Source organism: Cervus canadensis, chromosome 21, assembly GCF_019320065.1.
Source record: "Cervus canadensis isolate Bull #8, Minnesota chromosome 21, ASM1932006v1, whole genome shotgun sequence".
Lineage (NCBI taxonomy): Eukaryota > Metazoa > Chordata > Mammalia > Artiodactyla > Cervidae > Cervus > Cervus canadensis.
In genome coordinates this window covers 57,866,655-57,938,408 of record NC_057406.1, presented here as the reverse complement: position 1 = coordinate 57,938,408, position 71,754 = coordinate 57,866,655, and the positions used below count along the sequence as shown (strand labels likewise).

The 71,754-nt window shown below is 46.3% G+C and overlaps 1 protein-coding gene and 1 pseudogene across 14 annotated transcripts; both read left to right on the top strand.

The window, feature by feature from the left end:
* Positions 1-15,315: 15,315 nt before the first annotated feature.
* LOC122424047 lies at positions 15,316-21,008 on the top strand (annotated as a pseudogene).
* Positions 21,009-29,477: 8,469 nt separating this feature from the next.
* LOC122424042 (apolipoprotein L3-like) lies at positions 29,478-43,838 on the top strand. 14 transcript variants are annotated; one of them, XM_043441671.1, is made up of 7 exons: positions 29,478-29,591; positions 32,898-32,933; positions 34,145-34,243; positions 37,258-37,298; positions 37,478-37,584; positions 39,366-39,486; positions 42,177-43,838. In XM_043441671.1, exons 5-7 carry the CDS (start codon positions 37,554-37,556, stop codon positions 43,045-43,047), a joined length of 1,023 nt encoding a protein of 340 aa, XP_043297606.1. In that variant the 5' UTR covers positions 29,478-29,591; positions 32,898-32,933; positions 34,145-34,243; positions 37,258-37,298; positions 37,478-37,553; the 3' UTR covers positions 43,048-43,838. The 14 variants fall into 14 exon arrangements, with proteins under 14 accessions (XP_043297606.1, XP_043297607.1, XP_043297605.1 ...); XM_043441672.1 differs by having other exon boundaries at positions 34,145-34,247; XM_043441675.1 differs by lacking the exon at positions 37,258-37,298 and adding an exon at positions 32,484-32,588 and having other exon boundaries at positions 29,526-29,591.
* Positions 43,839-71,754: the final 27,916 nt, after the last annotated feature.

Sequence of the window (71,754 nt, the reverse complement as noted above, 5' to 3'; positions counted from 1 at the left end):
AAAAAAGGCTCTGACACCAAGAAGGTTGCAACAAATAACCAGGCCCCTTGCTTACCTTTCTCATGAAAGGGCTTTGCTGAGAGTTTCAGGGAGTTTGGGATTTTTAAGGCATGAGTCACCTGTCTCTTTGCATGGCCCTGCAATGAACCTTCTTTGGTTCCAAATTCCAATATTTTGGTATTGTTTGGCCTCACTGTGTGTTGGAAACATGGACTTCCATTCAATAAAACAGGCAGCCCAAAGTATTCTGCTGGAGCCTCAGGTCCCTTGAAGGCAGAGGTGGACGCCAGGCTCACTACATCCCCCGGAGCAGGACTGGGGGGCTGGGAGAAGTGGGCAGGAAGGAGGGAAAGTCTATCCAAGGCCATGTTCTGACCCAGTCACCCATCTGGGATTGCACCTGCCATGACCTTCTGAGGAAACTTCATGGAATGGCCTCAGGCTCATCCACTCCAGGGAGGAAAAGGGAGCATCTGGGTGTTGCTCTCACCCCACTGGGCCTGCTCCATGGGGCACCAACTCTCTGTGTTTCCAAGTGGAGCATGTGAGCACCAAACAGGCTCCCATCCCATGGTGACCCCTGTCTCAGGTGAGATCCCTGTGGTTCTGAGCAACAGACACCAAGTCTGACTAAGTGAGCACAGAAGAGGGCCCACTGAAGGCAACTGGGGCAGGTCAGAGAATGGAAAGAAGTCCCCAAGCCTGCACATTTCAGGAGGACAGGAAGCAGGACAGGTCCCCCTGCAGGAGCTCACAGTCTGTCCCCTGAGGCTCCTGCCAGCAGGGGCTTAGGTCCAGGTGCCTAGAATCTCAGAGTCAAAATCCCAGGGCACAGAGGAGCTTGGGTTGGGAGACTGTATTCTTGGACCAATAGGTCAGGCTGAAGGATGAGAAGGATGAATAGGTAATAAAGACCTGAACCCTGGGGGTAAAGTCTCAGGTGAAGAGGCTCCAGATTGAGTGCTTCCTGGATGCACATGAGCCCTCTTCTCAGACCAACAAAATGACCCTCTTCACCCTGTTCTGTGTCCAAGCACCCCACACACGACAGCAAGTGCACCACCTTTCATACGGTTCATCCTGTTCATGTTCATAGGGTTCTTGCAGCAAGAATACTTTGGCCACCTGATGTGAAGAGACGAGTCATTGGAAAAGAGCCTGATGCTGGGGAAGACTGAGGATTACTGGCTACTCTGGGCTCTGTCCTTGGGGCTTTTTCAGGCCAGAAGGGTAGCAGACTTATCAGAATTTCAGTCACTTCTATCCAACCAAGAACTGTAGCTGCCTTCAAGAGAAATCCACAAAAAATGACTATCTCTTCCTTTACCCATCATTCAATCTGTATTTGACTCCCCTCAAAATCTTCCTTCTCTGCTCCTTCTCCTGAGCCCTCGCATGGCGGTTTTTCACTCTGTACTTTAGTGTTCTGTACTTTGTACCAGGTCTAGAGTGTGTGGTTGTTGCCTGCAAGAGAGTCTGCTTGTCAGGAGCTTGTCTGAAATGATTTTTGAGCCTTACTTCTTTCTCTGACTTGTTGTGTGATCTGAAGAAGTCGCATCCCTGCCTTTTTTTTTTTTCTTTTTTTTTAATCCCCCAAGTTTTTTATTTTATTTTATTTTATTTTGGGTTTTGTCATACATTGACATGAATCAGCCATGGAGTTACATGTATTCCCCATCCCGATCCCCCCTCCCACCTCCCTCTCCACCCGATCCTCTGGGTTTCCCAGTGCATAGGCCCGAGCACTTGTCTCATGCATCCAACCTGGGCTGGTGATCTGTTTCACCATAGATAATATACTGTTTCATGCTGTTCTCTCGAAACATCCCACCCTCGCCTTCTCCCACAGAGTCCAAAGTCTTTCTGTACATCTGTGTCTCTTTTTCTGTTTTGCATATAGGGTTATCATTACCATCTTTTCTAAATTCCATATATATGTGTTAGTATGCTGTAATGTTCTTTATCTTTCTGGCTTACTTCACTCTGTATAATGGGCTCCAGTTTCATCCATCTCATTAGAACTGATTCAAATGAATTCTTTTTAACAGCTGAGTAATATTCCATGGTGTATATGTACCACAGCTTCCTTATCCATTCGTCTCCTGATGGGCATCTAGGTTGCGTCCCTACCTTTGCCTGTATCCCTATCTACATAATAAATAATAATTCTGCCCCTCTTCAAGAGAATCACATGATAAAAAAGTAAATGAATTGCAAATAGCCAAGCGCTCTTCTGATAGAATCATACCCTTTGCTCCTCCTGTCCTTCCACAGGCTCTCCAGGTTCCAGAGCACCCCATGACCTCTATACCAGGGAAGCAGGCCCTTATGGGGAGGGAGACCTTGGACCTCTCCTCTGCGTTTCAGGCCCCCTCCCATCTCCTTCCCTTTGGACATAAATCAGAATGGCAAAGATCCCAACTTTAGAGTCAGACCTGGGTTTCTATTTTTCTTTACATCTCTGACATCTCGGATAAGCCGTTTCCCTTTCCCTGACAAGCAAGGCTGCCCTTTGCCTCCCCACTGATGGGGAGACCCTTCAGCTGACACAGTGCCGTTCTCAAGCCTCATGTGGTTCTCGCCCTCTGCTTCCACATCTGGCCTGGCAACGCTTGTCCTCTTGCGCTTTGCTCCTCTGGCTCCTAAGTATGTCAGGTCACTCTTGACTTTGAACTACCCTTTTAAAAAAGCAACCCTGTTTCTCTGGTCACCTAAAGCAATGTTACCTGAGCCCCCATGTCTGCTACCCCCTTTGTGAGAAATGCACGTGGGCAGAGACGTCCACAGGTAAGGCCCCTCAGGGCTGAGTTTCTGCGTTTCTCTGCAAGTCTGACTCCTGACCTGCCCCTTGCTGGCCCCCACCTGCCCCCTCTTGGCGTCCCCTTACCCCCCACTCTCCCTGCACCAGGAGGAGGCTGCCCACAGACCAGCAGGGCCAACCCCGGCTCCAGGCCCCTCCTCTGGCCTTGGCTGTTCCAGGGCTCCGTGGTGGCACATGGTCAGTAGCCACCTCTCATCCCCTGGATTGAAGCCCTGGAGCTCTGCAGCAGCCTGTACCGCATGGGCCAGAGCAAGGTCTTCTTTCAGGCCGGCATGCTGGCCCACCTGGAGGAGTGGGACCTGAGATCACAGATGTCACATCGGCTTCCAGGACTGCTGCAGGGGCTACCTGGCCAGGAAGTGAGTCCCGGGACACCCACACCTTGCTCGTGACCCCCCAGCTCTCCTGCAGTGGAGGGCACTGAGGAAGCAGGGCCTGGGCTCCCTCATGGCAGGAGGTGTCCCCCGGGGAGACCCATGTAGATTTCCCTGCCCCCTGCTTCCTGGATTTCTGCCAGAGATTTAGAGTGAGCAGAAGGGAGCAGTGACTGTACTCAGATTGTCGTTCTAGGAAAGCCCCTGGCCATTGCCTTTCTTCCTTGTGTCCCTCCCGTAGGGGAGACACCCAGCGCCGGCTGTCCCCAGAGGACCCCGAGCTCCAGGGAGGAGGCGCCCTTAAGTCCTGACCACTCCTGTGGGGTCAGGGCAGGCTTGTGCAGGACCGCAGGAGGGGCAGCAGCTGCGTGTTTACCCCTTGACCCCTCTGTGTCAGTGCTTCCAGTCTGAGTCATGAGCGCTGAGGAGAGAGCGTGAGAGTGTGGTGTTTGGACAGATGGACGTTTGCAGGACATGAGCTGCTGATATTCTTCTGCCCAACAACAGTGGTTTTCTGAGTTGCTTGAAGAAAGGCCCCACCTCTGCCCGACCAAGGCTGCCTTATTTGCAAAATCAGATCAAATTTCTGGCCTTTGTTATGGGTGACTGTAAGACCAAATTGCAGTGTGTGGTCCTCATGGAATAACACCCATCACTCTTCTGTCGTCCCTCAAAACCTGGGGGGAGGTGACCATGATGGCCCCGGGACATTTCTTGGGATGAAGCAACCCAGTGGAAGGTCAGGCTGGCCTCCATGAAGGGTGTGGTCCCATTGCAGCCTCTTCTGCTTGGGGGCAAAGAAGATAAAGTCCAGCAGCAGTTGAGTTGCAAGATTCTCAGGCTGAGTTACCTCTGCTTCTCCATTTCCTGGTAAAATGGAGCCAGTACTTCCTAGAGCTGATGTGGGTTCAACAGGAAAGGTATGGATGGTGCAGGCACAGCACCTGGCATACACTCAGCCCTCCATCCACAGAGGCTCATTGCTCAGGAACCAAATGGAGACAGGGCCAACTCTCTGTTGTAGACTTCTCTGAGTCACCAGGACACTGATTTTCTGATAAAAGTCCACCATTTGGAGAGAAAATATCAAGTTGTCAAGTGGAGATAAGCCAGGGGAGAAAAGGACAGCATGCTCTCAGCCCCCGCCACCCACCGCAATGAACTTCTGCTTTCACCTAATGGCAGTGACCACAAAGACCAGGCCTCCTCCTGTGGGTCGCTGGGAACAAAGACTCTAGTTCCATCCCTGCCAGCAGGGATAAGTCTAGATGGATCTGATCAGAAGGGGTGGAAGGGGCATGGACAGTGTCAGAGGAGTGGCCTTAGGCCCCTCACCCAGGTACCATGGGAACAGAGCAGCGGACTGTGGACTTCACAGGGGAAGGTCCTAGAGGACCTTCAAGCCTCCCAGAGGAGGTGATGTCAGATTTGGGCTTTGCTGCATGAACATGATTTTCCAGGTGGTTGCAGCAGGTGACCCTGGCAGAAGGTCCTCTGTAAGTAAGTGCCCAGAATCCTCGTGGACGTGACACTCAGCAGCAGCAGCATGACCAGTATGCAGTGAGCAGGTGGCATTTTCTGGGACTGGGTCTCATGCTGGTGGCGTGAAGGTGAATAAAGCAAGCAGGCTAGCGAGTGTGGGTCAGTAGAGAAGGCAGAGGGGGCTAGGAAGAAGCCTATGGGTTGAGGCCAAGGGCCTCACAGTGTGTTGGTGGCAGGTCTTTTTTCAAGGAGTGCAGAGCAGGATGAACTGAGCCAAAAATGTCAAGACTGGGCTTGTTTCTCTAAGGGGAGCCATGGGAAGGAGGGAGAAGCCCAGGGAGGGGCCTGTTGGTCAGAATATTTGATGCAAGTGACTGAGAACTGAGTGTGTTCAATTTCCCCTTTCAGTTCTCTGGGTTTATCTGGACCGACAGGATGTGTGGTTTATTGCACAGACACAAAGCTTGTAGGTGCATTTGCAAAGCTGAGAACAACTAGATTTTGTTCACACTTGGCCAGAGAAGATTCCTGGGTAAGCAGGGAGGTAGGGCCCCCACCCATCTCCCCATTCTCACAACTAAGGATGATTGTCACTAGTTGACAGAAGAAGGAAAGGAAGCTTAGAGAGGTGAGGTCACGACTGAGGCAGCAGTTTAAGCAGGGGCAGAGCCTGCATGTGGAGGCAGGTGTGTCTGGCAGCTTCCTCACACCCCCTGGGCCCCTGGGCAGTGCAGAGGGAGGGCGATGCCTGTTCAGATGGGCTCAGCTTGGAATATGGGCTCCCGAGAAAGGAGCCAACACCCCAGAAGGAAGATGTATGTTGCAGGTGCTCAGCCGTTTGGGAAACTGGAGGAAATGGAGGGGTGGAGGAGGAAAGAGGAGTCAGAGCTTCCCCTCCTATGGCCTGGCCTCCTTGAAGCTGCCCCCAGGGTGCTAGGCTGGGGCTGATGAGGGGAAGGGGATTTTGTTCAGTTACCAGGAATCAAGCTTTGTTGAAAAACCCTGCCTCTGAGTGCCAGACTCAGTGCCAGGCCCTGGGGGAGACTGCGGCCTGGAGAGAGACATGAAACCAAGAGGGGAGTTGAAGGGTGTTGGATTCCTGTGATCGCCGGGCCCTCTGCTCAGGATGTGGGTGATGGGAGGTCCTTTGGGGAAGATGGCCCTGCTGGAGGAAGTGAGACGGGCTCACTGCACAAGGTCCACATGCAATCCCGCTGTTGCAATATTAAGAAAAAAGCCAAACTGTACAGACATCAGTATAACAGGAGGGACATGAGCTTAGATCTATGTTTCTTACCAGCAGAGAGAACTCGAGAAACTTTGGGTTATTAAAACCACATTCCAGAAGACGGTGAGGGTGGGATGTTTCGAGAGAACAGCATTGAAACATGTATATTATCTAGGGTGAAACAGATCACCAGCCCAGGCTGGATGCATGAGACAAGTGCTTGGGCCTGGTGCACTGGGAAGACCCAGATGAATCAGGTGGAGAGGGAGGTGGGAGGGGGGATTGGGATGCGGAATACTTGTAAATCCATGGCTGATTCATGTCAATGTATGACAAAAACCACTACAATATTGTAAAGTAATTAGCCTCCAACTAATAAAAATAAATGAAAAAAAAAAAAATACCACATTCCCACCTCTCCCTCGTACCCATGTCCAAAGGCCTGGTCTTGGCCTCCTCTCTGCCCACAGAGAGCTGTGTGACCCTGGGCAACCTGCCTCCTGGGGAATTGGTTGTTCTATTCTCTTACTAAGGTTTTAAAAGCTGATTTCCATTTTCCCTGTGGGGGCAGATGTTTTTTCTGACCTAGTTTACGGGATCGTTGGCAATTATAATTTCCAAGAGTCCAGTAGGTCAGAATTTCCTTTATATCTTGTGGAATGTGTATATTTAGAAAGGTTTCCTCAAATCAATGTTACTGTTAATGCTTCCTTCAGTCCCTTCAGTTTTTTCTCTCTGGTTTACACTGGATCCTTTTGAATGATTGACTGATTAGGACCTTTAGTTTCTTTTCCACCTCTTCTCTATTCTCTTCCTCTTTCTCCCCTTCTATCCTCCCTCTCTTTTTAACTTTCATAGGGACCTGGGCTTGTGCTGTGTCATCGAGAAGCTAGTTGTTTCATGTCCCCAGAAGGGGTCCCACCCCTCATATTTTGGCCAGGCTGTGCCCAGGAGGGCGGAGGGTGCCCAGAGGTCCTGGACAGGAGGAGCAGCAGAGAACAGACAGGGCCCCTGATGATGTGGGTAGGGTTCTCAGACCTGGAGGAACTAGGCAAAAATGGAACACAACCAGGAAAGTGTGACCTTCAAGAGGAGCTGGAGAGGAACTGGAGGAATGTGGCAGAGGGAGGCTTGGAGCTGGGCCTCCAGGGACAAGTAACCCACCACATAGTGAGGCCAGTGGGGAAACACATTTCATGGGGAGGGGCAGCCTGTGCCAAGTGAGGTGTCAGTCTCCTGCAGCAGGCCCTGTGGAGACAGAGAGTGTGAGGAAGACAGGAGCTGGGACAGTCGGGAGGGTCTGGGTGCTCGGCTAGGGACTTTCTTAACACTGCTCTCCCTTCCAAGGGAGCATGACGGCAGGCACATGAGGGAGGTGGTTGGGAAGAATCCATCTGCCCATGAGGATGGGAGGGATGCATGATTTGCCATGCAGCTGGGCAGGGACAGGCTTCTCCGGAGTCCTCACCTCTCCCACCAACAGCGTTTCCATAAAAGGACCAATCAGAACTAACAGAGGAAGACGCACTGGACGGAATCAAGCAGAGGAAGCACTGACCAAGTCCACACCCAGCTGAGGCCCCAGACAAGGGTCAGGACCAGGCCAGGAATGAGAGGGAAGGATGGAAGGATGAGTCCAGTGTTCAACGCATTTACAATTGTTTGTCATTATCCAAGAGCTGGCCCTTCTGCCTGATCCCTCCTCTTCTTTCTGACTTGACTCTCTTCTCATGTTTCATGATTTCAATAGGCTGATCTGGTTCCTGGGGTCCTGCAGCTTCTCAGGGCAGAGAAGGAGGCAGGGGGCCAGCCAGCTCTCCTCTCCCACGTGCTTCAAGAAGAGCCTGCCTGTATGAATTCTCTTCCAGCCACATGTCAGTACCTCCAGTCTCTGCCACCACTTCCCAGCGAACAAGCTGAGGGTTAGGTTACTCTTCCTGAGGGAGAACCCTGGGCATCACAGAGGAAGATGTAGAAAGATTCTAGGATGGAGCTCAGGTGAGGCAATTTGTGGGAGGCTCTAAGGAAATAGGGCCACTCTAGGTTGAGTGCTGCAGAGAATGGCGCCGGGGGAGCTGGGGCAGTCAATGAGAGTCTCAGTAACACCATGTATGGAGACCAGAGCGAGGATAAAGCTGTAATGGGTAAAGAAGGAGCAGTCGTGCTTTTCAGCCAAGGGAGGGGGCGAGGTATGGGTGAGGGCGCAGTGATGGGTGTTTGCTGTCTCCTCACTCCTGCTCTCAGGGTGACCCTGTGTGAGGCTGGAGTTCTGTGAGAGCCTTTACATCCAACTGGAGAAGAGCATCGCCCTGTTGTGACACCAGGCCAGCTTCGGGAAGTCAGGGGTTCTTTCTTTCTCAATCTTTTATTAACATTCATGTAAATAAACAGAGAGGAATACATCCATAGACTTTAAGATGCCTCTTATTATTAAATTCAATTAACATAGAATATTCCCATCACATTCACTCTTCTTTGCACCATAGAAACAAAAGAAAGGCACCCTCTCAGATGTGTCCAGCTCTTCGCAGCCTCATGGATGCAGCCCTCCCAGCTCCTCTGTCCATGGGTTTCCCAGAAAGAGTCCTGGAGTGGGCAACCATTTCTTTCTCCAGGGGATCCTTCCTGCCCAGGGATCGATCCCATATCTCTTCCATCTTGCGTCTCCTGCATAACCACTAGCATTCCTTTTAAAGTTTATGTCTCTCTTTTTGGCCACACTTTACTAAAGTCCTCTCATTTGAATATTATTATGAACTCATGGCCTTTCACAGACTCAGCCTGTCTCAATGAAACATATTCATAGCAATCATTATCTTTTATTATTATTATTATATGTGGGTGCCCTGTTATGACCACTTCTCTGATCACCTTCAAGAGCATCTGTGCCTTTGCAGGAGCAGAGTTGTCGGCCTGTGGGATTCACCTCCCCGGTAAGGGGTCTTCCTTCCTTTGAGGGGAAAGAAGCCCAAGGGTTCACATGTCAGTGGGCAAGATGCTGCTGGACAATATCTGTTTACAGCCCACTCATGCTTTTCAACCAAGTATGTTCACTCTTATTATTCTGGTTTAGCTCTGTCTTCATGCCTACTTTACTAGAGAACTAGATTATATTTTTGGGCTCCAAAATCACTGCAGATGATGATTGCAGCCATGAAATTAAAGGATGTTTATTCCTTGGAGGGAAAGTTATGACCAACCTAGGCAGCATATTAAAAAGCAGAGACATTACTTTGCCAACAAAGGTCTGTCTAATCAATGCTATGGTTTTTGCAGTGGTTTTGTATGGATGTGAGAGTTGGACTGTGAAGTAAACTGAGCACCGAAAAATTGATGCTTTTGAACTGTGGTGTTGGAGAAGACTCTTCAGAGTCCCTTGGACTGTAAGGAGATCCAACCAGTCCATCCTAAAGGAGATCAGTCCTGGGTGTTCATTGGAAGGACTGACACTGAAGGTGAAACTCCAAAACTTTGGCCACCTGATGCAAAGAGTTGACTCATTGGAAAAGACCCTGATGCTGGGAGGGATTGGGGGTGGGAGGAGAAGGGGACGACAGAGGATGAGATGGCTGGATGGCATCACCGACTCGATGGACATGAGTTTGAGTAAACTCCAGGAGTTGGTGACGGACAGGGAGGCCTTGCGTGCTACGATTCATGGGGTTACAAAGGGTCGGACACAACTGAGCGACTGAACTGACTGAATGAGTTTCATCAACACAAACATGTCTCCTACACTGACAGTTGTCACAGCAGGAGCCACACACTTCTTGTTGGCATTTCATTCAGCTGCTTCCATCACCTTTAAGATGGTGGCACTAGAAATCAGACCAATCTTGTGGGTTATTGACTACTATAAAGTGACTTCTGCTATCTTAGAGTTAATACAATCTAGTCCTAAGTGCATATGGTTAAAACAGATCAGTTTGTACAGAGGGTTCTGCTCTTTTCTTCCAAGGAAAAGCTTCTTCTTTAGATAGTTGATCAATCTCTTTAAATGATATTACTGCTTTGGGAGGTGGAATAATGTGAGAATGTGTGCGCAGTAGACAGGAACCTGGATTTGGATTCTGGCTCTAGACTAGCTATGTGCCTTAGGTAAATTACTTAACCTCTCTGAGTGTCAGTTTCCTTTCTTATAGGATTATTGTGAGAACTAAAAGGAAGTGAATTCATACCAAGCAATTGGGAAGGTGCCTGGTGCAAAGTGGGAAGTCATCAACCACAATCGCTAATAAGTAGTAGGTATTACATTTTGCTTGTTCTTGACTTAAATTTGATAGTATTTGTTTGCTTCTTATTAGGAAAAATAAGGATTTCATTTATGTTTATACTTTCTATTATACCTGTCCCCTTCTTCTTTTTTTTTTTTTTTTCCCTTCTTCTCCTCATATTATTATTCCACTAATTATATATCCTCTGTTAGGAAGCTTTGTACTTGTAAGCACTTTACTTACATCTTTGTTTCTTATGCTCTCGACTGGACCTACTATTTCTTGATTCCCAGCTTTGTAAACTGAGATATTAATCCTCCTCCTCCCTTCAGTGCTTTGGCTCCCAAGTTCTGGAAGTGTATTTTGATTTTTAAATTAACAAGTATATTTATTTCACATATTTAAATACTCTGTTTCATTTTAAAAGATAAATATTATTTTATAATGACTATAAATGAAATAAAACTAAGATTTTTGAATCACTATATTATACATTTGAGAGTTAAATCATATTATATATATTAATATTACTTCAGTTTTGAAACAGTCTCCCAGGGGCTTGGACATAGATAGATTTACTTTAGACTTTTAAAAAAAAATCAAACAAAAGAGTTTACATTTTTTGTGATATTGTAATACATTTTTTCAGAGCTAACTTGTACCATATAGCTGCACATGCTTCTCAGCAGTTCAGTTCAGTTCAGTGTAGCCGGTCAGTCGTGTCCTACTATTTGCGACCCCATGAACTGCAGCACAGCAGGAATCCCTGTGCATCACCAATTCCTGGAGCCTATCCAAACTCATGTCCATTGAGTCGGTGATGCCATCCAACCATCTCATCCTCTGTCGTCCCCGTCTCCCCCTGCGCTTTAGTTTTTCCTGATCTTTCTCACTGTCCTTATCTTCACCCCTTGCACTGTTTCTCTTCAACATTTCCTCCATTTCTCTCCAACTGTGCCTCATGTGATACCGAGTCCCCTGTCCCCACAGACTCTGGATTTCTTACCCCATTCTGGACTGGTTTCTCTCTAGGTCTGCTGCACACCCAGCTGGGATCCTTGGATTCCTTTCCCACTGGGTTGATGTTCCTGATTCCTGGATCCCACGTCTATCTCTCTCATGGGTATCCTTTACCTTCCTCCATAATTAAACAGAGACGTAATCTATTTTTTTTTCCCTGCATCTCATTCTCAAGTAACCTTCTAAATGTCTGGTGAAGAGTGAAGGCTGCTGTGAATATGGGAGGGGATGTGGGGTTGGTCAGCTTGTCCCCTGCTCTCCCCTAGGCCTCTCTCTGATCTTGCTCCCTCTCTGGGGCTCTGCCCAGCAGACCAGTCTTCTCTCCTGTGAACAGGCTCCCTGTTTCTCTCCCTCTACTGCACTCCTCTTTTTTTTTTTTTTTTTTTTTTTTTTTTTTTTTTCTTTTTTTTTTTTTTTTTTTTTTTTTTTTTTCTCCTCCCCGCTTCCTCCCCCCCACCACACACAGTCATGTACCCAGCACATGTTTCCCCTGAGAGAGGTGGCAGGACCAGAGGGCCCCACCCGAGTCCATGTGCCATTTTCATTGTCAGATATGAGCCAGATAGAAGAAAAGTTAGGATCTTTTTCTGAAAATCCTACCAGATACAGAAAAGAATTCCTGAGACTCTCCCAGGCCTATAACCTCACATGGAGTGACGTATATTATATCCTAAATGCCACTCTCACCCCAGATGAAAAAGACCGTATCTGGCAAGCGGCAAAATCTCATGCTGATCATTTACATAACCAAGACCGGGACAGTCCACTTGCCGATGAGGTGGTGCCTCAGTTAGATCCCCACTGGACTTACCAGCCCGGTGACCCAGGTATCAGGAGACTCAATCATATGATCACCTGCATTCTAGAAGGAATGCAGAAAAATACTCAAATCCATGTCAAATTATGATAAAGTCAGGGAAATCACCCAAGGGGCAGACGAAAATCCAGCTTTATTCTTGGCACGCCTCACAGAGGCAGTCCAGAAGTATACCAACCTAGATATCACTACCCATGCTGGGTTACTCTACCTTCACGTTCAATTCATCAGCCAATCTGCCCCTGACATCAGATACAAGCTTTGACAACTAGAAAAGGGCCCTGAGACCCCCCAAAGAGACCTTCTAGAAGTAGCCTTCAAGGTGTTCAATAATAGAGATGAGGAGGCTAAGAGAGAAAAAGAACATGAGAGAAAAGCTAAATATGCCTTTTTGGCAGCAGCAATTAAAGAAAGAAATCAGCCTGGCCCAAGTCATCCCAGAACGGGGCTTAAGACTCCCCCCGGACCCTGCTTCCAATGCAACCAGTCAGGACACCGGGCAAAGGCATGCCCAAACCCACGGCTCCCCACAAAAGCATGCCTAACCTATGGCCAATGGGGTCACTGGAAGATGGACTGTCCCCAGGGGCGCCCTGGCACCCCTGGGGAGGTCCCCACCTCCCAGACCTGGAGAGTGGAATGTCCACAGGGACACCCTGGCGCATCTGGGCTCCCATAGCCTATCTATCCAAACAGCTGGACATTGTGACCAAGGGCTGGCCTCCCTGCCTGCATACATGCCATGGCTGCTATCACAGCCCTTGTACCCGAAACAAATAAACTCTCTAGATATGCCCCTTTAACAGTCTGTTCTCCACACACCTTCCGAGACTTACTATCACATCGGGCTTTCCTCTCCCTACCCCCTTCCAGGGTACAGGTCCTACATACCTTTCTCCTCGACCCTCAGTTCTCATTCTCCCCCTGCTCTCCCCCTAACCCCGCCAGCTTATTACCCATGTCCTCTACAACAGACTCCCTCTTACATAGCTGCAGCCTAACAGTCAATCTTACCCAAAACCCCTTCCAACATGTAACAGATCAGCCCATCCTAGACCCAGACAACCCACACTGGTTTGTTGATGGCAGCTCTCAAAAATCCCCACCGTTTGCAGCAGGATATGCCATCATCCAGGGGGACCTTCGTCACAATCACGGAACCCAGACAATTGAAGCTTCACTGCTGTCACCTCACACCACCTCCCAACAGGCAGAACTGATAGCTCTCACCAGAGCTTTAACTCTGGCTAAAAATCTAAGGGTTAACATCCACACAGACTCCAAAATGCCTATAACATACTTCACTCACACATCCTAATATGGAGAGAAAGAGGTTTCCTAACCCAAAAAGGATCCCCCATTATTAATTCAGACCTGATCCACAAACTTCTAGAGGCAGCCTGCACTCCTCTTTATTCATCTATCACTTCCCCATCCAGTGAGTCTTCAAATATTTGTTAAAGACTCTGGTCTCCTATTGTTCCCGTCCTTGTTTTTGCTAGCAGCAGAGGGAAGAGAGGCAGGCTATGGGTTCTTGACCCAGTGAGTGGGGTCAAACCAGTGTACCAAAGGCAAGACTTCTGAACTTAGGTAAGTCAGGTAACACCTATGTGTCAGCTTCCTTATTTGTAAATGAGGATACAATGGTACACATCTCAAAAGCTAATGGAATAACATATGAGGTACCATTGGTAAAGTTTCAGAGCTGATACCAATGCAGAGCAATGATCACAAAAACAAGTTGCTCTTATCAGTGAAAGTGAAAGTTGCTCCGTCATGTCCGACTCTTTGTGATCCCTTTGATTACACAGTCCATGGAATTCTCCAGGCCAGAATACTGGAGTGGGTAGCTGTTCCCTTCTCCAGGGGATCTTCCCAACCCAGGGATCAAACCCATGTCTCCTGAATTGCAGGTGGATTCTTTACCCATTGAGTCACAAGGGAAGCCCAGGTGAAGTTGTTTCCACTTGATTGTGAACCGGGGACCTTTGGCATGTTAGGTGAATGTGATAACCACTACACTACAGAAACCATGCACTCTTATCAGTAGATGGTACTATACCAATATATACCTTTACCATCATTTCAGTCAAGTCTCAGGAAGAGTAGTTGAGAGATGTTCTTTTGCTTTCTTAAATACAGTAGCTGAACATCAATACTTGCTTGCCTTCCTCATCTCCCATTGCAAGATAATCACATGCAGAACCAAAATAAATTATTTAATGATAAAAATATGATCTATTTTTTAGAGAAAGACCATGGAGAAAGGGCATATCTGAAAGGATAGACACCCTTATATATTAAAAGTGTGAACATAAATTGCTATAGTTTGTTTGCATATCATTGTGGCTCTAGGTATGGAAATATTTAGGTGTTGATGCCATCTGATCTTAATTCTACTTCTAGATATAGCTTAAGGATACATTCTCAGATGTAGGTGAAGTTTTATACAAGGAGAATATTCTGTGCACTATTATTTACATAAAGGATTAGAAACTACATCAAGTCCAATATTCAGGAGGTGAAATCAAGGAGGACAGAACACCTGCAGGGCTTCTCAGCCACTCAGAGCAGGGAGACAGGAATTGGGGCAGGGCTGATGGGACTCCAGACCCTTGGGGGAAAAAGGCTCTTGCAAAAGCAAGGAAGACCTGGGCTCTGGGAGCTGTATCACCAGGAACTTTATCAAGGAGAGACTTGAGCACAGGGAGCTCATCATTTTGGAACGAAAAGAGTCATTTACCAGTTAACATATATCCACAAATAAATATTTTTGTATATTAGAGGGAGTAGACATAGTCATGACAAATGTGTGATTTGCATCAGAAAGACTCGGGTTCCAGTCCAGACACTGGCACCAGCGTGAAAACTTGGACTGAGCTAAGTTTAAGTAAGTTTCAGGAGCCTGCAAGTCAAGGACACTGGATCAATATTATCATTAATATTAGTTATTACCAATTCAAAAACACAGGTGTCCCAACCTCACTTCATTTCCAGAGTATCACCTCCTATCTGTTCTTCTAGCCTCTGGTTTGATTGTTTCTATAACTTCACAGATGGCTGTCTCCTGTCTGATGACCTTCTCCTTGGGCCCCACAGGAAAGCAGGACTCAGATTTGGCTTGGAAGAAACTGTAGGAGGTGAATGTCTTTGCTGAACTAACAACCAGCAGAGCCCAGGAGACAGAGAACCACACTGGGATAAGTCCCTGGAGGCACTGGTGACCGACCAAGGGGAACCCCCTAGAGAACTTGGCCCTCGCTGCTCCCTGCAGCCACTGTGCCCTCACAGTGGAGCTCACAGTCTGTTTTCTCTTCCCCAGGGGTGAGGTCACACTTCCTTCCAGCCTGATGCAGACAAGGAGCTGAAGGGAGGTCTCTGAGAGCCCCTGCTGCCAACATGAGCTCAGAAAACTTCGGACACTGCTCAGGTAGTCAGCTGCCTCTTCTCTGGAAGGTTCCTACTTCTGACCCAGAAGTGAGGGTGGTGTTTCCAGGCTGAGTTAAACGCCAAGGAATCAAGAACCATGAAGAGGATGGATAAGCATCCTTGAGCTTCCAAGAGAGACCAGGAGATTCCCCTCACCCTGGGGTCTGCCCACAGCCTCCTTCCCGACCCTCTTCTCAGGATCCATGACCAAGGTGCTGACTTCCTGCCTCTCCCACCACCCAGCAAGTGACTCAGAACAGAGGCAGGGAGAGCACATGTGGAGCATGGACAGCAGATGGGAGTCCCCAAGGCCAGGCAGGCCTGAAGGAGGTCGTCCAGCATCACTGGAGCTTCTGCTGCTCTCTCCCTTGACCCTAGCCTCCTCCTGTTCCCAGACCCTGGGCCATCACCACAGAAGCTGTTTCCTCTGTCTTTTGCCCAGCCACCTGCCCAGCCACTCTGCAAGGGTCAGTGGACCCTGCACTGAGACCCAGTCTGGCCTTTGCCATCTCCCACCTGGAGGGGAGGGGTGATGAGGATCACATCTGACTCCACCCCTCCTCCACCTGGTTGATCCCCTCCCCTGCCTATCCTAGAGTCTGTGGTCAGAAGCAGGAATCCTCTCACATGGCAGTTTTACTCAATGGCATGTGGTCCTAAAGTCTTTTTTAAAATTAGGTAACACGAGTTTGTAATGTTTTCCAAGTTTCATGTGTACAACATTATATTTCTACTTCTATATACACTACTGCATGCTCATCACCAAAAATGAGTTGCAAAGAATCCCCTTTGTGTTCTATAAAGTAGAATGGACAAATCACAGGAGATTTAAATGTAAGGAGGATTCAAGTCATGTCCAAGAAATGTCTGATACTTGACCTTGGATTCAACCTCAGAGCTTTTGGCTCTGTGGCCTTGGGCTGTCCATTCTCCTGTCTGAGTTTCACTTTCCTCTTCTGTGAAATAAGAATAATGCCTCTTTGTGTGCATTTACCAAGAAACACATTTTATTTCAAGTCCCAGGCCACACACATATATATAGCCTGGCCACCAATATCTTAGCTGCAATTCTATAACCTCCAGATCTCTGAAATCACACATGGATTTTGATAACTCATGAAAGAGTAACCTTACCATGTAGTGATCTGAGGCTATTTATAGTCATTACATTCTTAATCCAATTTAACATCAGTATTCAATTGTTTCGCTGCCCAAACATGAAAGCATTCATTTATAGGCTGCTGCCAGTCTATTCTGGAAGTGGTAGCTAACAGATCACACTTGCTCTTTCTTCTCTTTGTGTGTGTGTGTTCAGTTGTTCAGTCATGTCCAACTCTTTGCAACCATATGGACAGCAGCCTGCCAGCCCCCTCTATCCATGGGATTCTCCAAACAAGAATTTTGGAGTGGCTTGCCATGTCCTCCTTCAAGGGATCTTCCTGACTCAGGGATCAAACCTGCATCTCTTACATCCCCTGCATTGGCGGGCAGGTTCTTTACCAATAGAACTTGGGAATCCCACCTATGACATCAGTTTACCTGGGAATCCCACATAAGACCTCATTTCACCTAACCTCCTTACAAGCCCTATTTCAAAAAGGTCACCCGGGGATTAACTCTTCAATACAAACTGGGGGGTGGGGGGACAGTCCATCCATAACCCTAGGTGACCTCACCAAGAGCACCCCAGGTGACTGCTGCTCAGCAAGATGAATTTTAACTACTTTATACTCAATAACGTTTATGTTCCACCACAAATTCTTCTAATCTGATTCCCTTTTCTCTCATCTAGATATTGAGATCTTTTTTGAGGAGGTCGTTGAATGTCTCTGGGACATACTGAGCAGAAAGGAACTGCTCCTCCTGCTGAATAAAATCCTAGAGAGAATTAAGACCGAGGCCACTTTATCCAGGTAACCTGCCCAGCTGCACCAGGATGGTCACCCATGTCCCCGGCACCAGGCTAGCTTCCTCCTGGCAGGCACACCTCCTCCAGGAAGGACCCTATTGTTGGGGTCAAGGATGTTCCTTCTCAAGATCCCATCAGGAATGTTTCTTCCATGTCATTTGCTGACAGTGAATGATCCTGGGTTGAGAAGAGATGAAACCTGCAAGGAAGGTGCAGGTTATGTGACCTTGGACAAATTACTGAACTACTGTCTGCTTTAGTTTCTTCATCTTTTCATTTTTAGTGTGAGGACACTGTGAGCATGCAATTAAGTGCTTACCATAAGGACTGACATAGAGTAAGAACTCAGTCAATATTAACACTTAAAAAACTTGTTGGGAAGAGACAGGGGTCAAGGGTCTTCTTTCTGGTAATGAGAACCAAGCAGAATTTCCTTTGGGACAAGTTAGAAAATTCTGACACCACCATCTGTGTCCTGGGCTTTGCCTACTTTCTTTCTATTCCCCATGTTAGGAACTGTACCAACCCTACAGGATCCTGCTGGCCCATAAGGAAGAGAGGCTAGAGAGGAACTGGAGGAGCTGGTGGTATCCTGGATCTAGCCCTGCCCAACTCCTGGGCCTATGGGTTTAAGACTTTGAATCAGATCTGTTTGTGTCCAACAGGAATAGCAATTCAGTCTGATGGATTATGGTGATGGCCTCAGAGTGAACTGCAGGGTCAGAGGTGGGAAACCAAGAGCAATCATCTTGTCCAAAGGACCAGGGAGGCCTGGACCAGGGTCAGACCCAGGGGTCAGGGTGAAGCAGAGGGTCTAGGTTGGGGGACTAGTAGGCAGGCTTGGGTAGCAGGACCAGGACTAGATTGAGGAGAGTGGGCCCTAAGGACACAGAACTGAAGGGGCTGTGACCCTACCAGAGTTTCCCTTAGTGGGAATAGGGGACATTTCTTCCCTCTCTGATGGGATCCCCTCATGCTGGGCTAGAGGGCCCTGGGTGACCGTGTCTGCACACCCTGCCTTGGACCTGGCTTCTCACTCAGTCTGGGACCCTCTTCTAATCTACGTGGAGTCACCCTGACAGTGGGAAGGCAGTGTGGCTCAGTGAGCCCTCCAGAGTCACAGTGAGTGGCTGCGACTGTGTGTCATTAGAGGGATTCTGAGGAGCCTCATGCATCCCCACCCAAGAGGAAATGCTTCCTCCACCAGCTGTGCAAGTGCTGGTCTCCTCAGGCTCAGCTGTTCAGATGGGTGTTTCCTCAAGTCCCTTGAATCTTTAGAGGTTCCACATAGTTGCACACAGCCTGGGGTACAGGCAGGTGACGCTGTCACCAGGTAAATTGTGAGTTAAGCTGGTGACCCCTGAGCGGTTGAGGGTGCTGGGTGATGGGTCAGGAGTCAGTGAGATGAGCTGGAGAGTCCAAGGGAAACCAGGGCTCATAGCACATCTCCTGCTTCCCTGTCAACTGGGGCAGTGGGTGGACCCAGTGACCTTCTGCTGAGAAGGTCAAGGGCACAATGCTTAGGAGACAGCAGATGGCAGACCAAATGATTATAAGGTGCCTTCGAGCTCTGACTTTTGGGGTTTAAAAAATTCTAAGTCATAGAGACAGCCAATCTGCAAAGTATAAGGGCACAGTGCCCAGGACTGCCCTTACTTTGACTTCAATGGAAAATTTAGGGGATCCCCAAAACAACTCTCAGGTTCAAGAATTCCCTATAGAATGGACAGGACTCACTGAAAGCTTCATGATCCCAGCTACAGTTTACTACAGGGAAGGAGAAAAGTGCCCACCAGTCAGAGGGCAGAGTCTGGGCAGGTTTCACAGACGAAGCTTCCATTGTCCTCAGGACACGTTACTGACCTGCATTCAGTGTGTGACAAGATGCACGGAGTACTGCCCATCAGGGACTCTGACCTTGCTTAAAAGCCAAGTTACCCTGACCTGTCATCTCCAGCCCCTCCTGGAAGTCACACTTGTGCCCTAGTGTCCAGCTCTCCCAGATGGCAGAAGTGACACCATGAGACCCAGAGACCCTGGGTCACTCGTCACCTTGTGAGACTGGCCAGTGGCCAAAGGCCCAGGCAGGCAAGGACATGCCTATCAGTCGGAATTCTACGGGCTTAGGGACCACTTCCCAGTAGCCAAGTGCAAAGAGCAGGGAGACCTCTCACTACACACCAAGGCCCTCAAATGAAGGTTTTCTCCTCCAGTGCTACATGTCTTTATTTATCTGTGGAGTTCCCACTCCAAAAACTCTTTTGAAGTGATGGTGTTGACCCACCTGTGAGACGTCTTTACCATATACCTTTTCTGTGGCTGAGCCATATGACCTGTGGGATCCTCATTCCCCAACCAGGGATTGAGTCAAGGGGCAGTGGGAGTTCAGAGTTGTAACCTCTGGACCACCTGGGAATTCTCTCAAATACCTGTCTTAAGTTGCCAGTATCCTAAGGTGACTTTTGTTTACCTATGCCAAGTTTAGCTATGTCAAGATAGAGCATCCATAAAGTATAAAACGTGTTTAAGGTTGAAAGAGAAATGTTTACATTTATAAAATTCTTCTCTAATTGATTGATAGTAACCTATCTGTGTTTATGCAGAATAGATATTATGGAGCCAATTTCACAGACAAGCAAACTGCCTTTCTAATCCCTTGACCTTCATTGTTACAGGGAAGAGGCAGAGGAACTACACAAATACGTGGACGAATTAAAAAGAGCCTTGGTTGAGGAGGACCAAGAAAGAGTCCCCAAAGAGCAGCTGGACAGGAGGAGGTTTCTGATTAAGTTTCCTCAGGTGAAACAGCAGCTGGAGGAGTTCATAGGCAAGTTCTACGCGCTCGCAGACAAGGTTGACAAGGTGCATAAGGGATGTACCATCTCCAACATGATGACCCATAGCACCGTTGCTGTGTCTAGTATTCTGACCATTGTTGGCCTGGCTCTGGCACCCGTGACAGTGGGGGCCAGTGTGGTGCTCTTGGCCACTGGGATAGGGCTGGGAGCAGCAGCGGCTGTGACCGGTGTGTCCACCAGTATCATCGAACATGTGAAGAGGTCATCAGCAGAAACCGAAGCCAGTCGTATGATGTCAAGTGTCGTCAAGAAATGGAAGGTTCTCCTCGAGGTACTCAAGGGCATCTCCACAACAGAGAAAGTCACAGAGGTTATACAATGCATTGAAATGAACATCCATGCCATGGAGAGAGGCAAAGCCAACCCTGGCTCTGCAGCCAATGCAAACATCAACATGAGCCTTGGGAGAATCTCAGGCCCGGCCATCCAACAGATAGAGGGAGGTTTAAAAACCACACCTTTAACAATTCCCAGAGGAACCCGCATCATGGGTTAGGCCACTGCAGGTGTCTTCTTTCTGGTGAATGTGGGCTTGCTGGTGAAGGAGTCAAAGCACTTGCACGATGGTGCCAAGACAGTAGCAGCTGAAAGCCTGAGGCAGCGGGCATGGGAGTTGGAGAGGAAGTTGGAGGAGCTCACCCAGATCTATGAGAGTCTGCAGGAGGACTTTATTTAGCCATCCCCAGAGCAGTGCAGGGTCCAGGGACACGTGAGGGGCTAACATGCAGAGGTACCTTGTTAGAGGGAAAGAGAGGGAGACCACATTAATGAAGCTGGGGGTTAGGAATTTGGCATTTCTGTGGTTGAGCACAGCAGGGAAGGGATGGATGTAGGTGATGGATGAGGAGAGAGAAGGAAGGGGCCTAGAGCCTGGATTAAGGGAGGAGGGGGCATGAGAGAATGAGAAGCAGGGAGAAACCACTTTTTTTCATACTAAGAACTTTTTACTTTGTGTTAGAGTATAGCCGATTAACAGTGTTGTGATAGTTTCAGCTGAACTGCAAAGTGACTCAGCCATACACACACATGCGTGCATTTTCCCCCTAACTCCCCTCCCATCAGAAATCACTTCCTTTGGACTAAAGATGACCCTGGAGGCAGAATAAAGGGAGAGACAGGCAAACTAGCAATGAGAGGCCAGGTATACGAATGGGTTGAAAATGGGATAAAGTCAGAAAGTTAGGATTGTTGGGATCCAGAAGGAGCAGGGGCTCCTCTATCGCCCTCCAGAGGCTGTGATGTCCCAGCAAGAAGAGTCTTCCCCTGCTGGTTGTCTCTAGACCTCTCTTCCAATATCAACTCACTTTTAGCCCTAGCTGATGTGTCTTACTAAGGCAGTGACTTCTTTTGTTTGTTTGCTTTATTAAAGGATCATTGATTTACAATATTCTGTTAATTTCAGGTATACAGCAAAGTGATTCAATCATACAGGTATCTATGTATTTATCTGGGCTTCCCAGGTGGCGCTAGTGGTAAAGAATATGTCTGCTAAGCAAGAGTCACAGGTTTGATTCCTGGGTAGGGAATTTCCGTGGCGGAGGAAATGACACCCACTGCAACATTCTTGTCTGGAAATCCCATAGACAGTGGAGCCTGGCATGCTAAGGTCCATGGGTTGCAGAGAGTCAGACACGACAGAACATCTCAGCATGTGTATATCTATATTCTTTTTATTCTTTTCCATTATAGTTTCTTACAAGATATTGAATACTGTTCCTATGCTACTACAGTAGGCAGGCCCTTGTTTATCTGGTGTATATCTGATAATCCCATCTCTTAATTTATCTGTCCCCCCAAAACTTTGGTAAAAAGTTCACTTTCTATGTCTATGAGTCTGTTTCCATTCATTTGTTCACTTGTATTATTTTATGGATTCTACATATAAGTTAATATCACATCTTTGTCTTTGTCTGACTTACTTCACTCAGTATAGTAATCTCTAGATCCATACATATTGTTACAGATAATATTATTTCATTCTTCTTTATGGCTGAGTAGTATTCCATGGTATGTATAAGTGTACCACATTTGCTTTATTCATTAATCTGTCAACAGACATTTAGGTTAATATAATGTCTTGGCCGTTATGAATAGTACTGCTATGAACATCAGGGTACACGTATCTTTTCAAATTAGAGCTTTACTTTTTTCTAGATATATGCCCAGAACTGGGATTGCTAAATCATGTGGTAGCTCTATTTTTAATTGTTTAAGAAAACTCCATGTAGTCTTCTATGGCAGCTGCAATTTACATTCCCACCAACAGTGGAGGAGGGTTCCCTTTTCTCCACAGCCTCAGAGCATTGCAGATGTAGATGATGGCCCCTCTGATTGCTGTAGGGGAGATAACTTACTGTAGTGTGACTTGCATTTCTCTAATGATTAGTGATGTTGAGTATGTTTTCATGTCCCTGTGGCCATCTGTACGTCTGCATGGAGAATTGTCTATGTAGATCTTCAGGCAGTGACTCTGATGACAATGATGGTGATGACGCTGGTGACAGCAGTGGTGATGACAGCACAGTGGGGGGAACAGGTGACAAGTAGCTAGGTGCTCTTTGAGTCCACAGTGCACTGAGAGACCAGTGAAGTTTCCATGAAAATCCAAGTGTGGAGTAGGAACAGAGGTTGATTTAAAAAAAGAGAAAAAAGGATGAAGCAAGGAGGCAGAAACAAGCCAAGGAACTTTGCGGTGTGTGAGGAGATGAAACAGCCTGGGGCCAACAGACACGACTCTCTGACCCTCGCTGTCTTCTTCAGCTGGGGGTGAGGCTGGAGAAGATATTTCAGGTTGCTCTGCTTCCCTCCACCTTGTGTTCTATAGACTCTGGTTCAATAAATATAAGCTGATTCACTGAGGCTTCCTTGAGTTGACTGATGGGTTCACCTGGGCTCCAGATGCCTGACCTCCTTCTCCACGAGCCTGTCTCCCAGGATCTCAGGGAGCACGTCCTCCTTGGCTCCTCCTGCCTGCCTGTTGGGCTCCCATCCAATCATTTCCCTAAGCCCCTGGAGCCCTGCAGCCTCCGTGGGACGCACGGCGGAGCCCATGTCATCTAACTTGGGCTGAACACAGGGGTACTCCTCTTCCAGCCCTGGGGACAAGGATGGACACGGGCACCCAAGGGTGATTGAGAACAGAGGGCTTGTGTGCATTGTGAGAGAGGGTCAGTGATAAACAGAGGGGCAGAGAGAGACAGCACACACCTCACCCAGGCTGCCTTCATGTTTCCGCAGGACTCCTGCATGAACTTCCAGAACAGTCTTCTTGTGTTTACCTTGGGGGACTGACCTGCCTCACCTGTCTATTCCCCACACGGGACTAGAATGACTCTTTAGAATATTGATCTTAGCCCTACCTGCTTCCACTCCTCCATGGCTGCCCATGACTCTGAGCACAGACATTCAAAGCCTCCCTGCAGCCTAGCCTGCTGGAGCCGTGGGGGACCAAGGGAAGAGCTGGATGCCAGGCTCACTCCATCCCCAGGAGCAGGACTGAGGGGCTCGGGAAGTGGGCAGGAAGGAGCGAAAGTCCATCCAAGACCATATTCTGACCTGGTCACCCATCTGGTCTTGCACCTGCCAGGACCTTCTGAGGAGCCTTCTCGGGATGCCTCAGGCTCCTCCTCTGCAGGGAGGAGAGGGGAGCATCTGGGTGTTGCTCTCACACCCACGGGCCTGCTCCACGGGGCACTGACTCTGTGTTTCCATGTGTGGAGCATGTGAGCACCTAACAGGCTCCCACACCTGGAGCCCAGGGTAGGAAGCCAGAGACGCGGGACCTGGAAATGATCCCAGGATGTCTCCTAAGTCCCTCCCCATGTGCTGCAGAGCCTTCTCCACACTTTTGTCCAAACCTCCCTCAGAAGACTGTCCTCAGTGCCTCTGACTCCCTCTCAGCCCCGTTTTCCTGAGGCTCTGACCACTCTCATTCCTTCCTGAAGACGTCAACAGTCATGGCCATCGCCTGCCTGACCCTCAGACATGTGAGTTCATTCCTTCATCAGTCCTTCCTCAGTTCCTGGAGAATTCCCATCCTGCACAGACTTCTCTGGGCAGGTTTCAGGCACCGAGTACAGAGCCACTCAGTGTCCCCCCATCTCCCCTGAGCCTTAGAGCTGGACCCAATTGAGCTCACTGTGCAGCTGATCCAACTCCACGGTGACGCGTGTCAGGTGAGAGCCCTGTGGTTCTGAGCAACAGAGACTGAGTCTGGCTGAGTGAGCACAGAAGAGCGTGCACTGGGAGGGAAGAAGCCCAGGTCAGAGACTAGAAAGAAGTCCCCAACATGCACAGTTCAGGGAGGACAGGAAGCAGGACAGGTCCCCCTCCAGCATCCCACAATCTGGCCCCTGAGGTCCTGTGAGCAGGGGCTTAGGTCCAAACACCTGGAATCTCAGTGTCAAGTTCCCAGGAGACAGAATAACTTGGGCCTGGGGAAATATCCTTGGATTAATAGTTCAGGCTGAAGGATGAGGAAGATGAATGATTAACAGGGACCCAAACCCTGGGAAAAGTCTCAGGAAGAGAGGCTCCAGATTTAGTGCTTCCTGGATGCACACGTCCCTCTTCTCAGACCAACAGAAATGACTCTCCTCATGCTGTTCTGGGTCCAACCATCCCACACAGGACAGTAAGTCCCCATATACTTCCCCAGCTGGAGACAAACACGAATCATCTCCACCTGCTATGCGTTGCAGGGATGTCAGGGGTAAAGGGCCCCAGTTCAATGCTAGTGCTTCTCCTGCTCTGTTGGGCTCCTTTCTCAGTATTCTGCATGCATGTTATATATGTGCAGGCAACAAGGAGGTGCAGTAGAGACCCTGGGCTCCAGGAACATTGCTCCCCTGATACCAGTCTTCACTGGGATCCCACTCCCTATTCCTCTTTCCTGCGGGGAAATTCATGCCTGGGGAGCCTAGGCTGGGCCATCACTGTTCAGCACCGTCACCTGGGTCCTCATCAGGTCCTCACTGCCCCTCTGAGAGCAGGTGGTATCACCCCCATGGAGAACAGGAGGAAGCTGGGCCCAGGGACCAAGTGAATGGCTGAGGCCCCTGCCTGGGAAGGGCCATCCTGGGTGGGCCCTCTGGGTGCCTTGAGCCTCCTCCCTGATCCATGTTGAGCTGATTGGTCGGGAGAAGGCAGGGTGTCCTGTTCCAGGAGGAAGTGAAGCAAGCCTGTGGTGTTTCTGTAGCACAGTTCATCCTGGGCCCAGGGCAGTGTACCCAACCCCTGGGAGCCCAGACCTTGCAGCTGTCTGTCCCCACCTGCTGTCCTGTCCCACGTGGGTGAGACGGGCAGTGAGGTGTGCTGCACATGTGTGACCGACCCTAGGACCTGCGTGCCTCCAGGCAGAGCATCTGCTGACAGTTTCATGTGTCTCTCATGCTTTGGTCTGGGCATCATTCAGATCCTGCTCCCATCTCTCAACAATGCCTGGAAGTTCATATTAACTTGTTCTTTTCCAAAGGGTGCTGTCCTGGACCTCACACCGGTGATCATAGCTGAGTCTGGGCAGAGCCCTCCCTCCAAAGATAGGGGCATTGTTTTTGAAAGACAGCAGACGTGTTATTACCAACCATTCTTTAACCTGATACTTAAAGAAGCTGTATATTTCATTATGAAAACACTACAACTAACAGTTCAGATTCCGGAAATCAGGTAAAACCTGGAGAAGGAAAATAATTCCCCCAGTAAGATTATTGGACAGCTCCCTACAGTACAGATATGGTTTTAGAAGCAAACCTCAAAAATCTTGTAATTTCTTAGTATATACTTTAGTTCATCCCTATATTTTAAAAAGGTCTTTGCCTGGTGGCCAGACCCTAAAGAATCTGCCCGCAATGCGGGGGACCCGAGTTCATATCCCTTGGTTGGGAACACTTCCTGGAGAAGGGAATGGCAACCCACTCCAGTATTCTTGCCTGGAGAACTTCATGGACAGAGGAGTTTGGCAAGTTACAGTCCATGGCTTCACAACAACTTGAACAAAACACTTTGCAAATGTCTAAGTTTGCTCTTCCCATATTGTTGGAAGTTTAGGCTCTTGCAAATTCCTTCATTTTCAATAACACTGGAGTGAACATATTTTTGGTATGAAGATTTTTCCTCATCTTTGATGCTGTTTTTCTGGAGGTGGGCCCTGCAGATGACATTGTTGGGGTAAAGGGAATGAGCGCTTAAAGGCTCCCTGTGTTTGACCCATCCCCCCCCACCGCCACCTGCCCCTGGTGTCCCTGCAAGCTGACTTTGCCACCAAGAACTTGGCCAAGGCCACCAAGGAGCGCATGTTCCACTGGCTGGTCCTGTGCATCAACAAGGCTCTGGACAGGGCCAAGCGGCAGGGCGTCTCATTCATAGGGATCCTGGACATCGCTGGCTTCAAGATCTTTGATATGAACTTCTCTCCCTGGAGCCCTTCCTACCTCCCAAGCCTCTGGGGCTGCCTTTTCCAGACATCCCTGGATATCTGCAGGTGAGGGTTGGGGAATTGTCGGGAGTGTGGCACAGCCCCCTGGGTGAGGGCCACACCTGTAGGCATTGTTGACTTTGTTACTGCCAAAGTTATGGGCAGCAAATGGCAGAGCTGACTGCATACGACCTGGCACACAGCCTCCAGTGGCTGGATCCCAGGGCTTGGACCTAATTGAACAGGGGTGTCCTCAGCCTGTGGAGGTCCTGGCTTAGAGGAAAGCTGGTTCTCCTCTGCAAACTGTGTTGCCTGCACAGAGTGTCTAACAATTGGTTACATTCGGATACTGGGTTCCACCCAGTCTGGGCCCAGCCTCCTCATCAATGACAACTGTTGATGAGAGACTCGTCGTGTCACAGCACTGCTCCCAAGCCACTAGTGGCCCTTGTGTGCCATCCTGCACCTGGCCCCACTTTCTTGGCTTCCCCCGCTTCACTCCTTAGGTTCCTAAGTATGTTGAAGCCCCTCTTGACTTTAAACTACCTGTTTAAAGAAACACACTTTCTCTAATTACCTAGGGTAATGCTACCGAAGCCCCGATGTCCACTGTCACCCTAGTTAGAAATGCATGGGGACAGAGATGCCAGCAGGTAAGATCCCTTCAGGGCCCAGGTTCTGTGTTTCTCTGCAAGTCTGACTCCTTACCTGGATCTTGCTGGCCCCCACGTGCCCCCTTCCTGGCGTCCCTCCACCCACTTTCCCTGCACCAGGAGAAGTCTGCCCACAGAGCATCAAGACCAATCCAGGGCCTTGGCTTTTCTCCAGGACTGCGTGGTAGCTGGGGTGGCTTGTGGTCAGTGGCCAGATCTCCTCTCCAGATCAAGGCCCTGGAGCTCGAGAGCAATCTATACCGCATGGGCCAGAGCAAGGTCTTCTTTGGGCAGTCCTACTGGCCCACCTGGATGAGGAGCGGGACATGAAGATCACGGACGTCATCATCGGCTTCCAGGCCTGAAAAGGTGCTACCCGCCTGGGAAGTGAGTCCCGGGACGCCCACCACCAGCTCAGGGCCCCCAGCTGGCCTGTGGCGGAGGCCTGAGGAAGCGGGGCCTGAGCGCCCTCATGCAGGCAGGTGTCCCCCGGGGAGGCCCACGTGACTTTCCCGCCCCCCTTGCTTCCTGGATTTCTGCCTGAGGTTTAAAGTGAGCAGGCGGGAGGGGTGACTGCACTCTGATTTTCCCTGCAGGAAAAACCCCTGCCTCCCGCTGTCCTTCCCTGTGTCCCTTCTGTAGGGGTGACACCCAGAGCCGGCTGTCCCCAAGGACCCCGAGCCCGGGGCGGAGGCGCCCTGGTGTCCCGGCGGCTCCTGTGGGGGAGGGGCGGACTTGCGCAGGTCAGTGGGCGGGGCGGCTGCCCGTGTGCCCCTGATTCCTCTGTGTCTGGGCTCTGGGGCGTCTGTCCTGGCCCGAGCCCTGAGTCCTGGGAACAGGGTGTCAAGTGAATGTTTGCAGGACGTGAGCTGCTGACACTCTCCCACCAAACACAAGTCCCTGAGTTGCTGGAACAAAGCACCCACCTGTCCCCTCCTCTCAGCGCACTTACCTGCAAAACACAAGAGATACATAACAGTTGGCTTTAAGACCAAACTATGGTTGGCTATCCTAATGGAAAAGTCTTCTGTCCCTCCCTCAATCCTGGATGGTGGGGACCATAATGGCCCAGGGACACTTCCTGGGGTGAAGCAGCCCTGGGGGAAGGGCAGGAGGGCCTCCATGGGGCATCCAGGTCCACTGCAGTCACTTCTGCTTGAGGCAACCCGAGAAGTTCACCAGCAGTCCAGCTACAGGACTCTCAGACTGTGGGAACTTGATTCTCCATTTCTTCATCCGTGAAACGGAGCCCACACTCTTAGAGCTGGTGTGAGAGTTCAACAGGAAAGGCGTAGACCTTGCGAGCACAGTGCCTGGCACATGCTCAGACCCCCGTCTGCAGAGGCTCTTTGCTCAGGAACCAAAGAGGAGACAGGGCCAGCTCTCCATTGTAGACTTCTCTGAGTCACCAGGACACTGGTTTTCTGATAAAAGCCCTCCATTTGGAGAGAAAAATATCTGTTTTCAGGTGGAGATAAGCCGAGGTAGAAAAGCGCAGCGTGCTCTCAGCCCTTGCTACGAACTTCTGCATCCACCTAATGGCAGTGACCATCAAGGCCGGCCCTCCTCATGTGGACTAAAGGCAGTAGTTCCGTCCCTGCCAGCAGGGCTAAGTCTAGAGGGATCTGATCAGATGGGATGGGGGGAAGGGCATGGACAGAGTGGCTGAAGGGTGGCCTTAGGCCCCCCTTCCAGGTATCATGGGAGCAGAACAGGAAACAGTGGCTCTACAGGTGAGGTCACGGATGGCTTCTCAGCGGAGGTGATGCCAGGTTTGGGCTTTGCAGAAAGCATTTCTCCTGGTTGAATACAGCAGGTATCCCTGACAGAAGAACCTAGAAGTGTGAGCGAATCCTAGAAGCCACCTGGACGTGGCCCTCAGCAACAGAGTATGAACAGTATGCACTGAGGAACTGGTCTGCTCTAGGACTGCACCACATCCTAGAGGCATGAAGGTGAATGAGGCAGGCAGCCTGTGAGTGTGGGGTTTGGAGGGGTGAGAAGATGGAAATGAGGGTGGGGGAGAGTGATTTGCCAAAGGACTCACAGTGTGTGGGGTGACAGGTCTTCCTTCATGGAGTCTGAGACAGAGTGGACTGTGTCAAGAAGGTTGTGGAATGTCAGGACTGGGCTTCTTTCTCTAAAGGGGTCAGCTGGAGGTGGAAATAGTCCCAGGGCGGGGCCTGGTGAGCAGGGTGTTTGTTTGACTTGAACCACTCAGAAGTGAGGGTTTTGCTTTCAGTTTTGCTTCCCAGAGCATATCTGGGCCCAGAGGGTGTTTGAGGTCATTGCAGAGACACACAGCCAGCGGCTGCATCTGCACAGATGTGAACATCTGGATCTTGTTCACACTCAGCCAGAGGAGGACGCCTGGGTAGGCAGGGGGGAGGGACCCTGCCGTTCTCCCCGTCCTCTGGATGAATGTCTGAAAAAGCATGATGTCACTAGTTGACAGAAGGGAACTGGAAGCTCAGAGAGGTGAGGCCATGGCCGGGGCAGCAGGTGAAGCAGGGGCAGAGCCTGGAGGTGGAGGCAGGTGTGTCTGAGGGCTTCCTCCCAGCCGAGGGCCCCTGAACATAGCAGAGGGAGGGCGGCACCCATCCCGATGGGCTCACTCAGGACGTGGACCCCTGAGACGTGAGCGGTGAGCCCAGGAGGAAGGTGGGTGTTGGGGGTGCTCAGTACTTTAGGAAACTGGAGGAAGCAGAAGGGTGGAGGAGGACAGGGGAGTCAAAGCCTCTCTCCTATGACCTGGCCACCATGAAGCTGCCCCCAGGGTACTGGCTGGGGCTGATGGGGGAAAGGGTATTTCTTTTCAGTTACAAGGAATCAAGGTTTGTTGAAAAACCCTGCCTCTGAGTGGAGGCTCAGTGCCAGGCCCTGGGGGAGCCTGCGGCCTGAAAAGAGACAGGAAACCAACCAGGGAGTCAAAAGGCGTTGGCTTCCTGTGTTCGCCGGGCCCTCTGCTCAGGCTGTGGGTGATGGGAGGTCCTGTGGGGAAGATGGCCCTGCTGGAAGAAGTGAGAAGGGCTCACTGCACAAGGCCCACATGCAGTCCCAGTGTGGGAATATTAAGATAAAAATCCAAACTCTACAGACATCAGTATAACAGGAGGGGCATGAGCTTAGATCTATGTTTTATACCAGCAGAGACAACCCTAGAAACTTAGTGTTGTTAAAACCACATTCCCACCCCTCCTTCCTACCCATGTCCAAAGGCCTGGTCTTGGCCTCCTCTCTGCCCACAGAGAGCTGTGTGATCCAGGGCAAGCTACCTCCTGGGGAACTGGTTGCTCTATTCTATTACTAAGGTTTTAAAAGCTGATTTCTATTTTTCCCTGTGGGTGCAGATGTTTTTTCTAACCTGGTTTACGGTGTCCTTGGCAATTTTAATTTCCAAGAGTCCAGTAGGTCAGAATTTCCTTTATATCTTGTGAAATGTGTGTATTTAGAAAGGTTTCCTCAAATCAATGTTATTTTTAATGCTTCCTTCAGTCCCTTCAGTTTTTTCTCTCTGGTTTACATTGGATACTTTTGAATGATTGATTGATTAGGATCTTTAGTTTCTTCTCCACCTCTTCTCCATTCTCTTCCTCTTTGTCCCCCTTCTACCCTCCCTCCCTTTCTAACTTTCACAGGGCGACCTGGGCTTGTGCTGCGTCACTGAGAAGCTGGTTGTTTCATGTCCCCAGAAGGGGTCCCACCCCTCATATTTTGGCCAGGCTATGCCCAGGAGGGCGGACGGTGCCCAGAGGTCCTGGATAGGAGGAGCAGCAGAGAACAGACAGGGCCCCTGATGATGTGGGTAGGGTTCTCAGACCTGGGGAAACTGAGCAATAAGAGAACCATGACCAGGAAAGTGTGACCTTCAAGAGGAGCTGGAGAGGAACTGGGAGAAGGTGGCAGGGGGAGGCTAGGAGCTGGGCCTCCAGGGACAAGTAACCGGTCACATAGTGAGGCCAGTGGGGAAACACGTTTCATGGGGAGGGGCAGCCTGTGCCAAGTGAGGAGTCAGAGTCCTGCAGCAGGCCCTGTGGAGACAGACAGTGTGAGGAAGACAGGAGCTGGGGCAGTCGGGAGGGTCTGGGTGCTGGACTAGGGACTTTCTTAATGCCCCTTTCCCTTCCCAGGGAGCATGACTTCAGGCACATGAGGGAGATTGTTGGGGAGAATCTGTCTGCCCATGAGGAGGGGAGGGATGCATGACTGGCCATGCAGCTGGGCAGGGACAGGCTTCTCTGGAGTCCTCTCCTCTCCCACCAACAGCCTTTCCAGAAAAGGACCAATCAGAACTAACAGAGGAGGATGCCCTGGACGGAATCAAGCAGAGGAAGCACTGACCAAGTCCACACCCAGCTGAGGCCCCAGACAAGGGTCAGGACCAGGCCAAGAATGGGAGGGAAGGACAGAAGGATGAGTCCAGTGTTCGACGCATTTACAATTGTTTGTCATCATCCAGGAGCCGGCCCTTCTGCCTGATCCCTCCTCTTCTTTCTGACTTGACTCTCTTCTCATGTTTCATGATTTCAATAGGCTGACCTGGCTCCTCGGATCTTCCACCTTCTGGACAGAGAAGGAGGCAGGGGGCCGGCCAGTTCTCCTCCCCATCCTCTTGGAAGAGGGCAGGCCTTTGTGAATTCTCTCCCATCCACATGACACTGCCCCCACCCTCGCCACCAGGCACACTTCCTAAACACAAGCTGATGGTCACTCTTCCTGAGGGAGAGCTGTGGGCATCGCAGAGGAAGGGGTAGAAAGAAAGATTCTAGGAGTAGAGCTTAGGTAAGGGGATTGGGGGGAAGCTCTAATGAAATGGGGTGCTCTAGATTGGGTGCTGCAGAGAATGGGGGGCAGCACTACCACGGGGTCTCTGTTACTCCATCAGTGGAGAGGGGAGACCAGAGCGAGGATAAAGCTGTAATGGGTAAAGAAGGAGCAGTCGTGCTTTTCAGCCAAGGGAGGGGGCGAGGTGTGGGTGAGGGCGCAGTGATGGGTGTTTGCTGTCTCCTCACTCCTGCTCTCAGGGTGACCTTGTGTGAGGCTGGATTTCTGTGAGAGCCTTTGCATCCAACAGGAGAAGAGCATCGCCCTGTTGTGACACCAGGTCAGACTCGGGATGTCAGGGGTTCTTTCTTTCTCAATCCTTTATAAACATTCACGTAAATAAACAGAGAGGAATATACCCATAGACATCAAGACTCCTCTTATTATTAAATTCAATTAACACAGAATATTCCTATCACATTCACTCTTCTTTGCACCATAGAGACAAAAGAAAGGCACCCGCTCAGATGTGACCAGCTCTTCACAGCCTCATGGATGCAGCCCTCCCAGCTCCTCTGTCCATGGACTTCCCAGCAAGAGTCCTGGAGTGGGCAACCATTTCTTTCTCCAGGGGATCCTCCCTGCCCAGGGATCGATCCCATCTCTCTTTCGCCTTGCGTCCCCTGCATAACCACTAGCATTCTTTTTAACTTTTATCTTTCTCTTTCTGACCACACTTTTCTAAAGTCCTCTCATTTGAATATTATCATGAACTCATGGCCTTTCACAAACTCAGCCTGTCTAAATGAAACGTATTCATAGCAATCATTATCTTTTATTATTATTATTATTATATGTGGATGCCCCCTTATGACCGCTTCTCTGATCATCTTCAAGAGCATCCTTGCCTTTGCAGGAGCAGAGATGCTGGCCTGTGGGATTCACCTCCCCGGTAAGGGGTCTTCCTTCCTTTGAGGGGACGGAAGCCCTTGGGTGCACATGTGGGTGGGCAAGATGCTGCTGGACAATATCTGCTTACAGTCCACTCATGCTTTTCAGTCAAGCATGTTCACTCTCAGTGTTATTGTTTAACTCTGTTTTCATGCCTACTTTACTAGAGAACTAGGTTATTTTGGGGGGCTCCAAAATCACTGCAGATGATGATTGCAGCCATGAAATTAAAGGATGTTTATTCCTTGGAAGGAAAGTTATGACCAACCTAGATAGCATATTAAAAAGCAGAGACATTACTTTACTAACAGAGGTCCATCTAGGCAAGGCTATGGTTTTTCCACTGGTCATGTATGGACGTAGAATTGGACTGTGAAGAAAGCTGAGCACCGAAAAATTGATGCTTTTGGACTGTGGTGTTGGAGAAGACTCTTCAGAGTCCCTTGGACTGTAAGGAGATCCAACCGGTCCATCCTAGAGGAGATCACTCCTGGGTGTTCATTGGAAGGACTGACGCTGAAGCTGAAACTCCATAACTTTGGCCACCTCTTGCGAAGAGTTGACTCATTGGAAAAGACCCTGATGCTGGGAGGGATTGGGGGCAGGAGGAGAAGGGGAGGACAGAGGATGAGATGGCTGGATGGCATCACCAACTCGATGGACATGAGTTTGAGTAAACTCCAGGAGTTTGTGATGGACAGGGAGGCCTGGCATGCTGTAATTCGTGGGGTCACAAAGAGCCAGACACAACTGAGCGACTGAACTGACTGAATGAGTTTCATCAACACAAACATGTGTCCTACACTGACAGTTGTCACAGCAGGAGCCACATACTTCTTGTTGGCATTTAATTCAGCTGCTTCCATCACCTTTAAGGTGGTGGCACTAGAAATCACCCCAATCTTGGAGGTTATTGACTACTATAAAAAGTGACATCTGTCATCTTAGAGGTAAAACAATCCAGTCCTACGAGCATATGGTTAAGACAGATCAATTTGTACACAGGGTTCTGCTCATTCCTTCCAAGGAAAAGCTTCTTCTTTAGATAGTTAATCAATCTCTTTAAATGATATTACTGCTTTGGGAAGTGAAATAGTGTGAGAATGTGTGCGCAGGAGACAGGAACCTGGATTTGGATTCTGGCTCTAGCACTAGCTGGGTGCTTAGAGGAAATTACTTAACCTCTCTGAGTGTCAGTTTCCTTTCTTATAGGATCATTGTGAGCACTAAAAGGAAGTGAATTCATACCAAGCAATTGGGAAGGTGGCTGGTGCAAAGTGGGAAGTCATCAACCACAATCACTAATAAGTAGTAGGCATTGCATTTTGCTTTTTCTTGACTTAAATTTGATACTATTTATTTATTTTTATTAGGAAAAATAAGGATTTCATTTATTTCTATACTTTCTATTATACCTGTCCCCTTCTTCTTCTTATATCATTATTCCACTAATTGTATATCCTCTGTTAGGAAGCTTTGCACTTGTAAGCACTTTATTTACATCTTTGCTTCCTATGCTCTCGACTGGACTTACTATTTCTTGATTCCCAGCTTTGTAAACTGAGATATTAATCCTCCTCCTCCCTTCAGTGCTTTGGCTCCCAAGTTCTAGAAGTGTATTTCGATTTTTAAATTAACAAGTACATTTTCTTCACATATTTAAATACTCTGTTTAATTTAAAAGATAAAGGTTATTCTATAATGACTATAAATGAAAGAAAACTAAGATTTTTGAATCACTATATTATACCTCTGTGAGTTGTATCATATTATATATGTTAATATTATTTCAGTTTTAAAATAGTCTCCAAAGGACTTGGACATAGATATATTTACCTTAGGATTTTTTTTAAAATCACACAAAAGAGTTTACATTTTTTGTGATATTGTAATACATTTTTAAGAGCTAACGTGTACCATATAACTGCACATGCTTCTCAGCTGTTCAGTTCAATTCAGTCATTCAGTCGTGTCCGACTCTGTGACCCCATGAACTGCAGCACACTAGGAGTCCCTGTCCATCACCAACTCCTGGAGCCTAACCCAAACTCATGTCCATTGAGTCGGTGATGCCATCCAACCATTTCATCTTCTGTCGCCCCCTTCTCCTCCTGTGCTTTACTTTTCCCTGATGTTTTTCACTGTCTTCATCTTCACCCCTTGCACTGTTTCTCTTCAACATTTCCTCCATTTCTTTCCAACTGTGCCTCATGTGATATCGAGTCCCTTGTCCCCACAGACTCTGGACTTCTTATCCCATTCTGGACTGGTTTCTCTCTAGGTCTGCTGCACGCCCAGCTGGGATCCATGGATTCCCTTCCCACTGGATTGATGTTCCTGATTCCTTGATCCCACGTCTGTCTCTCTCATGGGTATCCTTTACCTTCCTTCAAAATTAAACAAAGATGTAATCTATTTTTTTTCCTGCATCTCATTGTCAAGTAACCTTCTAAAAGTCTGGTGAAGAGTGAAGGATGCTGTGAATATGGGATGGAATGTGGGGTTGATGAGCTTGTCCCCTGCTCTCCCCTCAGATTCCCTCTCATCTTGCTCCCTCTCTGAGGCTCTGCCGAGAAGACCATTCTTCTCTCCTGTGAACAAAGTCCCTGTTTCTACATCTCTACTGCACTCCTCTTTATTCATCTATCACTTTTCCGTTCAGTGAGTCTTCAAATATTTGTTAAACACTCTGGTCTCCTATTGTTCCCATGCTTGTTTTTATTAGCAGCAGAGGGAGGAGAGGCAGGCTATGGGTTCTTGACCCAGTGAGTGGGGTCAAACCAGTGTACCAAAGGCAAGACTTCTGAACTTAGGTAAGTCAGGTAACACCTATGTGTCAGCTTCCTTATTTGTAAATGAGGATACAATGGTACACATCTCAAAAGCTAATGGAATAACATATGAGGTACCATTGGTAAAGTTTCGGAGGCGACACCAATGCAGAGCAACAATCACAAACACAAGTTGCTCTTATCTGTGAAAGTGAAAGTTGCTCAGTCATGTCTGACTCTTTGTGATCCCTTGGATTACATAGTACATGGAGTTCTCCAGTCCAGAATACTGGAGTGGGTAGCCGTTCCCTTCCCCAGGGGATCTCCCACCCCAGGAATTGAACCCACGTCTCCTGATTTGCAGGTGGATTCTGTACCCATTAAGCCACAAGGGAATCCCAAGTGAAGATGTTTCCACTCGATTTTGAACTGAGCACTTTTGCGTGTTAGGTGAATGCGATAAGCACTACACTATGGAAACCACACACTCTTATCAGTAGAGGGTATTATACCAATATATACATTTACCATCATTTCAGTCAAGTCTCAGAGGAGTAGTTCACAGATGCTCTTTTGCTTTCTTAAAAATTTTAGCTAAATGTCATCAACACTAACTTTCTTTCCTCATCTTCCATGGCAAGACAATCACATGCAGAACCAAAATAAATTATTTAATGATAAAGATATGATCTTTTTTTTAAAGAAAGACCACTGAGAATGCATATATCTGAAAGGATGAACACCCTCATATACTATAACTGTGAACATAAATTGCTACAGTTTCTTTGCATAGCACTTGGCTCTAGATATGGAAATTTGTTAGGTGTTGATGCCATCTGATCTTAATTCTACTTCTAGATATAGCTTAAGGATACAGTCTCACATGTAGGTGAGGTTTTATACAAGTTGAATATTCTTTGCACTATTATTTACATAAAGGATTAGAAGCTACATCAAATCCAATATTCAGGAGGGAAAAGCAAGGAGGAAAGAAAACCTGCAGGTGTTCTCAGCCACTCAGAGCAGGGAGACAGGAATTGGGGCAGGGCTGGTGGGACTCCAGGCCCTTGGGGGAAGAAAGGCTCTTGCAGAAGCAAGGAGGACCTGGGCTGTGGGAGCTGTATCACCAGGAACTTTATCAAGGAGAGACTTGAGCACAGGGAGCTCATCATTTTGGAATGAAAAGAGTCATTTACCAATTAACATATATCCACAAATAAATATTTTTGTATAATAGAGGGAGTAGAGCATAGTCATGACAAATGTGTGATTTGCATCAGAAAGACTCGGGTTCCAGTCCAGACTTTGGCACCAGCATGAAAACTTGGACTGAGCTAAGTTTATGTGAGCTTCAGGAGCCTGCAAGTCAAGGACACTGGATCAATATTATCATTAATATTAGTTATTACCAATTTGAAAACACAGGTGTCCCAACCTCACTTCATTTCCAGAGTATCACCTCCTATATGTTCTTCTAGTCTCTGGTTTGATCGTTCCTGTAACTTCACAGATGCCTGTCTCCTGTCTGATAAACTTCTCCTTGTGCCCCAACAGGAGAGCAGGACTCTGACGTGGCTTGGAAGGAGCTGTAGGAGGTAAATGACATAGCTGAACTAACAACCAGTGAGCCCAGGAGACAGAACCACACTGCACTAAGTCCCTGGAGGCACTGGTGGCCGTCCAAGGGGAACCTGCCAGATAACTTGTGCCTCGCTGCTCCCTGAAGCCACTGCACCCTCACAGTGGAGCTCACAGTCTGTTTTCTCTTCCTCAGGGGTGAGGTCACACTGCTTCCAGCCTGACGCAGACAAGGAGTTGAAGAGAGGTCACTGGGAGCCCCTGCTTCCACCATGAGCTCAGAAAACTTCGGACACTGCTCAGGTAGTCAGCTGCCTCTTCTCTGGAAAGTTCCTACTTGTGCCCCAGAATTGAGGGTGGTGTTTCCAGGCTGGGTTAAACTCCAGAGTAATCAAGAACCACAAAGAGGATGGATAGGCATCCTTGAGCTTCCAAGAGAGACCAGGAGATTCCCCTCACCCTGGGGTCTGCCCACAGCCTCCTTCCTGGCCCTCTCCTCAGGATCCATGACCAAGGTGCTGACTTTCTGCCTCTCCCATCATCCAGCAAGTGACTCAGAACAGAGGCCAGGAGAGCACACATGGAGAATGGACAGCAGATGGGAGTCCCCAAGGCAAGGCAGGCCTGGGAGAGGAGGTCCTCCAGCATCACTGGAGCTTCTGCTCTCTCTCTTGGCTCTAGCCTCCTGCTGCTCCCAGAACCTGAGGTATCACCACAGAAGCTGTTTCCTCCAGCTCTTGCTCAGCCACCAGCCCAGCCACTCTGTGAGGGTCAGTGGACCCTGCACTGAACCCTAGTCTGGCCTTTCCTGCCTCCCAGCTAGAGGGGAGGGGCAATGGGGATCACATCTGGCTCCACCCCTCCTCCACCTGGTTGATCCCCTCCCCTGCCTATCCTAGAGTCTGTGGTCAGAAGCAGGAATCCTCTCACATGGTAGTTTTACTCAATGGCATGTGGTCTTAAAGTCTTTTTTAAAATTAGGTAACACGAGTTTGTAATGTTTTCCAAGTTTCATGTGTACAACATTATATTTCTACTTCTATATACACAACTGCATGCTCACCACCAAAAATGAGTTGCAAAGAATCCCCATTGTGTGCTATAGAGTAGAATGAACAAACCACAGGAGTTTTAAATGTAAGGAGGATTCAATGTCATGTACAACAAATGTCTGATACTTGACCTTGGATTCAACCTCAGAGCTTTCAGGTCTGTGGCCTTCGGCTGTCCATTCTCCTGTCTGAGTTTCACTCAGTTTCACTCAGTTTCACTGAGTTCCTCTTCTGTGAAATAAGAACAATGCCTCTTTGTGTGGATTTACTAAGAAACACATTTTATATCAAGTCCCAGCCCCACATATATATATAGCCTGGCCACCAATATCTTACCTGCAATTCCATAACTCCAGATCTCTGAAATCAGACAGGGATTTTGATAACTCTTTGAGGATAATTACCCTGCAGTGATCTGAGGCTATTTATAGTCATTACATTCTTTATCGCATTTAACATGAGTATTCAATTGTTTCACTGCCCAAACATGAAAGGATTCATTTATAGGGTGCTGTAAGTCTATTCTAGAAGTGATAAATAACAAACCACACTTGCTCTTTCTTCTCTTTGTGTGTGTGTGTTCAATTGCTCAATCATGTCCATCGCTTTGGAACCACATGGACTGCAGCCTGCAAGCCTCCTCTATCCATGGGATTCTCCAAACAAGAATATTCAGTGGCTTGCCATGCCCCGCTTCAAGGGTTCTTCCTGACACAGGAATCAAACCGCATCTCTTACATCTCCCGCATTGGTGGGCAGGTTCCTTACCAGTAGAACTCCTTCGGAATCCCACATAGGACCTCATTTCACCTAACCTCCTTACAAGCCCTATTTCAAAAAGGTCACCAGGTGGTTAACTCTTCAACAAAAATTGGGGGGTGGGGGGACAGTCCATCCATAACCCTGGGGGATCTCACCAAGAGCACCACAGGTGACTGCTGCTAGCAAGATGAATTTTAACTACTTTATACTCAATAACGTTTATGTTCCACCACAAATTCTTCTAATCTTATTCCCTTGTCTTTCATCTAGATATTGAGATCTTTTTGGAGGAGGTCATTGAATGTCTCTGGGACAAACTCAGCAGAGAGCAACTAGGACTCCTACTGAATGAACTCCTGAAGAGACTTAAGACTGAGGACAGATTGTCCAGGTAACCTGCACAGGTGCCCCAGGAAGGTCACCCATGTCCCCCAGCACCAGGCTAGCTTCCTCCTGGCAGGCACACCTCCTCCAGGAAGGACCCTATTGTTGGGGTCAAGGATGTTCCTTCTCAAGATCCCATCAGGAATGTTTCCTCCATGTCATTTGCTGACAGTGCATCATCTGAGGTTGAGAAGAGATGAAACCTGCGAGGAAGGCACAGGTTATGTGACCTTGGAAAAGTTACTGAACTACTCTTTGCTTTAGTTTCTTCATCTTTTCATTTTTATTGTGAGGACACTGAGATCATGTATGTAAAGTGCTTCCCATAATGCTTGACACAGAGTAAGTACTCAGTCAATACAAACACTTCAAAAATTGTTGGGAAGAGACAGGGCTCAAGGGTCTTCTTTCTGGTGATGAGAACCAAGCAGAATGTCCTTTGGGACAAGTTAGAAAATCCTCACACCACCATTTGTGTCCTGGGCTTCTGCCTGCAGTCTTTCTATTCCCCATGTTAGGAACTGTACCAACCCTGCAGGATTCTGCTGGCCCATAAGGCAAAGAGGCTAAAGAGGAACTGGAGGAGTCTGTGGGATCCTGGATCTAGCCCTGCCCAACTCCTGGGCCTGTGGGTTTAAGACTTTGAATCTCAGATCTGTCCTGTGTCCATTGGGAATAGCAATTCAATCTGATAGATTATGGTGATGGCCTCAGAGTGAACCGCAGGGTCACAGGTTGGGAAGCAAGTGCAATCATCTCGTCCAAAGGACCAGGGAGGCCTGGACCAGGGTCAAACTCAGGGGTCAGGGTGAAGCAGAGGATCCAGTTTGGAAGACTTGTATGGAGGCTTGGGCAGCAGGACCAGGACTAGAGTGAGGAGAGTGGGCCTTAAGGACACAAAACTGAGAGGACTGACCCTAGCAGAGGTCGCCTGAGAGGGAGGGGGGCACATTTCTTCCCTCTCTGATGGGATCCTCTCATGCTTGGCTAGAGGGTCCTGGGTGACTGTGTCTGCACACTCTGCAGACTGTGTCTGCTACTCTGTGAGTAGCAAGGGACCTGGCTGCTCACACCATCCGGGACCATCTTCTAAGCTACGTGGAGTCCACCTAACAGTGGAAGGCCATGCTCAGTGAGCCCTCCAGAGTCACAGTGAGTGGCTGCGACTGTGTGTCATTAGAGGGATTCCTAGGAGCTTCACACATCCTCACCCAAGAGGAAATGCTTCCTCCACCAGATGTGCAAGTGCAGGTTCCTGAGGCTCAGCCATTCAGATGGGTGTTTCCTCAAGTCCCTTGAATCTTTAGAGGTTCCACAAAGTTGCACATGGCCTGGGCTGCAGGCAGGTGGAGCTGTCGCCAGGTAAATTGTGAGTTAGATAGGTGACCCCTGAGCCATTGAGGGTGCTGGGTGACATTTCAGTGAGGTGAGCTGGAGAGTCCAAGGGAAACAAGGGCTCATAGCACATCTCCTGCTTTCCTGTCAGCTGGGGCAGTGGGTGGTCCCAGCGACCTTCTGCTGAGAAGGTCAAGGGCACAATGCTTAGAAGACAGCAGATGGCAGACCAAATGATTATAAGGTGCCTTCGAGCTCTGACTTTTGGGGTTTAAAAAATTATAAGTCATAGAGACAGCCAATCTACAAAGTATAAGGGCACAGTGCCCAGGACTGCCCTTACTTTGACTTCAGTGGCAAATTTAGGGGATCCCCAAAACAACTCTCAGGTTCAAGAATTCCCTATAGAATGGACAGGACTCACTGAAAGCTTCATGATCCCAGCTACAGTTTACTACAGGGAAGGAGAAAAGTGCCCACCAGTCAGAGGGCAGAGTCTGGGCAGGTTTCACAGACAAAGCTCCCATTGTCCTCAGGACACGTTACTGACCTGCATTCAGTGTGTGACAAGATGCACGGAGTACTGCCCATTAGGGATTCTGACCTTGCTTAAAAGCCAAGTTACCCTGACCTGTCATCTCCAGCCCCTCCTGGAAGTCACACTCGTGCCCTAGTGTCCAGCTCTACGAGATGCAGAACTGACACCATGAGACCCACAGACCTTGGGTCACTCGTCAGCTTGTCAGACTGATGCATAGCCAAAGGCCCAGGCAGGCAAGGACATGCTTATCAGTCGGAATTCTACGGGCTTAGGGACCACTTCCCGGTAGCCAAGGGCAAAGACCAGGGAGACTTCTCACTACACACCGAGGCCCTCAAATGAAGGTTTTCTCCTCCAGTGCTACGTGTCTTTATATATCTGTGGAGTTCCCACTCCAAAAACTCTTTTGAAGTGATGGTGTTGACCCACCTGTGAGACTTCTTCACCACATAACTTTTCTCTGGCTGAGCCATATGGCCTGGGGATCCTCATTCACCAACCAGGGATTGAGTCAAGGCCAGCAGTGGGAGTGGAGAGTTGTAACCTATGGACCACCTGGGAATTCTCTCAAATATCTCTCTTAAGTTTGCCAGTATCCTAAGGTGACTTTTGCTTACCTATGCCAAGTTTAGCTATGTCAAGATGCAGCATCTATAAAGTATGAAACATGTTTAAGGTTGAAAGAGGACATTTTACATTTATAAAATTCTTTTCTAATTGATTATAGCAACATATCTGTATTTATGCAGAATAGGTATTATGCAGCCAATTTTACAGGCAAGCAAACTGCCTTTCTAATCCCTTGACCTTCATTGTTACAGGGAAGACGCGGATGAACTACACAAATATCTGAAGGAATTGAAAAGAGCCTTGGTTGAGGAGGACCAGGAAAGACTCACCAAAGAGGAACTGGACAGGAGGAGGTTTCTGATTAAGTTTCCTCAGGTGAAACGGCAGCTGGAGGAGTTCATAGGCAAGTTCCATAAGCTCGCAGACAAGGTTGACAAGGTGCATAAGGGATGTACCATCTCCAACGTGATGACCCACAGCACCGGTGCTGTGTCTAGTATTCTGACCATTGTTGGCCTGGCTCTGGCACCCGTGACAGCGGGGGCCAGTGTGGTGCTCTTGGCCACTGGGATAGGGCTGGGAGCAGCAGCGGCTGTGACCGGTGTGTCCACCAGTATCATCGAACATGTGAAGAGGTCATCAGCAGAAACCGAAGCCAGTCGTATGATGTCAAGTGTCGTCAAGAAATGGAAGGTTCTTCTAGAGGTACTCAAGAGCAACCCCCACATTGTTGAGACAACAGAGGAAATCACAGAAATTGTACAATGCATTGAAATGAAAATCTGTACCCTGGAGACAGGCAAAGACAACTCTGGCTCTGCAGCCAGTGCAAACAATTACATGAGTGCTGGGAGGATCTCAGTCCCAGCTATCGAGCAGATACAGGCAGGTTTCAAAGCCACAGCTTCAACAATAACCAAAGGAGCCCGGATCATGGGTTTGGCCACTGCAGGGGTCTTCCTTCTGGTGGATGTGGCCTTCCTGGTGAGGGAGTCAAAGCACTTGCACAATGGTGCCAAGACAGTAACAGCTAAAAGTCTGAGGGATCAGGCACGGGATTTTGAGAAGAAGTTGGAGGAGCTTACCCAGATCTATGAGAGTCTGCAGGAGGCCGTGATTTAGCCATTCCCAGAGCAGTGCGGGGTCCAGGGACACATAAGGGGCTAACGTGCAGAGGTATCTTGTTAAAGGGAAAGAGGGAGGCCACATTAATGAAGCTGGGGGTTAGGAATTTGGCATTTCTGTGGTTGAGCACAGCAGTGCAGGGATGGATGTAGGTGATGGATGAGGAGAGAGAAGGAAGGGGCCTGAAGCCTAGATTAAGGGAGGAGGGGGCACGAGAGAATGAGAGGCAGGGAGAAACCACTTTTTTTTCATACTAAGAACATTTTATTTTGTGTTGGAATATAGCCGATTAACAGTGTTGTGATAGTTTCAGGTGAACTGCAAAGCGACTCAGTCATACACGTACATGCATCCATTTCCCCCCAAATTCTGCTCCCATCAGAAACCACTTACTTTGGACTATTGATAACCCTGGAGGCAGAATAAAGGGAGAGGCAGGCGAACTAGGTATGAGAGGCCAGGTATACGAATGGGTTGACAATGGGAGAAAGTCAGAGAGTTAGGATTGTTGGGATCCAGAAGGAGCAGGGGCTCCTCTATCGCCCTCCCCAGGCTGTGATGTTCCAGCAAGAAGAGTCTTCCCCTGCTGGTGGTCTCTGGACCTTTCCTCCAACATCAACTCACCTTTGGCCTTAGCTGATGTATCTTACTTAGGCAGTGACTTATTTTGTTTGTTTGTTTTATTGAAGGATAATTGATTTAAAATATTCTGTTAATTCCAGGTATACAGCAAAGTGATTCCATCATACAGGTATCTATGTATTTATCTGGGCTTCCCAGGTGGTAAAGAATGTGTCTGTTAAGCAGAGACACAGGTTTGATTCCTGGGTAGAGAAGATTCCCTGGAGTAGGAAATGACACCCCATTCCAATATTCTTGTTTGGAAAATCCCATAGACAGTGGGGCCTGGCATGCTACAGTCCATGGGGTTGCAAAGAGTCAGACACAACAGAACATCTGAGCATGTGTATATCTATATTCTTTTTTATTCATTTCCATTATAGTTTACTACAAGATATTGAATACTGTTCCTATGCTACTGCAGCAGGAAGGCACTTGTTCATCTGGTGTGTATCTGTTAATCCCATCTCCTAATTTGTGTATCCCAAAAAAACTTTGATAAAATGTTCACTATCTATGTCTATGAGTCTATTTCTATTCTGTAAGTAAGTTCATTTGTGCTATTTTCTGGATTCTACATATAAGTTAATATCACATCTTTGTCTTTGTCTGACTTACTTCACTCAGTATAATAATGTCTAGATCCATACATATTGTTACAGATAATATTATTTCATTCTTTTTTATGCCTGAGTAGTATTCCATGGTATGTATAAGTGTACCACATTTGCTTTATTCATTAATCTGTCAACAGACATTTAGGTTAATATAATGTCTTGGCCGTTATGAATAGTACTGCTATGAACATCAGGGTACACGTATCTTTTCAAATTAGAGCTTTACTTTTTTCTAGATATATGCCCAGAACTGGGATTGCTAAATCACGTGGTAGCTCTATTTTTAATTGTTTAAGAAAACTCCATGTAGTCTTCTATGGCAGCTGCAATTTACATTCCCACCAACAGTGGAGGAGGGTTCCCTTTTCTCCACAGCCTCAGAGTACTGTAGATGTAGATGATGGCCCCTCTGATTGCTGTAAGGGAGATACCTTATTGTAGTGTGACTTGCATTTCTCTAATGATTAGTGATGTTGAGTATGTTTTCATGTCCCTGTGGCCATCTGTACATCTGCATGGAGAATTGTCTATGTAGATCTTCAGGCAGTGACTCTTGATGACAATAATGGTGCTGACGTTGGTGACAGCCATGGTGATGACAGCACAGTGAGGGGAACAGGTGACAAGTTGCTAGGTGCTCTTTGGGTCCAGAGCGACTGAGAGACCGGGGACATCTCCATGAAAATCCAAGTGTGGAGTAGGAACAGAGGTTGATTTAAAAAAGAAAGAAAGAAAGAAGGATGAAACAAGGAGGCAGAAACAGGTCAAGGAACTTTGCGGTGTGTGAGGAGATGAAACAGCCTGGGGCCAACAAACCCGACTCTCTGACCCTTGGTTTCTGCTTCAGCTGGGGGTGAGGCTGGCGAAGATATTTCAGGTTGCTCTGATTCTCCCCACCTTGTGTTCTCTAGACTCTGGTCCAGTAAATATGAGCTGGTTTGGTAAGGCTTTCTTGCATTGATTGATGGGTTCACCTGGCCTCAGGATGCCTGACTTCCTTCCCCATGAGCCTGTCTCCCAGGATCTCAGGGAGCACGTCCTCCATGGCTCCTCCTGCCTGCCTGCTGGGCTCCCATCCAATCATTTCCCTAAGCCCCTGGAGCCCTGCAGTCCCCATGGGATGCCCGGGGGAGCCCATGTCATCTGTCTTGGGCTGAGCATGTGGATACTCCTCCTCCAGCCCCATGGACAAGGATGGAGACGGGGCACCCAAGGGTGATTGAGAGCAGAGGGCTTTTGTGCAGTGTGAGAGAGGGTCAGCTGTAAACAGAGGGGCAGAGAGAGACAGGACACATCTCACCCAGGCTGCCTTCACGTATAACCAGGACTGCTGCAGGAACATCCACTGCATTTACTTTGGGGCGCTGCCCTGCCTTACCCGTCTATTCCCCACACAGGGCTAGAATGACTTTCTTCCAGAAAATTGCAGAAGAAGGTAAACTTCCAAACTCATTCTATGAGGCCATCATCACAGTAATACCAAAACCAGACAAAGATGCCATAAAAAAAGAAAACTACAGGTTAATATCACTGATGAACATAGATGCAAAAATCCTTAAGAAAATTCCAGCAAACAGAATCCAACAACATATTAAAAAGATCATACATCTGGCCAAGTGGGCTTTATCCCAGGAATGCAAGGATTCTTTAATATCCATAAATCAATCAATATAATACACCACATTAGCACACTGAAAGATAAAAACTATATGATTATCTCAGTAGATGCAGAAAAAGCCTTTGACAAAATTCAATATCCATTTATGATTAAAAAAAAAAACTCTCCAGTGTTAGGGAATGTTTGACGGGAGGATTTTTACGTGCTGTCTCTCATGAGTCTTTTGTTTCTCTTTAAGTGGAACAGCACGCTGCTCTCAGGGACTGAGGTCATTATGTGAGGCAAGCATGGGTCTTTTTTAGTAAACATTTTTTTTAGGACAAAACAGTTTAATCTCTTTTTCTTTACTTGAGATATGGATGTGTCTTGACCTTGTGACTAACGTTACCCCTTGGTTGGTAACGGTTGCTGTACGTTTGGTTTTTTGATCTCTATCATTTCCGAAAGAAGTTTCTTGTACTGCAGCCTATATATACTCATAGAAAAATCATTAAAGCACCTTTGCTCCATCAGAGCTTAGGTCCCCGGGTCTTTTTTGTCTCTCTCTCTCTCTCTCTCTCTCTTTCTCTCTCTCTCTTTCTCTCTTTCACTTTCTTATCGTCGACTCCGCACCACAAGGTTCCGCTCCATTAAAGGACCCCAACAAATGGCGCCAAGAACAGGGACACTGGTACACGTGGCATATCGGGCGGAGTGACTCAGGGACCTATTGAGGTCGGTAAGTACTAAGGCATGGGTTAAACGGCTGGCCAGCCCCATTATTTTTCTACTTTACTTCACCATTTGTTTAAATTTCAGGGACTTCTGGCTTCACGGCAATGAATAGAGGCTTGCCTTCAAACAGTAGTTGAACATAATCCTTAGTTTCCTGATAAATATAGTTTTGATTTAGAAATTTGGCTCCAGGTCAAAGAAAATGTTAAATGAGCAGCCAAACAAAGAAAAAATATTCCAATTGATCTCTAGCCCCTATGGGCTCTTATTAAAGCTATAATTCTGTGCCATTTCAAGGTACATTCTAGCCCTTCCAATATTCAGCAACAGACAGAACACTTATTACATAAATATAAATTAAATGATTAAACTTTACAAAAGGCCCAATTAAAACAATACAAAATATCTCAAAATTTTCTTACTAGCCCTGCCCCGGCTGCTCCAAATGCTTCTCCTCTGCCAACAGTCACAACTCCAAAAGTCTCTCCTTTGTTGGAACCTAATGAAAAGTTATGCTAATTTTTAAGCTAAATTAGAAGCTGCTATTTCCCATACTGTAATCAGAGAAGAAACCAAAAAACAGCTAAAAAAATTACTTGCTTATGAAAATGCAAATCAGAAATGTCAAAGAGCTATAGCTACAATTTGTGAGACTAGGACTATTATTGATTATTTAAAAGCTTATCGCAATCTAGGATCAAAAACTCAAAAGATACAAATGCTGATTGAGGCAATGGCTACTACCTTTAAAAAGGGAAATGAAGGATGCTTTAATTGTGGAGATAAAAATCATTTAAAAAGAGACTGCCCTAAAAAGGCTAATAATACCAAAAAATTTGCCCTCGCTGCCGTAGAAAAATGCACTGGGCCAAAAGTTGTAAATTTAAATTTGATATTGATGGAAAACCTATTCCAAAAAACTCCAAACAGGGGACCCCCCCAGGTCCCCTACAACAAAAACCAGGGGCAAATTCTATCTTTTCCCTCAAACCCTCAACATCCAGCAGTGCTGCCATCGATATACCAGCCCTAAATGATTTTTTCCTTTACCCTCAAACAGTCCCTACTAGAGTGCCTACCAGACTTTTTAAACCCCTGCCCCCACAAACTTTTGGTCTTTTGCTTGGCCGATCTAGTCTGACTTCTAAAAAAATTACTGTTCACCCTGAAATAATTGATTCAGATTATAAAAGAGAGATTCAAATTCTGATGTCATCTCAGATTCTATGGCAATTCAAAAAGGGGGACAAAATTGCTCAATTACTTCTTTTACCCTACATTTCTATTAATTCCTCTAATAATGTACGGACAAATGGGTTTGAAAGTACAGATCAAAAACAATCTTTGTGGACATCATTAGTATCTGAGTATGCCCGACCAAATATAAATATCAAAATTAATGGTAAAAGATTTTCTGGTCTCCTCAACACTGGATCTGATATTACTATTATTTCCAAACATTTATGGCCCAAATCCTGGCCTGTACAAAAGGTCTCTTGCCAAATTGCAAAAATTTCTCAAACTAAAGTACAAAAAGTTTATCAAAGTGTTCAAATATACTCATGTGAAAGACCAAAAGGCCAACCTGCAACATTAAAACCTTATGTGATAAATGTACCCTTTAATCTAATAGGAAGGGACTTACTTAAACAATGGCAAACTCAGATATGCATTCCACATTTTTCCTAGGGGCCACTGCTCATTTAACAAACAAAACAATTATTAATATAACTAAAAAAAATTATGAGCCTATTTAAACAAAGCAATGGCCCCTTACAAAAAAAAAATTACAAGCTACTAAAAAACTTATAAACACACAATTAAAATTAAAACATATTGAAAAATCTTGCTCTTTTTAAAACTCTATTTTTGTTATAAAAAAAAAACATAACAAATGGTGTCTCTTAACAGAGTTTAAAAAAGTTAATTCTTTTATAAAACCTATGGGTACATTGCAACCAGAGATCCCATCACCTATTACTATTCCTCAAAATTGGCACATTATTATTACTGATTCAGAAGATTGCCTTTTAAATATACCTTTACACCCTTTAGACCGACAGAGATTCACTTTCTCTCTCCCTTATCCTAATCATATCGGGCCTCATAAAAGATTTCAATAGACTATGTTACCTCAAGATATGCTTAAAAGTCCTGCTACTGCTACTGTTAAGTCACTTCGGTCGTATCCTACTCCATGCGACCCCATGGATGTCAGCCCGCCAGGCTCCCCCGTCCCTAAGATTCTCCAAACAAGAGTACTGAAATAGGATGCCATTGCCGTCTCCATAACAGTCCTAGTATTTGTCAGAATTTTGTAGCCAAGGCTTTACTTCCTATGTGACAACAATTCCCTCATGCATATATCATTAATAATATACTATAGCTAAAAAAAAAAAAAAAATGATATTTTTGACACTAAATGGCTATGATATTCTTTAGACTCCAAAAAAAACTAATAAAAATAAAATATTTTTTAAAATTGCAAAACCGATTCTTCTTGCACGTGCAGTTAAAAAAAGGTTAACTTGTTAATTTTTTTTTTTTTTAGAGCTCCAGTTCTGCCTAAAAAACAAAAATAGGCCTAAAAAAAAACCTTAAGTTAACTCTTATCATGTCCATGAGATACACAGCCCACTCTATCTAAGACTCCAGCCATTAACAAATTGGTGGAGCTCAAAATAAATAAATAAAACAAAAAAATATTTTAAATTTCAAATAAAAAACTATGCCTATGTATCTAAAATTATCTATGTCTCAATGTATGTCTTTGTTTTTAGATAGTGTAAAATTAATGAGCTCTATTTAGATTCAGCTTTACATGAACTGAAAGATATTCAATGTTAAATATAATGTTTATTTAAATGTAAATGTAATTTAAATATAATTATTTGTTAATCTAGTTGAGACATGTCTTGAGTCATTAACATTATATAATACTTTTATTATGCCTTGGTTTAAGGTAAACTAAGTTTGTCAACAAAAGGGTAACTCTTTATATATATATATATATATATATACACAAATATATAGATGAGATAAAAACTTTTAGATAAGCTCTATTAAAAATAATTGTATTTTTGATAAAATGATCTATTATCTATAATCTAGAGCCATCTCTTGAGATTAGAGTGACTTAGGTTTCTAGAGTTGTGCTAAACTAAGTAGTAAAAGTTTGTAAATGGCTGGGTCATGTCCAAATAAAGTAAGATTTTAAAACGTTAATTGCTAAACATTGGCTTACTCTTAAAAGGGGTTTTTCTTACAAAAGAGCTAAAGAGATTTTGAGCTGTTAATAAATATAAATATATATTTATATATAAATAGATATATATATAATATAATATGATTTAAAAAATATGTTCAATGGTCTATAAAATACTGACATACAAGACATTTCATGGTTGCTATAAAAAAATAAAATATATGCTTTTAACAAAAAGATATAAAAAATGGCAAATAAAATGATAAATACAAAAATATTTTTTTAATTGTTAAAACATTTATTATAAAATAAAGTGGTATTTACATAAACTTTACTAGACTAGTTTTTCATTGTCGTTCTAGCTACAACAAATGTTCTTTCTCCAAATTAAACCAAATTAAAAACAAAAAAAATTCTAAAAAAACAATATTTAATAAAATTAACTTTGGTCAGCAGATACATTCAGGCTGCAAATATATTAAAAAATGCAGTTAAAATGCTTGAGTAGATCACAATAAAAACCACAAAATATGATATGTTTATTTAAAATAAACATTAGATTTGTTTATTATGCTATCATACTTTGTTTTGGCCTTTTAACTTTTAAAGATATTTAGTGCTAAAATTTTAAAAAGGCTTATAACAAATAAAAAAAAAATTTATGACAAATTGATGTAACTCATTGTCCTAAACTTTCTTCCTCTTCCTTCTTACATGTCTCAATCAATACAGTTTCTTCTTTTCTAGGGACAACACCTCTCTAAAGTAAAACTACACAACATGTTATAACTCACCTATCAACTTACTTCACAATAATAAAAACACCTAATTCTATAAAAACAGACAATGACTCTGCCTATATTTCTAAACAGTTCAAACAATTTTTATATTCATTCTCTATTAAACAGATTACAGACATTCCTTATAGTCCACAAACACAAAACATGATTAGACAAACACATTACACACTATAATTGCAAATAAAAAATTAAATAAGAGAATATACACAAAAACACTTTTGTCTTCCTTGTCCAAAACAAACTTTGCTAGATTCTGGTATAATATAAACTTTAAGCCTGTAACTATTGTTGGTGTAACTATTTCTGTTCCCAATGTGTAAGATTCTTAAAACAGGGCAAAAACAACAACAACAAAAAAAAAAGACACCATTTCCCAAATGGTTATTTGTTCCTAAAAATATCAAAAATATAAAATGTTTGCCTTCTTTTCAAGTCTGTCTTAAAAGTATAGTCATCCTCTTCAACACACTAAACAGTGAGATTCAAAGTTGCTAAGCTACATTTCTTTTTCAAAGACAAGGTCAAATATATTTAGATATAAACAACATTTCTTTTGTCAAGTTGTTCTGCATCACGTTTTCAATAATTTCACTTAAAAAAAAATATTTAAATGGTTACTCCTAATCCTTTGCCCCAAATAACACAAACCACAGCCAAATACTAGTCCCAAACAGATTTCTAAATGATTTTTTTTCTTTTAGACTAAAATATTTCCTAAAAATATTTTCATCGTTATTGCTTTCCTCTCTTTTTATAACTGTTGTTAATATAGCCTTATTTGTTTTATAGTTTTTAAACTTACCACAAAGAGATGTTTTAACAAAAGCAAAAAACAAACAAACAAAAAAAAAAGTTTTAAAACATTATAAGACACTTCCTTTCCTTTGCCCATTTGATATCAAGACGGGTTAACTAATCAATAAAAATCTAAAAAACTAATCTTACAAAAAAAAGATATGCTTCTATTTCTCCAGATAGATCCAACGAGCTCACATGACTTCCTCTTCAAAAAATTCAACCTAAGGCGGCCCCCAGCATTCAGACTAGAGATAAAACAACAAAAAACCCAAAAAAAAAAAATTCCAATATAAGCCATGGCGACATTAAAAATTTTCAAAAAACGCCACACTCGACGTCATCGACCTTATGATCTCCCTATTTAGAAACAAATAAAAACCCTTGCTAACTAAACTAAAAACCTAATTTCTCAACAAAAAATGCCTCAAAATCCTAAAAATATTTTTCTTCGCTATGCTTGCTTTGCTTGCTTTTGCTTCCCCAGCTCAGGCTGACCTGTTGATCACACTTACTAAACTTATATACCTAACCCCCCTTTTTTATTATAGGTTATAAAATAAACAGATATAAGACCAACCATATCCACTAATGAGTCAACACATATGCCTCCTCCTTAGAACTTGGAGGGGCCCTCTCATCCTAAAAAAAAAAAAAAAAACTAATTAATATCATTCTAGGTTATAAAGTCCTTCCTTTATGTATGGGCCCAGCAAAATTATGTATAAACGTTAGTCAACAAACTTGGGCTTTTGTCCTGCCTCCAAAAAAAGATTTTCAGACACTACTTAAATTATTTACTGCCCTTTCTTTGTCAGTAAACCATGTTTATACTACTAAAACTTTAAAAAAAAAAATTAAAAAAAAAACAAAAAACAACATGCCAAGGGTTTACTAATAAAAACTTTAAATATATTCCTGTTCACTAAAACAAAAATGTCATGCCAAACCAAAAAAATTAATGTTTATAGCTAATCATACAATTATCAATTGAGGACCCCATAATATGTGGTTATTAAACTGCTCAAATGATATTAACAATACTATATATAATTATATTACTCAAATAACATAAAAGGTTACTAATACTACAACAAAACATTACCATGACAAAAGACTTCTTGGCTAGCTTGATGATAAAATGGCCCCCGCCTCGTCCTCAAATCATCCTTGATAAACAAATTGGGCCTAAACAATAAAACATCTAAAAACTTGCTACATACACTAAAAAACTTGAGACTTAAACCAGACATTCCCCGGAGACCAATCATAGCTATAACAATTATTTCTTTCACTATAATCAATCATATTTTATACAAGCCTATGTTCCACTTCCTTTTGTTGTAGCTATAAAAAATTTACAATTCAAAAAGACTATACGTTTTGTAACTTACATAAATTGCAAATTATATATTTGTCTTAACTCCTCTATTTCCTTAAAATATGATTCTCTTTTAATTCTTTGATCTCGACGTAGTCTATAGTTACCAATAAATCTCCAACAGCCCTAAAAAAAAGGTCCCATGGCTAGACTTGCTTCCCAGTTGCTTACTAAATTACTCTAGTGATATAAACGATTCATTAAATGGCTGATTTTTGGCATTATAAAATTAATAACTATTTACACCATTGCTGTCATCACTAGCGTTACTTTACAAACCTCAATTCAAACACATAATTTTATCCAAAATTAAACTAAAAATGCTTATACTATGTGAGCCACTCAGTCTCAAATAGATAAAAATATTCAAAAAAAAATACAAGACCTAAAAACAGCCATCAAATAAGTTAAAAATCAATTAACAAATATACAAAAACAAGTGATGCTAAAATGTAACTAAAATTCTACTCAATTTTGTGTTACTCCTGTTCATTTTAATAATAGTGCCTACAACTAAAAACAAATCAAGTTTCATTTACAAAACATACATAATAATACCTCTCTAAATGTACAATTATTACAAAAAAAATATATAAAACTTTTTCTAATAATCTGCCCTCTTCCACTAATATAAAAACTTTAGCTATACAATTGGCTAATCAATTATCTGGGCTAAACCCACATAGATGGTTTCAAAGCCTTACTCATAACATTGAGTCTAAAACTATAATTTTGATAATTGTCTTAACAATTATATTTGTTGTCTACTGTTGCCTTCATTCAAAGACTGTCAAAACTAAACAAACTCTGATGGTCAAAACTCTTCTTACAAATATTATAAATAAATAAGGGGGAATTGTCAGGGAATGTTTGACGGGAGGATTCCTACGTGCTGTCTCTCATGAGTCCTTTGTCCCTCTTCAAGTGGAACAGCACGCTGCTCCCAGGGACTGAGGTCATTATGTGAGGCAAGCATGGGTCTCCTTTAGTAAACATTCTCCTTAGGACAAAACAGCTTAATCTCCTTCCCCTTACTTGAGATATGGATGTGTCCTGACCTTGTGACTAACGTTACCCCTTGGTCCCTTGGTAACGGTTGCTGTACGTTTGGTTTTCTGATCTCTATCATTCCCGAAAGAAGTTTCTTGTACTGCAGCCTATATATACTCATAAAAAAATCATTAAAACACCTTTGCTCCATCAAAACTTAAGTCCCCGGGTCTTTTTTGTCTCTCTCTCTCTCTATCTCTCTTTCTCTCTCTCTCTTTCTCTCTTTCACTTTCTTATCGTCGACTCCGCACCACAAGGTTCCGCTCCATTAAAAAACCCCAACACTCCAGAAAGCAGGAATACAAGGAACATATCTCAACATAATAAAAGCTATATAGGACGAACCCACAGCAAACATTATCCTCAATGGTGAAACATTGAAAGCATTTCCCCTAAAGTCAGGAACAAGGCAAGGGTGCCCACTCTCACCACTACTATTCAACATAGTTTTGGAAGTTTTGGCCACAGCAATCAGAGCAGAAAAAGAAATCAAAGGAATCCACATAAGAAAAGAAGAAGTAAAACTCTCACTGTTTGCAGATGACATGATCCTCTACATAGAAAACCCTAAAGACTCTACCAGAAAATTACTAGAGCTAATCAATGAATATAGTAAAGTTGCAGGCTGTAAAATTAACACACAGAAATCCCTTGCATTCCTATGCACTAACAATGAGAAAACAGAAAGAGAAATTAAGGAAACAATACCATTCACCATTGCAACAAAAATAATAAAACACTTAGGAATAAATCTACCTAAAGAAACAAAAGACCTATACATAGAAAACTATAAAACACTGATGAAAGAAATCAAAGAGGACACAAATACATGGAGGAATATACCGTGTTCATGAATTGGAAGAATCAATATAGTGAAAATGAGTATACGACCCAAAGCAATCTATAGATTCAATGCAATCCCTATCAAGCTACCAACAGTATTTTTCAGAGAACTAGAACAAATAATTTCACAATTTGTATGGAAATAAAAAAAAACCTCAAATAGCCAAAGCAATCTTGAGAAAGAAGAACGGAACCGGAGGAATCAACCTGCCTGACTTCAGACTCTACTACAAAGCCACAGTCATCAAGATAGTATGGTTCTGGCACAAAGACAGAAATATAGATCAATGCAACAAAATAGAAAGCCCAGAGATTAATCCATGTACCTATGGACACCTTATCTTCGACAAAGGAGGCAAGAATATACAATGGAGAAAAGACAACCTCTTTAACAAGTGGTGCTGGGAAAACTGGTCAACCACTTGTAAAAGAATGAAATGAGAACACTTTCTAACAGCACACACAAAAATAAACTCAAAATGGATTAAAGATCTAAATGTAAGACCAGAAACTATAAAACTCCTAGAGGAGAACATAGGCAAAACACTCTCCGACATAAATCACAGCAAGATCCTCTATGACCCACCTCCCAGAATATTGGAAATAAAAGCAAAACCAAACAAATGGGACCTAATTAAACCTAAAAGCTTTTGCACAAGAAAGGAAACTATTAGCAAGGTGAAAAGACAGCCTTCAGAATGGGAGAAAATAATAGCAAATGAAGAAACAGACAAAGGATTAATCTCAAAAATATACAAGCAACTCCTGCAGCTCAATTCCAGAAAAGTAAATGACCCAATCAAAAAATGAGCCAAAGAACTATACAGACATTTCTCCAAAGAAGACATACAGATGGCTATCAAACACATAAAAAGATGCTCAACGTCACTCATTATTAGAGAAATGCAAATCAAAACCACAATGACGTACCATTACACGCCAGTCAGGATGGCTGCTATCCAAAAGTCTACAAGCAATAAATGCTGGAGAGGGTGTGGAGAAAAGGGAACCCTCTTACACTGTTGGTGGGAATGCAAACTAGTACAACCACTATGGAGAACAGTGTAGAGATTCTTTAAAAAACTGGAAATAGAACTGTCATATGATGCAGCAATCCCACTCCTGGGCATACACACTGAGGAAACCAGAACTGAGAGAGACATGTGTACCCCAATGTTCATCGCAGCACTGTTTATAATAGCCAGGACATGGAAGCAACCTAGATGCCCATCAGCAGACAAATGGATAAGAAAGCTGTGGTACATATGCACAATGGAATATTACTCAGCCATTAAAAAGAATGCATTTGAATCAGTTCTAATGAGATGGATGAAACTGGAGCCCATTTTACAGAGTGAAGTAAGTCAGAAATAAAAACACCAATACAGTATACTAACGCATATAAGCGGAATTTTAAAAGATGGTAATGATAACCCTATATGCAAGACAGAAAAAGAGTCACAGATGTGTAGAAAGGACTTTTGGACTCTGTGGGAGAAGGCGAGGTGGGGATGATCTGAGAGAATAGCGTTGAAACATGTACATTATCAATTGCAAAACAGATCACCAGTCCAGGTTTGATGCATGAGACAAGTGCTCAGGGCTGGTGCGCTGGGATGACCCTGGGGATGGGTTAGGGAGGGAGGTGGGAGGGGGGGTTCAAGATGCGGAACACATGTAAATCCATGGCTGATTCATATCAACGTATGGCAAAAACCATACAATATTGTAAAGTAATTAGCCTCCAACTAACACAAATAAATGAAAAAAAAAAAAAAGAATATTGATCTTAGCCCTTCCTGCTTCCCCTCCTCCACAGCTGCCCATGACTCTGAGTACAGACACTCAAAGCCTCCCTGCAGCCTAGCCTGCTGGAGCCTCTGGTCCCCCAAGGGCAGAGCTGGGTGCCAGGCTCACTTCATCCCCAGGAGAGGGACTGAGGGGCTGAGGGAAGTGGGTAGGGATGGAGGGAAAATCCTTGCAAGACCATGTTCTGACCTGGTCACCCATCTGGGATTGCATCTGCCTGGACCTTCTGAGGAGCCTTCATGGGATGCCTCAGGCTCCTCCACTTCAGGGAGGAAAGGGGATCATCTGGGTGTTGTTCTCACCCCCACGGTCCTGCGCCACAGACCACCAACTATTTGTGTTTCCATGTGTGTAGCAAGTGACCACCTGACAGTCTCCCACACCTGGAGCCCAGGGCAGGAAACCAGAGACGCGGGACCTGGAAATGATCCCAGGAGGTCTCCTAAGTCCCTCCCCACGTGCTGCAGAGCCTTCTCCACACTTTTGTCTTTGACATTGTTTAACGTGATAATTAAAGAAGCTGTATATTTCATTATGAAAACACTACAACTAACAGTTCAGATTCTGGAAATCTGGTAAAACCTAGAGAAGTAAAATCATTCCCTCAGTAAGATTATTGGACAGCTCCCCACAGTGCAGCTATGTTTTCAGAAGCAAACCTCAAAAATCTTGTCCTTTCTTCTGTACATACTTTAGTTCATCCCTATATTTTAAAAAGGTTTTGCCTAATGGCGACCCTAAAGAATCTGCCTGCAAAGCGGGAGACCCGAGTTCGTATCCCTGGGTCAGGAAGACTTTCTGGAGAAGGGAATGGCAACCCACTCCAGTATTCTTGCCTGGAGAACCTCATGGACAGAGGAGTCTCCAAAGCTACAGTCCATGGCTTCACAAAGACTTGAACACAATTGAATGAGTAACACTTAGCAAATGTCTAAGTTTGCTCTGCCCATATTGTTGGAAGTTTAGGCTCTTGCAACTTCCTTCATTTTCAAAAACACTGCAGTGAACATATTTGTGTATAAAGTTTTTCCCTCATCTTTGAGACTGTTTTTCTGGGGCTGGGTCCTGCAGATGACATTGTTGGGGTAAAGAGAATGAGTGCTTAAAGTCTCCCTATGTTTGACCCACCCACCCCCCGACCGCCACCCGCCTCGTGTGTCCCTCCAGGCTGACTTTGCCATCGAGGCCTTGGCCAAGGCCACCCATGAGCGCATGCTCCTCCACTGGCTGGTCCTGTGCATCAACAAGGCTCTGGACAAGACCCAGAGGCAGAGTGTCTCATTCATCAGGATCCTGGACACTGCTGGCTTCAAGATCTTTGATATGAGCTTCTCTCCCTCGAGCTCCTTCCTATATCCCAAGCCTCTAGGGCTACCTTTTCCAGACATCCCTGGATATCTGCTGGGTGAGGGTTGGGGAATTGAAGGGAGTGTGGCACAGCCCCCGGGGTGAGGGCCTCACCTGTAGGCATTGTTGGCTTTGATACTGCCAAAGTCATGGCCAGCAAGTGGCAGACCTGACCTCACACCACCTGGCACACAGACTCCAATAGCTGATCCAAGAGGTTTGGACCTAACTGAACAGGGGTGTCGTGAGCCTGTGGAGGTCCTGGCTTAGATGAAAGCTGGTTCTTCTCGGCAAACTGTGTTGCCTGTACAGAGTCTTTAACAAGTGGTTGCACTCAGATGCTGGGTCACACCCAGTCTGGGCCCAGAATCCTTGTCAATGACAGTTATTGATGAGAAACCTGTCTTGTCACAGAACTGCCTCCAAGCCACTTGTGGCACTTGTGCGCCATGCTGCAACTGGCCCCACTTTCTTGACTTCACCTGCTTCGCTCCTTAGGTTCCTAAGTATGTTGAAGTCCCTCTTGACTTTAAACTAACTGTTTAAAGAAACACTATTTCTAATTACCTAGTGTAATGAACCGGAGCCTGATGTCCACTGCCACCTGTGTTAGAAATGCACAGGGACAGAGATGCCAGCAGGTAAGATCCCTTCTGGGCCCAGGTTCTGTGTTTCTCTGCAAGTCTGACTCCTTACCTGGCCCTTGATGGCCCCCACCTGCCCCCTTCCTGGCGTCCATCAACCCCACTTTCCCTCCACCAGGAAAACTCTGACCGCAGAGCACTAAGACTGATCCAGGGCCTTGGCCTTTCTCTAGGACTCTGTGGTGGCTGGGGTGGCATGTGGTCAGCGGCCAGATCTCCTCTTCTAGATCAAGGCCCTGGAGATCAAGAGCAACCTGTACCACTTGGGCCAGACCAAGGTCTTCTTGGGCAGTCGTACTGGCCCACCTGGAGGAGGAGCGGGACCTGAAGATCACGGACGTCATCATTGGCTTCAGGGCCTGATGCAGGGGCAACCTGGTAGGGAAGTGAGTCCCGAGATGCCCACCAACGGCTCAGGGCCCCCAGCTGGCCTGTAGTGGAAGCACTGAGGAAGGGGGTCCTGGGTGCCCTCATGCAGACAGGTGTCCCCCAGGGAGGCCCATGTGGCTTTAGCGCCCCCCTGCTTTCTGGATTTCTGCCTGAGATTTAAAGTGAGCAGGCGGGAGGGATGACAGCGCTCTGATTTTGCTGCAGGAAAAACCCCTGCCTCCCACTGTTCCTCCCTGTGACCATTCTGTAGGGGTGACACCCAGAGCCGGCTTTCCCCAGAGGACCCCGAGTTCCGGGAAGGAGGCGCCCTGGTGTCCCGGCGGCTCCTGTGGGGGAGGGGCGGACTTGCGCAGGTCAGTCGGCAGGGCGGCTACCCGTGTGCCCCTGACTCCTGTGTGTCTGGGCTCTGGGGCGTCAGTCCTGGCCTGAGCCCTGAGTTCTGGGAACAGGGTGTCAAGTGAATGTTTGCAGGACGTGAGGTGTTGACACTCTCCCACCAAACACAAGTCCCTGAGTTGTTCAACAAAGCGCCCACCTGTCCCCTCCTCCCAGCTCCCTTACCTGCAATACACAACAGATATATAACAGTTGGCTTTAAGACCAAACTATGGTTGGCTATCCTCATGGAATAACCTTCTGTCACTCCCTCAATCCTGGATGGTGGGGACCATAATGGCCCAGGGACACTTCCTGGGGTGAAGCAGCCCTGGGGGAAGGGCAGGCGGGCCTCCATGGGGCATCCAGGTCCACTGCAGTCACTTCTACTTGAGGCAATGCGAGAAGTTCACCAGCAGTCCAGCTGCAGGACTCTCAGACTGTGGAAACTTGAGTCTCCATTTCTTCATCTGTGAGATGGAGCCAACACTCCTAGAGCTGATGTGAGAGTTCAACAGGAAAGGCGTAGACCTTGCGAGCACAGTGCCTGGCACACGCTCAGCCCCCCCATGTACAGAGGCTCTTTGCTCAGGAACCAAAGAGGAGACAGGGCCAGCTCTCCATTGTAGACTTCTCTGAGTTGCCAGGACACTGGTTTTCTGATAAAAGCCCTCCATTTGGAGAGAAAAATATCTGTTTTCAGGTGGAGATAAGCCGAGGTAGAAAAGGGCAGCGTGCTCAGCCCTTCAGACGGACTTACACATCCACGTAATGGCAGTGACCATTAAGGCCAGCCCTCCTCATGTGGACTCAAAGCGCTAGTTCCATCCCTGCCAGCAGGGCTAAGTCTAGAGGGATCTGATCAGATGGGATGGGGGGAAGGGCACGGACAGAATGGCTGAGGGGTGGCCTTAGGCCCCCCTTCCAGGTACCATGGAAGCTGAACTGGAAATAGTGGGTCTACAGGTGAGGTCATGGAGGGCTTCTCAGAGGAGGTGATGCCAGATTTGGGCTTTGCAGAAAGCATTTCTCCCAGTTGGATGCAGCAGGCGTCCCTGGCACAAGTACCTAGAAGTGTGAGTGAATCCTAGAAGCCACCGGGATGTGGCCCTCAGCAGCAGAGTATGACCAGTATGCATTGAGCAACTGGTCTGCTCTAGGACTGTACCACATTCTGGAGGCATGAAGGTGAATGAGGCAGGCGGGCTGGTGAGTGTGAATTTGGAGGGGTGATCAGATGGAAATGAAAGGTTGTTGCTGAACTATAAGACGCCAGGATTCTTGGCCTCTGGAGGAGACGAATTCAATCCGGGGCCAGAGACAAGGCTGAATCGCTCAGAGCTTTTGTGTAATAAAGTTTTATTAAAGTATAAGGGAGATAGGGAAAGCTTCTGACATAGGCATCAGAAGGGGGCAAAAGAGTACCCCCCTCCTAGTCTTTAGCTGTATGTTATATAGTCACTCACAGTCTGTTAATGAAAAGAAAGGAATGTCATAGAATTTAGAATGGCAACAGATAATTCATCTCTGGCCATAAAACGATTGACTTGAATTTTGTAGAAGAGCAGATTACCAACAAATAGTTTCATTTACATAGATTAGGGAACAATATCTGAGTAAGTAGGTTAGGCCGTTTGCTGGAACCAACTTGAAGATAGAGTCTGGGGTACATTAACATAGCTTAAGACAACATTTCCATAAGAAATGTATTAGTTAACTCAAGGTTTGAGAGTAGTTAGTTTCAGGTGAAACCAGGTGTCATGGCAACACAGCATTTTAAGAGAAACCTCCTTTTAAATTTGTGTAGAGAAGGAAAAACATATCACTGGTTTGTTTCCTCCTGCTGCTTAAGAGAGATTAAAATGTCTGGCACTTGCAGCCTATTTCCTCCGTTTGGAGACCCCTGGCCTTCCTGCCTGTTACCCTCTCAGAAATGGATGGGCAGTGATTTGTTAAGGGACTCATAGTGTGTTGGTAGCAGGTCTTCCTTCATGGAGTCTGAGACGGAGTGCACTGTGTCAAGAAGGTTGTGGAATGTCAGGACTGGGCTTCTTTCTCTAAGGGGGTAAGCTGGAGGTGGAAATAATCCCAGGTTGGGGCTGGTGGGCAGGTAGTTTGTTTGACTTGAACCACTCAGAAGTGAGGGTTTTGCTTTCAGTTTTGCTTCCCAGAGTATATCTGGGCACAGAGGGTGTGTGTGGTCATTGCAGAGACACACAGCTGGCGGCTGCATCTGCACAGCTGAGAACATCTGAATCTTGTTCACACTCAACCAGAGGAAAACGCATGGGTAGGCAGGGGAGAGGGACCCTGCCCATCTCCCCGTCCTCTGGATGAATGTCTGAGAAAGGATGATGTCACTAGTTGACAGAAGGGAACTGGAAGCTCAGAGAGGTGAGGCCATGGCCGGGGCAGCAGGTGAAGCAGGGGCAGATCCTGGATGTGGGGGCAGGTGTGTCTGAGGGCTTCTTCCCACCTTGGGGCTCCTAAACAGAGCAGAGGGAGGGCAGCACCAGTCCCGGTGGGCTCAGCTCAGGACGTGGACCCCTGAGACGTGAGCGGTGAGCCCAGGAGGAAGGGGGGTGTTGGGGGTGCTTAGTACTTTGGGAAACTGGAGGAAGCAGAGCGGGTGGAGGAGGACAGGGGAATCAGAGCCTCGCCTCCTATGGCCTGGCCTCCTTGAAGCTGCCCCCAGGGAGCTAGGCCAGGGTTAATGGGGGAAAGGGGACTTTTTTGAGCTACAAGGAATCAAGGTTTGTTGAAAAACCCTGCCTCCGAGTGCCAGGCCCTGGGGGAGACTGAGGACTGGAGATGGACAGGAAACCAAGCGGAGAGTCGAAGGGCATTGGCTTGCTGTGTTAGCCCGGCCCTCAGCTCAGGATGTCGTTGATGGCTGGTCCTGTGTGGGGAAGATGGCCCTGCTGAAAAAAGTGAGAAGGGCTCACTGCACAAGGTCCACATGCAGTCCCGGTGTGGCAATATTAAGAGAAAAAGCCAAACTCTACAGACATCAGTATAACAAGAGGGGCATGAGCTTAGATCTATGTTCTATACCAGCAGAGACAACCCTATAAACTTTGGGTTATTAAAACCATGTTTCCACACCTCCTTCATACCCATGTCCAAAGGCCTGGTCTTGGCCTCCTCTCTGCCCACAGAGAGCTGTGTGACCCAGGGCAAGCTTCCTCCTGGGGAATTGGTTGTTCTATTCTCTTACTAAGGTTTTAAAAGCTGATTTCCATTTTTCCCTGTGGGTGAGGATGTTTTTTCTGACCTGGTTTATGGGATCCTTGGCAATTTTAATTTCCAAGAGTCCAGTAGGTCAGAATTTCCTTTATATCTTGTGAAATGTGTGTATTTAGAAAGGTTTCCTCAAATCAATGTTATTTTTAATGCTTCCCTCAGTCCCTTCAGTTTTTTCTCTCTGGCTTATGTTGGATCCTTTTGAATGACTCACTGATTAGGATCTTTAGTTTCTTCTCCACCTCCTTGTCTTCCTCTTTGTCCCCCTTCTACCCTCCCTCCCTTTCTAACTTTCACAGGGGACCTGGGGTTGTGCTGTGTCACCAAGAAGCTGCTTGTTTCATGTCCCTAGAAGGGGTCCCACCCCTCATATTTTGGCCAGGCTGTGCCCAGGAGGAAGGAGAGTGCCCAGAGGTCCTGGACAGGAAGAGCAGCAGAGAACAGACAGGGCCCCTGATGATGTGGGTAGGGTTCTCAGACCTGGAGGGACTGAACAATAAGAGAACCATGACCAGGAAAGTGTGACCTTCAAGAGGAGCTGGAGAGGAACTGGGGGAAGCTGGCAGGGGGAGGCTAGGAGCTGGACCTCCAGGGACAAGTAACCCGTCACATAGTGAGGCCAGTGGGGAAACACATTTCATGGGGAGGGGCAGCCTGTGCCAAGTGAGGAGTCAGTCTCCTGCAGCAGGCCCTGTGGAGACAGACAGTGTGAGGAAGACAGGAGCTGGTGCAGTCGGGAGAGTCAGAGTGCTGGGCTAGGGACTTTCTTAACTCCCCTTTCCCTTCCCAGGGAGCATGACTTCAGGCACATGAGGAAGATTGTTGGGGAGAATCTGTCTGCCCGTGAGGAGAGGAGGGATGCATGACTGGCCATGCAGCTGGGCAGGGACAGGCTTCTCCGGAGTCCTCTCCTCTCCCACCAACAGCCTTTCCAGAAAAGGACCAATCAGAACTAACAGAGGAAGACGCCCTGGACAGGAATCCAGCAGAGGAAGCACTATCAGCATCCACACCCAGCTGAGGCCCCAGACAAGGGTCAGGGCCAACCAAGAATGGGAGGGAAGGACAGAAGGATGATATCGAGGGTTCAGATGCGTTTACAAAGTTTTGGCATCATCCAGGATCCAGCCCTTTCTGCCCAAGCCCTCTTCTTCTCTCTGCCTTGGCTCTTGGTCCCCGTGTTTCATGATGTCACTTCGTTACCCCGGCTCCCGGGTCGTGCAGCTTCCAGGCGGGGCTGGCGGCGCAGGACCAGCCAGGTGTCCTCTCGCACCCGCTTCAAGGTAGACCTGCCCGCGCGAGTTCTCTCCCATCCACATACTCAGTGCCTCCAGCCCCACCACCAGGCACACTCCCTAGTGAACAAGCTGATGTTACTCTTCCTGCGGGACAGCCCCAGGCATCACAGAGAGAAGGTGATAGAACGATTCTCGGATGGGGGCTCAGGGGAGGGGATTTGGGGGAGGCTCTAAGGAAATGGGGGCTTCCCTGATAGCTCAGTTGGTAAAGAATCTGCCTGCAATGCAGGAGACCCCAGTTTGATTCCTGGGTCAGAAAGATCCCCTGGAGTAGATAAAGGCTACCCACCGCAGTATTCTGGCCTAGAGATTTCCAGGGACTCTATAGTCCATGGGGTCGCAAAGAGTTGGACATGACTCAGAGACTTTCACTCACTCAGTAAGGAAATGGGTCCACTCTAGATCAGGTGACACGGAAAATGAGGGGCACTCCTATCAGTGGGGGTCTCAGTAACTCACCTATGGAGGGGGGAGACCAGAGTGAGCATAAAGGTGTAACTGGTAACGAAGGAGCAGTCACGCTTTTCACCCAAGGGATGGGGCGAAGTGTGGGTGAGGGCGCAGTGATGGGTGTTTGCTGTCTCCTTTGCTCCTGCTCTCAGGGTGACCCTTTGTGAGGCTGGAGTTCTGTGAGAGCCTGTACATCTAACAGGAGAAGAGCATCGCCCTGTTGTGACATCAGGCCAGCCTCAGGATGTCGGGGGTATTCTTTCCTTCTCAGTCCTTTATAATGGTCACATAAATAGACAGAAGGGAATATACCCATTTTAAGATTTTAAGACTCCTCTTATTATTAAATTCAATTAACAATGAACTATTTCCCACTACACTTACTCCTCTTTGCAGCATAGCTACCTTTTGTAAGCTTTGTGTCTCCCTTCTTAGCCACACTTGATATAAACTCTTCTCATTGAATTATTATGAACTCATGGCCTTTCTTAGAGTCAACTTGACACAATGAAACATGATCATAGAATTCACTTTCCATCGTCAGCAGCATTATTGTCTGTGAGTTCTGTTAAAGTTGCTCAGTTGGGTCCGACTCTGTGATATCATGAACCATCAGGAGCCTGGCTCCTCTGTCCAGGGAATTCTCTAGACCAGAATACTGGAGTGGGGAACCATTCCTTCTCCAGGGGATCGTCCCAGAGTTTGAACCCAGGTCTCTCACATTGCAAGCATATTCTTTACCATCTGAGCCACCAGGGAAGCTCATTTTATGTGGGTGCCCCTTCTAAATGCTGCTCTGAACACTTCCAAGAGAATCTTTGCCTTTGGGGGTGTATAGATGCCGACCTGTGGATATAGATGCCGACCTGTGGAACTGACCTCCCCTTCAAGGAGTCTTGCTTCCTGTGCATGTACAGAAGCCCATGGGCGCACATGTTTGTGGGCAAGGTGCTGCTAGATGATGTATCTGTTTAAGGCCATAGTTCACTGTGATTATCCTAGGTTACGTGTATTATCATCCTTCTTTTTCCTAGAGAACTTGGCTTCATCATCACAAACATGCCTCCTAAACTGACAGTTGTCACATCAGGGATCAGGCTTATTTCCAATTGTTTCTTAATCCAATTACTTCCACCAGTTTTATGTGGTGGCACCTGAAATCAACCCAGTCTTATGGGTTACTAACTACTATGAAGTGACTTCTGCTTTTATAAAATTAAAAAAATCCAAAATACTAAATTCATATGTTTAAAACAAATCAGTTTACACAGACGGTTCTGCACAGCCCTTCATAGTAAAAAGCATTTTGGGTTGTTTGCTTTTTCTTTAGGTAATTCAGCAATATCCTTAGATAATTTCCTTGCTTACAGGGTCATTGAGAGAACTAAAAATAAGTGAATGCTTGAGAAGCACTTAGAATGCTGCCTGGTGCAAAGTGGGGAGTCGCCAACCACAATAGCTAATAAATATTAAGTACCATATTTTTCTTTTCCTAATTTAAAAAGTTGGATACTATTAACTTACTTCTTACCAGGGAAAATAATGATTTCAGTTATTTTTGTACCTTTTCTTATATCCTCCCCCGTCTTCTCCTACTATCATTATATCACTCATCTTACATCTTCTATTGGAAAATTTTGTGGTTATATGCACTTTATTTGTGCCATTCTTTCTTAGGCCCTCAGGTTCAACTGGTGTTTCTTGATTCCACACTTTGTAAAATGAGACTATTTCTCTTTTTCCCTTCAGTGCTTCAGTGCCCCACTTCTAGAAGTGTGATTTGATATTTATATTGATTGACAGCAAATAAATTTAGTTCTCATATTTAAATGGTTTGTTCTAAAAGTTAAAAGTCAAAGAAGACAATTTCCATTTTTGTGATGTTTTAAATATTTTCTCTGGAATAACTTGTATTAATACTCTGCGTTTGCACATACATTTTGGCATAGCTTTAGTTTTTCCTGATGTTTTGAGTTGTCTTTGTTTTCACCCCTTGCACTGTCTATCTTCAAATTTCCTCCATTTCTTTGCACCTGTGCCTCATATGATACTGAGTCCCCTGTCCCCACAGACTCTGGACTTCTCACCCCATTCTGAACTGGTTTCTCTCTAGATCTGCTGTGTGCCCAGCTGTGATTCATGGATTCCCTTCTCTCTGGGTTGATGTTCCTGATTCCTGGATCACATTCAGGAGTCTTTCTTTCTCTTGGTTATCCTTCACATCATCCCCCACCCCCACCCCAAAACAAACACACATCTTTTCTTTCCCTCTGCACCTCACTCTCAAGTAACTTTCTAAGGAACGATTGTGAATAGCAACTTTTCTGTTCTCCATTTAGCTCCATTTCTTCTGTAATTTTTTTAAAAATTTCTGGAAGCTTTTTTTGACCTTCTTTTCCAATCTTTCTTCAGACTTATTTTGTAAACACTTATTAAGTCCCAAGATTTTTTTTGTCTGTTTCATTTTTTCCCAAATCTCAGTGCATCTTCTCATTTTATGAATAAAAATCCTTTCTAATCTAATTAATGACCTGGATTCAAGTTTTAAACTTATTTTCTTCCTTCAAAGTTGTCCATCCATCTCTTCTGGTGTCATTTCTCATCTGTTTATCTTAGTCACCCTTTCCCACACTGTCATCGTTTCCATGTGTCTGACCCTGGATGACCCATTCATATTTAACAGGGAGCAAAGATGACTGGTAAGCTTCCCTCTAGAGTGCTTGCCTGAGGACCCCTAAAATTCCAGAATACAGAAATGGTTTTTCTGGGGTATCTGAATCAAGGTTTCCCTCCCTCTGGTGTGGATTTGCGTGAATATGTGACAGGATGTGGATTGCTGAGACTGTCCCCTACTCTCTCCTTCTGTGTCACTCTCATGTTGCTCTAAGCAAGCATCCCTCTTGCCTGTGCACCTTCTCCCCATCTCTTCCCTCCACTCCTCTTTATTCAGCAGTCACTTCTTCATCCAGTCAGTCTTCAAACTATTGCTGAAGACTCTGGGCTCCTGTTGCCCACATTCCTGGCTTTATATTAGCAGCAGAGTACCAAGAGGCGAGGTGTGGGCTCTTGAGCCCAGTAAGTGGGTTGAAACCTAGTGTGCCATGGACAAGATTTCTGACCTGGGGCAAGTCACATAACATCTATGAAAAAAAGAAGGGAGTAGGGGTACATATCTCAAGGCTTACTGCAATAATCCAAATTATATTTGGTAAAGTCTTAGATCAACTATCAGTACAGAGCAAAGACCACAAGCACAAAGACTCCTCCTATCGGTAGCCATTATTATACCTGTAAGCATGTTTACTATCATTTCAGTCAGGTCTCAGGAGGAGTAGTTGATAAATGCGCCTTTGTCTTAAAATACTGCTGAAGGTAATCAACGTTTTCTTTCTTTCATCACCTACCAAGGCAACATAATCCCAAACAGAATTAAAAAATTCTTTCTCTATAAAGATCTGTTTTAAAATAGAGACTCTGAGGATTGGCAAGATTGAAAGAATTGACAGTCTCATATATGAATATAACAGTAATAAATTGGCACAATGTTTTGGCACAAGAGAGCGACTCTAGGTATGAAAACATTTAAAATGTTTAGAGCCCTTACCAAATCACTCAACTTCCAGAACCAGCTTAAGGACACGGTCTCAAGTACAGGCAAAGTTTCATACAGGAAGAGTGTTCTTTACACTATTATTTACACAAATAATTAGAAACAACCTAAAGTACAACAGTCAGGGGAGGACAGCAGAGAGGACTGGGCAATATCCAGGTCCTCAGCGGCCCAGGGCAGGGCTGCAGGGATGCGGCTTGTGGGATAAAGGCTCCTGCAGAAGCAAGGAGGATGTGGGCTGTGGGAGCTGCAGCTCCAGAAACTTTATCGAGGCAGAGACTCAAGCACAAGGAGCAAGACATCATTTTGGAATAAAAAGAGTCATTTACCAATTAACATATATCCCCAAGTAAGTATTTCTGTATATTGTTGAGAGTACAGCATAGTTATCATTAACATGCTATTTGAATCAGAAAGACTTGGATTCAAGTCCAGACTCTGGCACCAGCATGAAATCTTGGGTTGACCTATGTTTAGGTGAGTTTCAGGAGCCTGCACATCATAGACACTGAATCAATATTAGTTATTACCAATTAGTGGCGCAGGTGTCCCAACCTCCCATAATTTCCAGAGTATTCCTTTCTATGTTCCTTTCTATGTGTTCTTCTGTCTCTGGTTTTATTGCTCCTATAACTTCACAGATGGCTGTCTCCTGTCTGATTACCTTCTCCCTGGGCCCCAACAGGAGAGCAGGACTCTGACTCAGCTTGGAAGGAGCTGTGGGAGGTGAGTGACTTGTCTTAACTCTCAGCCAGCAGAGCCCAGGAGACAGAGAAACACAGAGGGTTAAGTCCCCGGTGGCACTGGTGGCTGTCGCAGGGGAACCAACCAGAGACCTCGCTGCTCCTTGCAGCACCTGCTCACGCATGATCTAGCCCACAGTCCGTTTTCTCTCCCCCAAGGGTGAAGCCATACCTCCTTCCAGCCTGACTTGGACGGGTGAGCCGAAGTGACATCTCCGAGACTCTGCTGCTGCCACCGTGAGCTCAGTAGACCTCTTGTACTGCTCAGGTAGTCAGCTATCTCTTGTCTGGCTGGTTTCCACTTGTGATCCAGAATTGAGAGTGGTGCCTCCAGGCTGAGACAACCCACAAAGGAATCAAAAACCAAGAAGGGGGTGGCTGAGCATTCTGGAGCCCTCCAGAGAGGCCACGGGAGCCCCCCCACATTTGGGGCTCTAGCCATACAGCATCAATCCCAAACCCATCCTCAGGGCACCACAGCACGACACCTATTTCCTCCCCCACTGCCATCCAGCAAGGGACTCAGAAGTGAGGCCAAGACAGCCCATGGTGAGGGGGACAGCTGATGGGGACCCCCAAGGTCAGGCGGGAGAGAGAGAGGAGGTCCCCCAACATCCCTGGAGCTTCTCCTGTCCTGTCCCTTGCTCCAAGCCTCCTTCTGCTCTCAGACCCTGGGGTGTCACCAAGAGGCTGTTTCCTCCAGTTCTTGCCCTGCAACCCCCTCCACCTCAGCCACTCCGCAAGGGTGAGGGGACCCAGAACTGAACTCAGGTCTGGACTGTGCCACCTCAGTCCTCAGGGAGGGGTGGTCAGAGCTTCAGCGTAAGAATTGCGGCAGAGGGGACACATATGTCCCCACCCATAACACCAGGGACCTTTGGTCAGGAAGAGGGACCTTCAACACATTTTCAGTTCAGCTCAGTTCAATCACTCGGTCATGTCCAACTCTTTGCAACCCATGGACTGCAGCAGGCCAGGCCTCCATGTCCATCACCAACTCACAGAGTTTACTCAAACTCATGTCCATTGAGTTGGTGATGCCATCCAAACATCTCATCCTTTGCTTTCTCCTTCTCCTCCCACCTTCAATCTTTCCCAGCATTAGGGTCCTTTTAAATGAGTCAGTTCTTCGCATCAGGTGGCCAAAGGATTGGAGTTTCAGCTTCAGCATCAGACCTTCCAATGAATATTCAGGACTGATTTCCTTTAGGATGGACTGGTTGGATCTCCTTGCTGTCCAAGGGACTCTCAAGAGTCCTCTCCAATACCACAGTCCAAAAGCATCAATTCTTCAGTGCTCAGCTTTCTTTATAGTCCAACTCTCACATCCATACATGACTACTGGAAAAACCATAGCTTTGACTAGACAGATCTTTGTTGGCAAAGTAATGTCTCTGCTTTTTAATATGCTGCCTAGGTTGGTCATAACTTTTCTTCCAGGGAGCAAACTACTCAACGCCATTTACATTCCACCACAATTTCTTCTAATTTTATTCTTTTCTTTTTCCATCTAGAGAGTGAACTGTTTCTCGAGTAGTCATTGAGCATTCCCACATCACACAAAAGAAACCGAAGCTCCTACTCCAAAACTGGGAGAGATTTGTGGCTAAGAACAATTTACCCAGGTAACCAGGAATGTCACTCAGCTCCCTCTGCCCCAGGCTAGGTTCCTCCTGACAGGCACACCTCCTCCAGGCAGCACCCTATAACTGGAGTCAAGGACGTCCCTTCTCAAGATCCCAATAGCAGTGTTTCCTTCATGTCGTTTGCTGGCAGTGAACAGCCTCGGATTGAGAAGAGATGAAACCTGCTACAGGGTCAGGTTATGTGACCTTGGACATGTTACTGAACTACTCTCGGCCTTAGTTTCTTAGTCTGTTCAGTTTTATTGTGAAGACACTAAGATCATGCATGCAAAGTGCTTTGCATGATGGCTGACACAGAGTAGGTGCTCAATTAATATTAACTTTGAAAAAAACTTCTTGGGAAGAGATAGGGTCCAAGGATCTTTTTCCTAGAGATGAGGACAAAGCAGAGCTCACTTTCAAACAAGTCAGTAAATCTTGCCAACATCCTTTTGTGCACCTGGGGATTGTGACTAGAGCCCTTTCCTTTCACATCTTAGGAACTGTACCAATCTTGCAAGATCCAACTGGCCCATAAAGTAGAGAGGCTGGAGAGGAACTGGGTGGAGCTGGTGGGGTCCTGGCTCTAGTCCTGCCCAGCTCTGGGGCTCTGGACTTATGTCTTGGAGTCTCAAATCTGTCCTGTGTCCAGTGGGAATGGCAATTCAATCTGATGGTCTATGGTGATGGCCTCAGAGTGAAATGCAAGTCAGAGGTAGGGAAGCAAATGCAATCATCTCGTCCAAAGGCCCAGGGAGGCCTGGACCAGGGTCAGACCCAGGGGTCAGGGTGGAGCAGAGGGTCCAGGTTGGAGGACAAGTAGACAGGCTTGGGCAACAGGACGAGGACTAGAGTGAGGAGAGTGGGCCCCGAGGACACAGGACTGAAGGGGCTGTGGTGCTAACAGAGGTTCCAGGAGTGGGAGGGAGAATATTTATTTCTTCCCTGATGGGATCCCTTCACACTGGGCTAGAAGGGCCCTGGGTGATCATGTCCTCCACACCCTGCCTGGGACCTGAATTCTCACTCCATCTGGGACCATCTTCTAGTCTACGTGGAGCGGCCCTGACAGTGGGAAAGCAGTGTGGCTCAGTGAGCCCTCCAGGCCCACAGTGAGTGGCTGCGATTGTGTGTCATTTGAGGGATTCTGAGGAGCCTCATGCATCCCCACCCAAGAGGAAAACACTTCCTCCACCAGCTGTGCAAGTGCCGGTCTCTTCAGGATTAACAATTCAGATGGATGTTCCCTCAAGTTTCTTGAGTCTTGGAGAGGGTGTATACAGTTGCACATGGCCTTGGGGTGCAGGCCCATTTACCAGCTAACATGTAACATATGAGAGGTCAAGGATGCTGGGTGATGGGTCAGGAGTCCGTGAGGTGAGCTGGAGAGTCCAAGGGAACCAGGGCTCACAGCTCATCTCCTGCTTCCCTGTCAGCTGGGGAAGTGGATGGACCCAGTGACTTTTCAATGGAAAGATCAAGGGCACAAGCCTTGGAAGACAGCAGATGCCAGGCAAAATGATCTT

What these genes read in the sequence shown, in the direction of transcription:
- LOC122424042 (XM_043441670.1), top strand. Translation starts at nt 37,554, where the DNA reads ATGAGCTCAGAAAACTTCGGACACTGCTCAG. An exon ending in AAACTTCGGACACTGCTCAG is followed by an intron (nt 37,585 to 39,365) that starts GTAGTCAGCTGC and finishes TCTTTCATCTAG; the next exon opens with ATATTGAGATCTTTTTGGAG. An exon ending in ACTGAGGACAGATTGTCCAG is followed by an intron (nt 39,487 to 42,176) that starts GTAACCTGCACA and finishes TCATTGTTACAG; the next exon opens with GGAAGACGCGGATGAACTAC.